Below are 72,089 nucleotides of genomic sequence, written 5' to 3'. Positions count from 1 at the left end.
CATCGCAAGTGCACGGGTTTTAGTCCGATAATAACTCAGGATAGCGGTACTCAATCCAGGAGTAGAGAATAAAAACACTTAATCTGCTTCTTAGCTATGTGAAAGATCAATAGTGATAAGTGTGACAATGATTCAATTCTCAAAAGTAAAAGCAACAAGTAAGAGAGTACGAGTAAAGGAGGAGGTAAGGCAATCGATAAAGATGTGGCATTACTCGGGATAATGCTCCTACCCTAGGATAATTGTTTCAAGTGCAAGAACCCTATTATGCTTCCTAATCGATGCAATGGTGAGTCATGGAAACTTAATTACATAGTCCCAAATCTAAGGTCAACTATGCCTAACTCTATACTTGTTCCGGGAGGAGATTAGATAACCTCTCAACCTTAGACTCGAATAGAGTTGCAAAAGAGTTCTAGGGATTCCAAGTGGTGGATAAAAGGTTTATACGCGTGGTATGTCACCTGAGAGCCGCCAGCTCTTTCAGAAGAAGAAGGATGGTTCCTTCCGATTATTGTATAAATCGCATTTTGAACAAGTTTGACTATCAAAAACAGGTATCCTTTACCTAGAATAGATGATTTCTTTGATCAATTATGTGGGGCAAGAGTGTTTTCAAAGATTGACCTCCGGCCTGGGTTACCATCAAAGAAGATCAAGGAGAGTGATGTGTCAAGAGCGCATTCGCACGCCGACTACGCATTATGAATTTCTTGTTATGCCTTTCACTTTGAGTAATGCCCTCGACTGCTTTTTATGGATCTAAGGAACAGTAGTCTTCATACCTTATCTTGACAAGTTTTGTAATTTGTCTTCATCGATGTATTTAATCTACTCAATAACTCAAGAAGAGAGATGCTCCAAACATTTGCGCCCGAGTGATTGTAGATCCTTCGAGAGGAGAAGTTGTATGCTAAATTCTCAAAGTGTGAGTTTTGCTGCATAAAGTGGTCTTCTTAGGACATCCGGTATCCGAGAAGGAATCTGTGACTGAAAGAAAGTCGAAGCAATCATCGATTAGGAACAACCAAAAGAGTGTGTCCCAAGTTCAAGTTTCCCGGGTTTGGCGGGTTATTATCGGGGTTTTATGGAGGGGTTCTCGCATTGTTTGTACATTTATCTCGATTGAAGGTAAAGTTTGTTTGGAATGAGAAGTGCGAGAGTAGTTTCCAAAAATTGAAGAACCATTTGACTTCAGCACCAGTGCTCATTCTGCCTATTAGTGGTAAGGAGTTTGTAGTGTTCGTAAAGGATGCTTCACAGATGGGGTCTTGCATGATGTACTAATGCTATGTGGAGGTAATAGCTTATGCTTCACGAGCATAGTTGAAGAAACATGAGTTGAATTACCCTACTCATGATTTAAAGTTAGCAGCAGGGTGGTTTTTGCCCGAAGATTTGGCGACATTATCTTTATGGAGAAATGTTTGATTTACAGTCGATCATAAGAGTTTAAAGTATTTGTTTACTCGAGGGAGGAGTTGAATATGAGGCAGATGAAGATGGCTAGAGTTGATCAAGGATTGCGATTTAGTGATCGACTACCATCCGTGGAAGGCCAATGTGGTAGCGATGCTCTAAGTCAGGAAAAATTTCAACTTCTTTAGCTTCACTGATAACATCTTATCGGTCTCAACTCTGCAGCTCTTTCGAGGCATGGACGTGAGACTTGAAGATCGTCAAAGGGAGTTCATATGCGTGACTTTTGTGGTAAGACTATCATTGCTGAGCCGATCTCGGTGAACTCTCAGAGAATAGGATGAAGAGTGTCATGAAGGAAATACAGAGATCGGAAAAAGTGCTGAACCTAGTGATTTTGGGCTTTGCAGATGATGGTATTCTGGTATTTCAAGGGAAGAGTTTGTGTTCCAAGAGACACAAGACTCAGAAGTGCTATTCTCAGAGAAGCTCACTCCTCAGCCCCTATGCTTTACACCAGTGCAAGCACTAGAGATGTATCATACAATCAAGGAAAATTTTTGGTGGTCTAGGATGAAGCGTGAGATCGCAGAATTTGTAGCAAGATGCTTAGTTTGTCAGCAAGTAAAAGCAGAACATCAATAACCAGCAGGACTATTGCAACCTTTGTTCTGTGCGGTAGAGTGGGCGAGCATATTATTATGGATTTCGTGGTTGGGTTACCACGAACTCCTTCAGGCATGACGCTATGTGGGTTATTGTGGACCGCTCTAACAAAAATCGCACCATTTTTCCGCCATTCATACCAAATACTCTTTTCTCGAGAGGTTAGCGAGAGCTATTTATAAGCTGAAGTTGTTAAACTCCATGGAGTTCTGTTTGTCAGTGTGTCTAATCATGACCCGAGATTTATGTCTCGCTTTGGGCCTAAGTTTCATGCAAGCTCTTGGGACGACTTTGAGATTCGAGGCATCGTGATACCATCCTCGCATACGACTGACCAATCAAAGCGTACGATCCAAACACTGAGGACATGCTCAGAGCTTATGTTCTTGATTTCCAAGGATGTTGGGACAAACATTTACCTCTTGTAGAATCTCGCTTATAATAATAGTTTCCATGCAAGTATTGGTATGGCTCCTTACGAAGCTTTGCATGGACGAAGTGCTCGAACACCTCTCCTGCTGGAGTGAAGTCGGTGAAAGAAAGTTACAAAGTGTGAAACTAATTGAGGTGACCACAGAAAAGGTGAAGGTAATATAAGACAAATTAAAAGTAGCCCAAGACCGACAAAAGAGCTATGCTGATAATAGGAGATGAGATTTAGAGTTCCAAGTTGGTGATAGAGTTTTCTGATGATATCACCGAAGTAGTAGTCGATTCCGTGAATAGGGAAATATTAAATCCTCGTTATATTGGGCAATTTTGATACTTGAAAGAATTTGAGCCAGTGTGCTTATAGACTACGACTACCACTGATAGTTAGAGAGGATCCATAATGTCTTCCATGTTTCGTTGTTGAAGAAGTATAGTACCAGATCCGTCAGATGCACTTGAAAAATATCTCCAATAGAACTTTCGAGAAGATTTGACTTTTGAAGTGAGGCCTGCTTTGTATCCTTGATCTAGCTAGGAAAAAGTGTTTCTGTGGAAACGTGGTGCTAGTTGTAAAAGTTCTTTGGAAAAGTGATCAGATTGAGCGTGACTTGGGAGCCTGAATGGTTCATGAGAAAGAAATATCCTCATTTATTTAGTGAGTTTATAACGCTCGAAATTTTGAGGACAAATTTCTTTATGGAGGGTAGAGAGTTAGTTAGACTGCTCTTGACTTAGACCTCGGGCCTATTTAGATTTTATGCTTGCATTAGCAATTATGTCATTTGGATCCATTTTCTATGATTTTTCTATTAAGAGGGCAATTAGGTCATTTTCTAGATATATAAAAAGAATGAATGAGAGAAACCAACCTCGATCCTCTCTCCTTTTCATTTCCTTTCTCTTTATTTCTTGTTTGGCGACTACAACTTTTTAGAAGAAATCCGACGAACTCAAATACCAAAAATCCTTCCTCCCTAACTCCTCGAATCTCGGAAAGCCTTTAGATCCAATGTTTTTATTTTGTATTTCTCCCGTATTTTGTTGTTTTTGGAAATGTATAAAAACTTCAATATCTCCATGGATTTGATGGTTTATAGGCTTAAAATTGAAGACAATGATTTATGATTCATGTGTGAAAAATGTTGTTGAAGAAATTTCTTTGATTTAGGCTGTCAGAATTGCGAAAACCATAGTATAAGGTCGGGTTTATCGAGCAAATTCGAGTTACTATCGCGACTGGAATTTTGAGCCTTTTCGTTTTTCTTTCCTTGATCCAAAATTGAAGCCTTTCTTACCCTCGAACTCTTTGGAACTAGGGTTTACTTTATTCCGATGTCAGTTTTAGGGTCCAAAATGACGCGTTTTTGCCCTCAAACCCCTAAGGTTTCACAATGACTTGTATCATTGCAATTGCATGCATTCCTCTTAGCTATCATTCTTGTGTTCATTAGTATTTGGATTCCCTTGTTTGTATCTAGGTTGCGAAAACATCCTCCAAGGAGAAGGAACTTGTCGGATCGCTGAGCGATCTCGAGACGGAGATGACTAGTTCGTGAGTGGTTAAAGTTCTGTAAATGCACATATTTAACAACCAAGAGTATTACAAAGATTTCATGTGTTTTATAACATAAATTTGATGCATTGGAGTTCATTGGATATGTACATATATATATATACATATATGTTGTGGGTATGAATATATTTGAAATGTCTAAACCTAGAATACTTATGTGTATCCATTTTGGAATAAACATGTTTACATGTATAAGTATGTTATTTGCAAATGGAATAAGGGTTGATGCACATTTTCATATTTAAACATTGTTCGATGGTTTCCTTGAGTTGGAAATCGGAAAGAATTTTATTCTTGTATTTGATTTTTGATGGTAACTATGGACTTTAGTCCGACACTGCAAGTGTGTGGGGTTCCACTGGTCCGCCCAACGGGAGACGGCGTGGTTAATCTCTGTGTTTACCCCTCGGGTCAAGAGGTGCGCGGAGCTATTGACAGGGGTTCGTTTTTAGAAACCCAGTTACAACAAGGGAATCTTCAAAGTACAACACCAAGGAAAGGGCAACATTATAGGTTTTAAAACATCTTGGTGGTCCTATAGCTAGTCACGCCACACGATTAGCTTGGGAATTGTTCGAGGCCACTGTATTTTTATTTTAAAAACCTGTGTTCAATGTGTTGTAAATGTTACTTGGTTTATTCTATTGTCAAGCATTGTGTTATTTGTTAACCTAGCTGAATACTTGGAAATTTTTCTTTTTATATGTTAGTATTATTGTGGTAAATTAAAAATTTGAAATACTTTATCTCTCTCTATATATCTATGTCGTCACCACTCACCGGGTAACATGTGTTACTCACCACCGCTCCTTTCTTCTTTCTCGTGATCGCAACATTTGAGTCGGGGTTAGCTGCAGCAGAAGTAGAGTGATTGTATGTTCTCCTTTTCTAGGTCTGTTATAGTGTGCATGTAAATTTTATGGATCCACTAGACTCTACCATTATGTATTGTTCTTATATTTATACCTTTGGATTGTAACTTGAAACCCTGGTCTGTACTTTCTGTGATGTTCTTTCGTATTTAGGGTCCTTGGTGTGATGGAACCCTATTATGTTTTCATTGTTGATTTTGCTCCATGTTCTAATAACTGTTTTAGCATGTTTGTGTTGAGCCTCACGGCGACTTGAAGAGTAGGGGCCGCTGGAGACCCACTTTTGTTGGTCGTGGAGGCTTCCCACGTGCTCCTGTAGGTTCAGCCGCGACATGCATCTCTTAGCACTTCACTCTATTGTGACAGCAAAGAACTCTAGGAACATGGAGGTAGGATAAATCACACAGGAGGGGAAAGAGGACATTCCGCTACCTCTCGACTCATCTTCTCAACCTTCTCTAACCAAGCATTGTCTAACCTCACATGGTGTGTCACTCATCCACAAAGGCCACCAAGATAGATTCTCAACCCTAGTGTCACTCTAAGAGAAAATCAACTCAACAAGCATTCAAGATTGGATCTCAATTAAAGACATCAATTGAAGAAAGCAGAATAAAAGGTCAATGAAACAATAACATCCTAGGGTTTTAGCTCTCTATGGAGCACAATATAATCAATAATGAAATCAAAAGTAAAGATATGCAATCCATGGATAAAAACCCCCGGTGTTCATGTCGAAGGTCTGTAGGAGTGGCCGCTGCCTTTCTCCAAAGGTCCCCCTGCCAAGCCTAGGGGCACACCTCGCCCGGATCAATGCCGACATGAAAAGCTCCTCCAATAACTCTTCGAAGGAACGTGGTGTCGAAGGTCACAAACCCTCTCCAAAGACTTAACCAAAGTCTCTCCAAACCCTAACCGTGGTCCCCTCCAAAGATGGTGAAGAGATGGGCAAAAGATGGGAAAAAGATCCTTTTCTCGAGCTAAAATCGCGACTTAAATAGGGCTAGAATCGAGAATCCACACGGTGTGTGGAATTTTCACACGCCCATGTCAATCTGCAGAACTTGGTTTTTGAGCGCCATGCTAATGCAGAATCAGCATATAAGAATCTATCATACGCTGATTTGCCACATTAACCTACTACAGCATGATTATGCCAAAAACACTCCCTCGATCCACACTTTTCATCTAGGCAACATAAACGGGCACACACCTATGCTATAGATCGCTGCTTCTTCAATAAGGGATAACATCGACGTAAGATCTTGCTAGCATTGTGATAAGTGCTTGTGCGATAAGAATACGAGTGTTCTTTCCTTATGATGAGCATTACTTTTTATAGGGTTTTTAATGCTAATATGTGTGTATTTATGGTACTTTCATGAGATAAGGTCGTGAGTCTGAGTATTAGAGAAAGAAGACCAATGTGGATCGTGAATGCAACATTTGGAGGAAAATCTTGAGAAGGTTCAAACGCAAAGACATAAGTCAGGTTTGAAATTCGGGAATGTGTGCCAACCTCCTTGTATTCAAGTTAGCACAATGATTTGAGGGGCACAAAGGCGATCACATTCAAGCATTCCGGCTTGTGATGTATAGCAAGATCTCCACCAACATGTCCGTTATTGAAGAAGCAAAGCGATCTATGACGTAAACGCGTGCCCGCCACGCTACCTCGATGAAAGCATGGATTTCGGGGAGTGTTTCGAGCGGATCAGAAGTGTGAGCACTCGTGAACAAAACATTACGAGGTACTCGCTCACAACAGTCAAGAAGGATGAAAACATAGATCCACACGGCGCGTGGAAATTTCCACACGCCCTTGTGAAAAATCGGGCATCACATGGGTGTGTGGATTCCCAATTCCCAACTCTATTTAAGGCCGATTTCAGCCCACGATTTCAGTAATTCCTTTCTCCATCTTTTTCCCCTAACTTGAGAGAGGACGTGAGGCTAGGGTTTGGAGAGGTATTAGCTAGGATTTGGAGAGGTTCTATGGCTCGACATCGCTCTCATTTGGAAGAAGGTTAGTGAGAGAGCTGTCACGACCGATTCGAGCGAGGTGTATCCTAGGCCGAACAAAAGGGATCCCTTGGACGAGTAGAGGACTCTCCCACAAGACCATCGCCATGACTATCGAGGTGGTTTTCTATGGATTCTTTGCTTTTACACTTGATTTCACTGATTGTAATTAGCTGCATGGAGAGCTAAATCCCCTAGTGGGTACTTCGGGGTATTTGTGAACCCTAGGATGTATTCGCTTTTATTGAACCTCTTTATTATGCTTTTCAATTAGTTGATGTTTATTGTGAGTTCTAATCTTAGAAACTTGATTGTATGAATACTCCCCTAGAGTGACACTAGGGTTGAGAGTTCTTGTTGGTAACTCTTGTGAGTGAGTGAGATACCACAAGAGTTAGACAAAGCTAGATTGAAGAGGATTGAGAGGGTGAGTCGAGAGGGCAGCTAGCATCCCTTTCCTTCCGGCATGATTTATTCTACCTCCATTTCCCTAAGTTCTTTTGTGGTCATAGTAGAGTGAATGAGGCTAAAAGGATGACCTTCCATTGGGGCTTAGTTGCGGGTGCAAAGGAGTGAAGCGTTGAAGTGATTTTAGTATCTAGGGCTTAATTGTGGCTAGGGACCTTCCACCTAGACCAAAGGGTTAGGTCAACATCTAGGAAGAGGTTATATCACTTGGAAATACCTAGAAATCATTGCAATTCTATACTGAGTATGAGGTTGAGAGGTTATTCAATTCTCTCCTTTGGGACACATCTATAGAGTTAGGCATGGTTGACCTTAGATTTGGGACCATGTATTTAAGGATCTCCACGACTCATTATTGCATCAATTAGAAAGTATAATAGAGGGTTCTTACACTAGAAATGATTGTTCTAGGCGGAACAATATCCGGGTACTCCATTTATATCGATTGCCTTACCTTCTCCTTTTACTTGCTCTCTCTTTCGTTCTTTTACTTTTGTTATTTCAGCATATTGTCACTACTATATCACTATTCATCTTTCACTTAGTTAAGAAACAATTTTAAGTGTTTTTATTCCCTACTCCCTCCTGTGGATACGATACCCCACTCATCTGGGATTTTATTACTTCGACAATCCCGTGCACTTGTAGGTCATACGCAAGGGGCATTATCACATTGCACAAGTCGAATCACGAATGATCGCCTTTTCGTGCCCTCCAAACCATGTAATTGCTTGAGCACATGGAGGTTGCCACACATTCACGTATCTTCGAGCACAACTTGTGTATTAACATTTGTTCACTACAAGATTTCATCAACAAAGTGCAATCGCAATCTATTTTGGCTTCCTTCCTTTATATTTGGCTCCACAACCTTACATGCACAAAAGTAACACAAATACTCATATATTAGCGCTAAAATCTGATAAAAGTAATGCTCATCCTAAGAAAAGAATACTTCATATTATTAATACACAAGAACTTATCAAACTCCCCCACACTTAAGCTTTTGCTTGTCCTCAAGGAAAAATAAAAACATTGAAGCATAGAAGAAGGAAATATTGAAAGTTCTTGGCCTTAGGTTCACCAAAGCATGCGAGGGAAGCATTCTACAAGTAAGGGAAATTCAACACTAAATACAAAAAATCAATGCTCTAGCTAATAACTCAAATTAAAAAGGACAACAAACCCGAAATCGTGTAGGTGTGTGTGTTAACTCACTCAAGTCAACCCAAAGTAAACTCCTCAAAGTTCTAAGTGTAAGGGACTTATTTATATACAAAAACAAAGTAAAGAGATGGTAGTAGCTCACACATCCTCTAAGGTAGCTCTTTTGTAGCGCCACCAAGGTGGCTTTTCACACTTTCCGGTAGTAGCTCTTTCACCGGGTAGTAGCTTTCACTCATCCCATGAGATAGTTCTTTCTCTTATTAGGGCATAACTAGTATCCAACTTATGAGAGTAGCTTCATACTTCATAGGTTGTAGCTCTTTCCAACCCTAATGCATAACCAAACAAGAATTTTTGTTTTTTTTTGCAAAATTAACACAAGAAACAAAACTAATTAGTCTCTTAAACATCGAACTTGAGTTTCCGACAAGGTTTAATGAGCGAGTAGTGCAACAAGTGTCAATCGGGCAAAAATTCCTAAAAATTCAAGCAAAAACTAGAGCATGAAACCATTCAATGTTATAAATTCTCCTAAACTCAAGAATACAATCATTGCAAAACTAAGGTGAATCGCCATGCACACGTGGAGCGTGTATTTTCGTAACAAAACTGTGTAAAGAGTATGTGTAATGTGAACTCCCCCACACTGAAGATGTACACTGCCCTCAATGTACGCATACAAGCACAATAAAAAGTATAACACTCAAAAATATATGTGGAGATGGGCAATTGAAACAATACTCCCCTAAACTCCTAATGGTGCGTTTGATGGAGCTAAATTCCTTGGGAGTTGAGTTCCAATGGGTTGTGGAGCACACACGGCATGTGCAAAACACATTGACCGTGTCTCATGGCTGAGTCCTCAATTTTCATGCTCACAAGATCATCTACACGTATACACAAGGGGGTTTAGTGAAGCTCAACAAAAATAAAAACAACTAGTGTATATAAAGATAAGGTAATGAAATACAACCTCGACACAAAGAAAAATAAAGATAAACTCAGAAGGAAGATCCTTTCTGAGTGATACAAGTCCAAAATAAAATACGGAAATGAAATACATAGGAACAAAAGAAAAGTAAAAAGACGCATCACACGCCGGTGGCATCCGCTGCTCTGCCTCACGTCCTGCTATCGTGCCAAGATGCTAGAATTGGTGGATCAACTGGTGCTACGGCTAGTGCTAGTGATGGTGGTGCCTAAGGGTCCTGGGTCTCATAATGAATGGTGAGGTCACGCCTCTCAAGCACCTTGCCAGAATATCCGCATATTCCATCACCACAAGGTGGTTCGCTGCCCAGCCATGCGCAAAACCCTCGAGCTAAATCAAACTCGAGGACCACTACCATGCTCTCAAGCCTCTCAAAATGATCATGGGCTTGAGTCGGTGAGAAGACACACATTGGGGGTGGCTCTTGTGCTGTAGGTGGGGCCTCGGTCTCCATCGGCTCTAACTGTGGCTCAGTCTCAGGCTCAGAACCCTCTGCAACTTCACCTCCTCCCTCGACTAACTCTGGGGCAGGTGTAATTAGTACATGCACTCCCGGACGATACCTGCGTAACATCCCCATCTGTCTTATCATCCTTCTACCCAGGGAGGCAGATACGATCATCTTCTCAGCCCTTCTAATAGCGTCTCGCAAACCCATCGCCATGATGATTCTTGTAATGTAGGGACTAGAGAAAATCACCATCACTCTCATGTACTGTCCCTCGTGGCACAAGTACTTAGCTAGGATGTGCCCCAGATGAATCAGCTCACTCTGCAACATGGAGTATAGGTATAATAGCTCCCCGCCCTCGCTCGAGACTTCGTGTTATCACCACGCCCATTCACTGATCGACTGAGAACGATGTGGATGTATATGTATGCTGGCCGACAAAGGCAAGTAACCTTGGACACCCCTACCATACTAGCCCCGACCACGAGTGTTCTATATGCTCCTTGAGGAGTTAATCTACCCGATGATCGCCGGAGATGATTGTACTCCTCAGTGTCTATAAACGCCTCATCATGCAACCTGAGTCTGACCGAAAACTACGTGACGCTCATACTATGGTGATGTCCAAACACTATGAACTAAATCACGTCCACGCTGTCAAAACTGGAATATGATCAGTCAAACTCAAACGATGAACATTTGGACACACACTTACTTTTTTGACAGCATGTAAGTGTGTGTTAAGAATGCGAAGTGTTATTTCCTTATGAGCGTCACGTTAAGAATGCCAAGTATTCTTTCCTTATGATTAGACTCTCCAACAAATAAGAATGCCAAGTGTTCTTTCCTTATGATAGGTGATGATCAAACTCAAATGACATCATGTAAGTGTGTGTTAAGAATGCCAAGTGTTCTTTTCCTTATGATGAGCATTACTTTTCAGGTTTAAGCGCTAATTCATGTGTATTTGTATTCTTTTTTAGCATTTAGGGTTATGAAAGCTAAGTATTAAGAAAAGAAGCCAAAAGTAGATCGTGAACGCACTATTTGGTGGAATCTCAGAAGGAACAAACGTGAAGACACAAGTAGGGCTCTAAGATACGTGAATGTGTGCCAACCTCTATGTATTCAAGTCATTACAATGAGTTGGAGGCACGTAAGGCAGCTCATATTTGCGTATCCCCGACTTGTGCATTTATAGCAAGATCTTCACCAATGAGAACTTTGATTGAAGAAGAGTTGCGATCTACGGCATAAACATGTGCCCATTTATGTTACCTCGATGAAAAGTGTGGAATTGGGAGTGTTTTAGCTGATCAACGTAGCAATACACTCGTAGCAGGCTTAATGTTTATAGTCGGGTGAAAATCGGGGTTTTCAGAGAATCCACACGCAGTGGAAACTCCCCATGCCTCAGATGGAAATTCCAGTCCCGATGGAGAATCGACAGCCCATGTGGAGAATCCACTGTGGGCTTGTGGATGCCCGATTCCGACTCTATTTAAGCCGCGATTCAGCCCGATTTTTGGAGGAATCTTTTACCCTTCTCTCTAACTTTTCTCCATCTTTTGGGAGGCCGTCGGCTAGGGTTTAGAGAGGCTTTTGGCAAATCTTTGGAGTAGTTCTATGGATTCAACAAAGCGTTTTGCTTGGAAGAAGATTATTGGGAGAGCTTTCGTCGACATTGATCCGGCGAGCTGTGCCCTAGCCGGGACAAGGAGACCTTTGGAGAAGACGAGGCTACTCCACAAGACCATCGACACAACTACCGAGGGGGTTTTCCTATGGATTAATTATTTTTAGTTTTGATTTTATTATTGATTGTATTTTTTTCTATGGAGAGCTAAACCCCTTAGTGGGTACTTGGATTTTGTAAACCCAAGGTTGTTAATGTTTCTTTAACCTTTTATTATGCTTTCCTTAATTGATGTCTCTAATTGAGTTCTAATCTTGAATGCTTATTGAATGATTTCTCCCTTAGAGTGACACTTAGGTTGAGAGTTCATCTTGGTAACCTTTGTGGATGGGTGACACGTTATGAGGGTTCGACAAAGCTAGATTGGAGAGGGTTGAGAGGGTGAGTCGAGAGGTAGCGGAACGTCCCCTTTCCCCTGCGGTGTGATTTATCCTACCTCCAATTCCTAGAGTTCTTTACGGTAACAATAGAGTGAATAACTAAAGGATAAACTCCGCTGGGGCTTAGTTGCGTGAGCAACAGAGTGAAGTGTTGAAATGACTTTAGTATATGGGGCTTAATTATAACTAGGGGTCTTTCGTCTGGACCAAAGATTAGATCTACACATAGGAATAGGGTTTATCACTTGGAATCCTTAGAACTCCATGCAACTTTGCATAGTGTGAGGTGTTGAGACTGAGCGATTTCTCCACCAGGACATAGTCTTGAGTTAGTCACTGTTGACCTTAGGTTTGGGACCATGTGCTTTAGGATTTCCATGACTCATTAAGCATTAGTTAGGAAGCATAATAGTAGGTCTTGCACTTGAAACATTAGTCCTAGGGGGAGCATTATCCGAGTACTCCACTTCTATCGATTGCCTTTCCTCTCATTTACTTGGGCCTCCCGTTCTTGTTTCTTTTGTTTCTGCTTACATTGCATTTTATCAATATAATCATTATTCATCTTCACTTGGTTAAGTAGCAATTTTAGTAGTTTTATTCCGTACTCCCTGTGGATATGATACCCTACTCACTTGGGATTTATTACTCGACAAACCTCGTACTTATGGGTCACACGCAAGGGGCGTTGTCAAGTTTTTTTGGCTTCATTACCGGGAATAGGCATTTTTAGAGACACTTTGCACTTTGCTATTTTTAACTATTTAGCACTTTCGCTCTATTTCACACTTTCTTATTCTTCCATCGTTCTCCTTTTGTTTTCTTTTGTCATATATTACTTTTTTTTGCAAGGAGCTTAAATGATGATTGATCGACTCATTGCTCTATATTTTCAAGTCAAAGCTCTCAGTAAGAAAGTTGATTGAATTGTTACTGCACAACATCATAGAAATCCATGTTGCAGCATATATCATCTAATTGAAGTGAGGTACTCAAACCTATTATGGAATAATGACGCACAACATTGGGAAGCACCTCAAGAGGAATGTCAAAAGGGTGAGATACTTGGAGAGGATGCACTTCAGTTGCGAAAAGTATTAGCTGATTTTGTTAAAGCAACTGATGTTCGTATCCAAAATATTGAGACCACATTAAGATATCATGAAGCCTCCTTTAAAAACCTTGAGCATCAATTAGGAGGGATACTTGACACACTCTCTAAGGAACAACAAATATTTGAGCAAGAAATTCAAGTTCCTTATAGAGATGATGTGGTAGTACTCGGCGATGAAGAAGTGAGGTGGAACAAGTATGATGTTGTAGAGATTGAGAGGATGCAAGAAGAACCTTTCCTTCAAAATGAGGATTGCTTGAATGGACAGTGTGTTTATGAGCAAGAAATGATATAAGAAAGGTTGTCGAAGACATATTACTTTCAAGCTGAAAGAGAAGAAGAAGGAACTCCTAAGGTAATGGAGCAAGTATTTCTCTTTGGGATTGATTAACTCATAAATTGCAAGAAAAGAGATTTTGGGTTTGGAAGAAGATGTGGGTAGGAGATTGAAGCCATCCAATGACCCACCTGTGCTAAGCTTGGACAATTCCTAAACCAAATTGTTTCCTTGGAGGCCAAATTTAAGATGGTTAGACTCTCCAACAAATATTCTACCCCGGTAATTAGATTTTTGGTTTAAAGGAAGTAGCTATGCAATGTCTAGTTGGGAGGAACACACTCTTTTCAAACCCTCATAAGGTAAGGAAGAGGTATGTCAAGCTAAGTGACGTAAAACAAGTGCTTCTTGAGAGGCAACCCAAGCATTTATTGCTTTTCTAGGTCTTAGTTTAGTGTTACATAAATAAAAGCTTGAGTGTTGGTGTTTTGATTCTTATATAAGATTGCTATATTTCTCTTGTGGATCCTTGGTGTTTTCATATTCTTAATCGCATATTATAGACAGGCTTTGAATAGGTGTAAATATTCAAAAAAAATTTGTGAAGTCTGTATTTTTTTCTAAGTCTTCAAGAGAAAACACACGGCCATGTAGAAATTACACACGGTGTTTTCATATTTTTTTTCTAAGTCTGTATTTGTGAAGTCTGTATTTTTTTCATTCAGAGCTCATCCTAAGAGGACACAGGGGCGTGTGTCTGCCCCTGTGAATGAACTTGTGACGGTTACACGCCCGTGTGGAATTTCCACACGGGAATGTGTTTCTCTGCAGACGTTTAGAACTCTATCCCGAGAAGACACAGGGGCGTGTGTCTGCCCCTGTGTCTGACCCTGTGCATTACACACAGGCGTGGGTAATTCCCACACGCCCGTGCGATTTCCTGCAGAGAAGACCCCGCCATCCTGAGAAGACATGGGGGCGTGTGAATGCCTTGTGAGTGGTCCTGTGAAGATCCACGCCCGTGTGGAATTTCCACACGGGCGTGTGAAACACTTAGAGAAATTCTCAGGAGGACAAAGAAACCACAGGCGCATGTGGATGCCCTTGTGGGTCGGGCACACGGGCATTGGGAATTTTCACACGCTCGTGTGGATGTGTTCAGAGGCCAACCCGAAGCACACAGGGGCGTGTGTCTGCCCCTGTGAAGCTCCCCTGTGGAGTCACACGGGCGTGGGTAATTTCCACACGCCCGTGTGGATGTACAGAACACCGGCTTTTCTTTAAAACTTCTTTGTGTTTCTTCATCCTTCACTCCAAAAACATTTAGAGAACACACCCTTGCACTCTCCTGACTTCACAGCGTCGTTTTCTAGTTTTTTTATTCTCATTTTGTCAGTAAGCTTCTCTTTCTAATTTTTTTCTCCCAATCTTCATTTATTTTGCAGCACCAGCATCATCTTCACTAGTAGTGGCAGCAGATGCACCAGCAGTAGACACACGCTTGATGCGTCTTTACTTTCCTTTGTTCTTATTTTCTTGTATTTTATTTTCGAATTTTATTTTGGACTTGCACTACTCAGAAAGGACTCTTCCTTCTGAGTATGTCTTTTATTTGTGTTATCTCGAGTTGTATTTAATTTATTTTCTTTTATATACACGAGTCATTTTTGTTTATTGAGCTTCACTGAACCCCTTTGTGTATGCGTGCAGATGGTCTTATTAGTATGGGTTGTGTGTGCTTCACAACCCGTTAGAACTTCACTCCCAAGGATTTAGCTCCATCAAATACAACATTAAGAGTCATGGGAGTATTGTTTCAATTACCCACTCCCACATATTTGCTTGATTGCTATACTTTCTATTGTGCTTGCATGCATACATTGAGGTCAATGTTCATCTTAAGTGTGTGTGTGTGTGTGTGTGTGTGTTGGGAGGGGGGTGGGGGGGCAATGTTAATCTTAAGTGTCTTTTTACACAAGTTTTGATTGACATACATGCTCACGTACCCAATGGTGGTTCACCTTAGTTGTAATGTTTGTATTCTTGAGTTTATGAGAAGTTTTATCATTAAATGTTCTCATGCTCTAGTTTTTACTTGAATTTCTAGAAATGTTTGCCCGATTAATGTTTATGCACCACTCACTCATGAAACTCTTTTGGAAACTCAACTTCGATGTTTAAGGGGACTAATTAGTTTTGTTTCTTGATCTATTTTGCTAAAATAAATGGGAAATGAAAAGAAAAGAAAAAAATAGATTGTTTAGTTGAGCATTGAGGGTGGAAAGAGTTACCACCTATGAAGTATGAAGCTACTCTCATAAGTCGGATACTAGTTATGCCCTAATGAGAGAAAGAGCTATCTCATGGGATGAGTGAAAGCTACCACCCCGGTAAAAAGAGCTATCACCTTGAAAGTGTGAAAGCCACCTTATCAGCCGTTTTGGAAAGGGCTACCTTAGAGGATGTGTGAAGCTACTACCATCCTTTTGTTTTGTTATGCTTGTAGATAAATAAGTCTCTTGTACTTAGAATTTTGAGGAGTATAGTTTAGGTTTACTTGAGTGAGTTTACACACACTTACACTATATCGGGTTTGTTGCCCTTTTTCATTCAAGTTTTTAGCTAGAGCATTGATTTTTCGTATTTAGTATTAAAAGTTCCCTTTCTTGTAGAATGCTCTCTTAGCATGCTTTGGTGAACCTAAGGCCAAGCACTTTCAATTTTTCCTTCTTCTATGCTTCAATGTTTTATTTTTGCTTGAGGACAAGCAAAAGCTTAAGTATGGGGGAGTTTGATAAGTTCTTGTGTGTCAAGAATGCGAAGTGTTCTTTCCTTACGATGAGCATTACTTTTTTCAGGTTTAAGCACTAATTCATGTGTACTTGTGTTCTTTTGCGCATTTAGGGTTGTGAAGCTAAGTATTAAGAAAATAAGCCAAAAGTAGATCATGAACGCACTATTTGGTGGAATCTTGGAAGGAACAAACGCGTAGACATAAGTGGGGACCTAAGATACGTGAATGTGTGCCAACCTCCATGTATTCAAAGTCATTACAATGAGTTGGAGGGCAGGAAGCCAGTCACATTTGCGTATCCCGACTTGTCATTAATAGCAAAATCTTCACCATTGAGGACTTTGATTGAATAAAAGTTGCAATCTACGGTATAAACGTGTGCCCATTTATGTTGCCTCGACGAAAAATGTGGAATTGGGAGTGTTTTGGCAGAGCACTGTAGCAGGTCATTGTAGCAATTACTGTTCACAGCCTGGCGAAAATCAGGTTTCCAGAGAATCCACACAGGCTTGTGGAAATTCCACAGGCCTGTGTGGAGAATCCACAGGGGCGTGTGGATGCCCGATTCTAGCCTTATTTAAGCCATGATTCAGCCCGATTTTTGGAGGAATCTTTCACCCTTCTCTCTAACTTTTCTCTATCTTGTGGGAGTCCGTCGGCTAGGGTTTAGAGAGGCTTTTGGCAAGTCTTTGGAGCAGTTCTATGGATTCGACACCGTGCTTCGCTTGTAAGAAGGTTATTGGGGGAGTTTTCATCGGCATCGATCTAGCGAGGTGTGCCCTAGGCCAGACAAGGGGACCTTTGGAGAAGATGAGGCTACTCCACAAGGCCATCGACATAACTACCGTGGGGGTTTTCCTATGGATTACTTATTTTTACTTTCCATTTCATTATTGATTGTATCTTGCTCCATGGAGAGCTAAACCCCCTAGTGGGTATTTGGATTTTGTAAACCCTAGGATATTAATGTTTCTTTGACCTTTTATTATGCTTTCCTTAATTGATGTCTCTAATTGAGTTCTAATCTTGAATGCTTATTGAATGATTTCTCCCTTAGAGTGACACTAGGGTTGAGAGTTCATCTTGGTAACCTTTGTGGATGGGTGACATGCCATGAGGGTTAGACAAAGCTAGATTGGAGAGTGTTGAGGGGGTGAGTCGAGAGGTAGCAGAGCGTCCCCTTTCCCCTCCGGTGTGATTTATCCTATCTCCAATTCCTAGAGCTCTTTGTGGTTACAATAGAGTGAAGAACTAAAGGGCGAACTCCACTAGGGCTTAGTTGCGTGAGCAACAGAGTGAAGCGTTGAAGCGACTTTAGTATCTGGGGTTTAATTGTGACTAGGGGTCTTTCGTTTGGACCAAAGGGTTAGATCTGCACATAGTAATAGGGTTTATCACTAGGAATCCCTAGAACTCCATGCAACTTAGCACTGTATGAGGTGTTGAGACTGAGCGATTTCTCCACCCGGACATAGTGTAGAGTTAGTCACGGCTGACCTTTGGTTTAGCACCGTGTGCTTCAGGATTTCCACAATTGCTAAACCTAGTGGGATTTATTATTCATCTTTGTTTGGTTAAGTAGCAATTTTATTATTTTTATTCCCTACTCCCTGTGGATATGATACCCCACTCACTTGGGATTTATTACTTCGACAAACACGTGCACTTGCGGGTCACATGCAAGGGGTGTTGTCAACAACGAATGGAGCTATCGGCCAACTGTAAAGTCATGCGGGTTGGCCATGGTTCTCCCAACCCCAATTTCTGAAACAGTGGGTATGGCATGACATTTATACTAGCTACCAAATTGGCCAAAGCTTTTTCTTCCACCAAACCTCCGATTACTCAAGGTATGATGAAGCTTCCTGGATCTTTCATTTTGTTTGGCAACTTTTTCTGAAGCATTGTCGAACAATTTCCTTCCAATACCACAGCCACAGCTTTCCTCCATCTTCCTCTTGTTAGTCAAGAGGTCCTTTAAGAACTTCACATTTCGAGGCATTTGGGACAATGCCCCTACGAAAGGAATTTTGATGTGCAACTATTTAAAGAGATCCAGAAATTTTCTAGTTTTGCTCATCAGTTTGATCCTTCTTCAAACGTGCCGGATAAGGAATTCTTGGAGCATATGAAGGGAGTTTCTTACACAGCTGGCCCCTTCTCCTTGTCTTGCACATTATCTTTTGGCTTCTCTTAAGGAATTTCAGCAGTCTTCCCAGTGGGGGGTTTTCTCTTGAGCAATTTCAAAATTTTTCTCGGCAATGAGCTTCTCTTGGAGCTCTCGACCACTCTTCAAAGTGATCGCTTTAAGTTGCTCTCTTGGGTTAGTCTCAATGTTACTTGGCAAGCTTCCTAGAGGATGTTCCGCCAATAACTCGCTATTTATCCCACTTAGTTCTCCATATTATATAGCAAAGAGGTGTGATTTTGGAGTGTCACCTCTAAGTTTTTAGAAACCTTGTGTCGCTTGATTGAATGAATTTGACAAAACCCTTTCCAATTCTGAAACTCTCTCCGGAATCGAAGGTGTTTGCTGAAATCTTGGTCGAGCAGCTGCTGTTTTTTGCTGCCCTTGATTTTCCCATGAATGATTTGGGTGGTTTCTCCACCCTTGGTTGTAGGTGTTGCTATAAGGATTGCTTTGTCCTCTTCCCAAATTACCCACAAAGTCTAATTATTCAATTGGGGCTGAAGTAGCAATCGAAAAAAGACAATCGGATGGCATATGCAAACCCCCACAACCATCATAACTTTTTATTACGGCTACCCTTGGTGAAGTCAATGTATCCAATTTCTTGCTCAATGCCTCTACATGGGCTACCAAGGATATAACCGCATCAATTTCATGGAGTCCGGCCACTTTCTTCCTTTCTCTTGCATTCCATTTGTAGTTATTCAAACCCATTTCTTCAATCAATTGCCGGGCTTCTTTGGGGGTCTTGTTCCCCATTGTACCTCCCCTGCAGCGGCATCCAGAAGTTGTTTATTGCTTGAGCTCAACCCGTTATAAAATGTATTAATGATCATCTACTCGAGGAACCCATGTTGTGGACACTTCCGCAAGAGGTCATTGAATTGTTCCGAAGTCTTAAACAAAGTTTTAAGCTTCATCTGAATAAATGAAGATATCTCATTACTAAGCTTTGTCGATTTCCGCGGAGGGAAGTACCTTGCAAGGAAAGGTTCAACCATTTCATTCCATGTTGTGATGGAAGCTCTTGGCAATGAATGGAGCCACTATTTGGCCCTTCCTTTTAAAGAGAATGGGAAAGCCCTCAAGCGAATTGCATCATCAGAAACTCTATTGTTCTTCAACATATCACACACTTCAAGGAAGTTCTCAACATGATTGATCAGGTCTTCATCGGTTAACCCTATTAAACTGTGTGGACTGTTGTACCATTTGAATAAAAGTCAGCTTCAACTCAAAATTCTGGGCTGCTACCGGTGGCCTCACAATGCTCGATTGTGTGCCATAAATAGTAGGTCTAACAAAATCTGAAAGTGTTCTTCATTGGCCCTCTTGTTTAGCCATGTTTTCAGATTCTTCACCCTCTATTTCAGCTGAATGATTCTGTTCTTACACAGGTTCTTTACCCCTTCTACGAAGTGTTCGTTCAAGTTCAGGATCACCTTCAACCAATGTCGAAAGGTTTCCCTCGGGTCATAACCTGGAGCTGCAACCAAAGAAAGAAAAACAAATCAGAACTATGGAAGAATAAGAAAGTGTGAAATAGAATAAATGGTGAATAGTTAAAATAGCAAAGTGCAAAGTGCTTCTAAAATGCCTATTCCCCGACAACGGTGCCAAAAACTTGACAATAGTGCTTGTGCGTATTGTACCACAAGTGCACAGGTTTGTCGAAGTAATAATACCTAGGTAAGTTGGTTATCGTATCCACAGGGAATATTGATCAAAAACACAAAGATTGCTATCTAACTAAGTGAAGATAAAACGATGGTGATATGAACAAGAATCAATGCAAATAGAACTAAGAAAAGGGAAAGGAAACGCAAGTAAATGGTAGAGAGGCAATCTACCAAAAGTGGGGTACCCGGACATTGCTCACCTAGGGCTAACATTTCAAGTGCAAGACTAATCATTATGCCTCCTAATTTATATTTAATGATTCATGGAAATCCTAAATCACACCTCCCCAAACCTAAGGTCAACCGTGACTAACCCTACATTATGTCTCAGTGGAGAAATCGCTCAGTCTCAACGTCTCACACTGTGTAGGGTTGCTTAAATCTCTAGGGACTCCAAATGATAAACCCTATTTCTGAATGTTGATCTAACCCTTTGGTCCAAGTGAAAGACCCTAGTCACAATTAAGCCCTAGATACTAAGGATTATTTCAACGTTTCACTCTATTGCTTGCGTAACTACGCCCCAGCAGAGTTCATCTCCTAGCACTTTACTTTATTGTAACCGTAAAGAACTCTTGGAACATTGAGATAGGATAAATCACACCGGAGGGGAAAGAGGACATTCCACTACCTCTCGACTCACCCTCTCAACCCTCTCCAACCTAGCATTGTCTCACCCTCATGGTCTGTCACTCATCCATAAAGGCCACCAAGATGGATTCTCAACCCTAGTGTCACTCTAAGTGAAAATCAACTCAACAAGCATTCAAGATTGGAACTCAATTAAAGACATAAATTAAAGAAAGCGTAATAAAAGGTCAATGGAACAATAGCATCCTAGGGTTTACAAGTCCAAGTACCCACTAGGGTTTTAGCTCTCCATGGAGTATAATACAATCAATAATGAAATCAAAAGTAAAGATATGCAATCCATGGATAAAACCCCCTCGGTGTTCATGTCGATGGTCTTGTGGAGTGGTCGCGTCTTCTCCAAAGGTCCCCTCGTCAAGCCTAGGGCACACCTCGCCGGATTGATGCCGACGAAAGCTCCCCTAATAACTCTCTTCTAAAGAAATGTGGTGTCGAAGGCCGTCATACCTTTCCAAAGACCTAGCCAAAGCCACTCCAAACCCTAGCCGCTGGCTCCTCCAAAGATGGTGAAGAGATGTGCAAAAGATGGGGAGAAAAATCCTTTTCTCGGGCTGAAATCGCGACTTAAATAGTGCTAGAATCGAGAATCCACATGGGCGTGTGGAATTTCCACACGCCCGTGTGAATCTGCAGAACTTGATTTTTCAGCGGCCTGTGAATAGTAATTGCTGTAGTAAATTACTACATTGATTTGCCACATTAACCTACTACAGTACTCTGCCAAAAATACTCCTGGATTGACACTTTTCATCGAGGCAACATAAACGGGCACACGTCTATGCCGTAGATCGCGTCGCATCTTCAATAAGGGATAATAATGACAAAGATCTTGCTAGCATTGCACAAGTCGGAATACGCAAATGTGACTACCTTTGTGCCCCTCCAAACCATGTAATTTCTTGAGCACATGGAGGTTGACACACATTCACGTATCTTCGAAACAAAACTTGTGCCTTCACGTTTGTTCACTCCAATAATTCATCAACAAAGTGCAATCACAATCTATTTTGATCTCCTTCCTCTATATTTGACTCCACAACCCTACATGCACAAAAGTAACACAAATACACATATATTAGCGCTAAAATCTTATAAAAGTAATGATCATCGTATGAAAAGAATACTTCGTATTACTAACACACAAGAACTTATCACACTTTGTAGGAAAAATGCTTGCTTACAAGGTCTTACGACAAGGCTATCATTGGAAAAGCTTTATGAAAGATGCAATGGCTTTGCTAGGTCAAGTATATGATATAATTATATCATTCTCACAATCAACATCAAGCAACCACTTAGTTTACCCAAATCACAAGCCCATGTCTCCTTGTTATCTGAAAGATGAACATTTTTTAGCCTTTTTCAAAAGTGATTAAACAACCAAAGTTCCTTATGTAACATCCTTAAAACGTATGTAACTTCATAATTGATATGCTTCGTATGTAGTGTAGTCTACATATGGACCCGAATAATTGACATAATTAGTCATATGCCATAAGGGGCCAAATTGATGATTTGTTTGTTTTTACTGTAGTGAATTTTTAAAAGGGTAAAAATGGTGATTCATGAAATTACTATAGCACTACTTTACTGTAGTATTGTGAGTTTTCTTGCTAACTCTTTAAATTAAGGGTGTGTTTGGTTCGTCAAAATTGAAATAAGGGTAATGGAATGGAAATAGGAAGGGTAATGTGAATGAGGGTAATTGGAATGAAAAATGTTCGGTTTGAATGGAAATTTATTAGAAACGTAAAAAAAAAATTTACTTATTGGGATTGGGAAAGTAATGGAAGGATATATGGTAAAATTACTTTTATGACCTTAATATAAATGAGTAAATTTGTTTATAAAATATTTTAAATATCATTATATATTTTATTTATTACAATTAATTATTTAAATTACTTACTTTCATTTAATTAAGAGTAATAATTCCTAGGCCGAATTGATAGTTCAAATGACGTAGATGAAAAGTTGGCATCCATATCAACATCTACATTATTCTTCATATCTCTCTTTTTTTGAAAAAAAATTTAATTTTTTTATAATCTAAACCATTAATGTTTTGTAATTTTTAAAGTTTAGGGATATATACTAAACTCTAAACCTTAATTCCTTAAAATCTTAAACCCAAATACTATAAAAATCTTACACACAAAATTCAAAAAACCTAAACCCTAAATAATAAACCATAAACCCTAAATCCTAAATGCTAAACGCTAAACTGAAAATAGCAAACCCCCTACGATGGGTTTGTGTTCTACAATTTAGGGTTTAAGAAGGGGTTTATTTAGGATTTAGAAAGGGGGTTCCCAATTTACTATTTAGATGATATAGAGAAATTAGGTTTTTTCTAATAAAATAAAAGGAGGGAGAAAGAATGACGTATATGCTAACATGAATGCCAACTTGGCATCCACGTCATTCAGACTATCAATTCAGCCTATCTATCGGCCTTAATATCATTATTATTTAATTAAATATATCATCAAGGGTGAAAATATCATTTCACTTTAATTATTTTGATTAAATCTCTAGATTAATCTATGTTAATAATTAGTAATTGCAATTATTATATATAATTTAAAATTTAAATGCATTTTTTTTATTTGAAATAAATATTTGTTTAATATATAATTATTATATAATTAAAATAATTAATTATTAATTATTTTAATATTAAAATATCTATATGGTTTATGTGATTTATGTGTTGCATGTCTTCGTGACGTGGATGGCTTATATGGTTTTATGATTTTTGTGTTGTGGATGGTTAGGTGAAAATTCTAATGTGTCTATGTTTGTTGGTTCTATGAAAGTGGCAATGGTATACGGTTATATGATATGTTTTTTTATTTTTTTCATCATTCAACGGTTTATATGAATTATATGTCTTTGATTTTAAGCTTAAGTATTTCATATATTGTAGTTTTGCATTATAGGGTTTATGTGGATTGAGAAGTACAAACATCAACTGACCTTGTTTTGTATGTACTAGTTTTGTTTGTATTGGAATAATGGAAATTAGGCATCGAAGCCTAGCAAAATGAATTTGTGTTTTGTGTTTAAATCGGCTCATGGAATTGCATGGGAGTTGCTCAATAAATTACCAACTTGCTTAACTAGATATGATATCAATAACAAGTCAATCCTTTCATTTGCACAATCTTTGCATATAGTACCTAAGCACTTGAGAAGGTTAGTATATGATTTAAGGTGCATTGGGTTTCACTCACATGAAATCACTTGAATAGAATCCCACTTGCATATAGATTTTGCTTATAAATGGTTTCACTTGCAAAACTTGTTTCTTGTATATGAACTTATAAAGACAATGTGGCTGGTTTTCCAACCACTCGTAAAACACATGGCAAAAGTATATGAATAGAAATTAAGGTCAATTACATGGCAAAAAGTACATGAACCGAAAGGTTAAACGCATGGCAAAAATATTTTGGCCAAAAGGTCAAATACATGTACATGTGATCATTTAATTTAAGGGCCATGTTTGTCCCTACTGGTCATAACAAAACAAAGTGAACTCTGCATTTGCAAAACTTGGGTGTTCTCATAAGCATGTAGTTAGCACGTATGTGTGTATGGTTCTTATTGTACGTCTATATAATTTGGTGTTTACATATGCATAATTTTTGTTGTTACACTTGCATAGAATGGCCAATTGCATAAGTAGATGTTGGCATTTACAATTTTATATATTGTAATTGGGTACCATTGTTATCGTTTGTGAAAAGAGATAGCAAGATGAAGAGAGAATACACCACACCCTTGAGATCGGGGTTGGCTTTGCATATATAGCTGGGCAAAGGCAATTACAAGATCCATAATTAGAGGAGCTAATCTAGGAGTTAAACTAGCCAATTTACAAATACAAGATCCACAATTAAAGGAGCTAAACTAGCTGTACAAATTTATCTCTAATACCCGCCTGCAGTCGTATCGGGAGAATTCCGGACGCAAAGACTGGACCGAAACTCATTGAACAACTATACAGGTAGGCCTTTAATCATGATGTCAGCGAACTGATGAGAAGAAGGCATGTGGAGAACTCGAACGTGCCCAAGTGAGACTTTCTCATGGACAAAGTGGATGTCGATCTCAATATGCTTCGTGCGGCGATGATTTACCGAAAAAATCCACTTACCCGTGACAATGTTGGCACCGGATGGATGTGGAACCAAACGCCAAGTGTTGTTGTCAAGCAACGCTTTGTATTCGTCGGTCATAGCTACTCACTAATGGGGATCCGCAAGGGCACTGCGGTAGTTGGCCGAAATGGCGGAGACCGAGGAGTGCACGGCAGAGAGGTTGAGTCGGGTGACGGGCTTGACAATGCCAGAAGTAGCTTGGGTGACCATCGGATGTGGTCTGGGTGCCGGGCGGTTAGCGGGGGACGATGCGGGCACAGGTGGCGAGGTAGATGGTGCTTGGGGTACCACTGCCGGTGTGGGAGGGATCATGGCCAATGAAAGCCACATGTGCTCAACATCACTTGGTGGTGAAGCGCGAGTGGGTGGCGAGCGTGTGATATCACGTGCTGATGGGGGTGTCACGCGAGGTGGTGCTAGTGCTGTAGTGTGTTGCGCTGGCACCACGAGGTCATTGTCAAGAAGAAAATCCAATGAGGCCCGAGCGGTGGTGCTAGAGGGTGAGTCATTGTTAGCAAAGGGGAAAGAATTTTGGTTAAAGACAACATGGCGGGTGATGATGATCCGTTTTCTGGCCATATCCATGGAACGGTATCCTTTGTGTGAACTCGGATAGCCGAGGAAGACACACGAAGCGGAACGAGGAGCGAGTTTGTGCGAGGTGGTGGAGGAGAGGTTTGGATAACAGATGCAGCCGAAAACTCTTAGATGATTATATGTTGGAGGAGTGTGATGAAGTAATTCGAAGGGTGTGGAGTTAGCAATTGTAGAGGAGGGTTGACGATTGAGGAGGAGTGTGGCGGTTGAGAGTGCTTCAGCCCAATAGGGAGATGGCATGTGGGTGTGGATAAGTAGAGTACGTACCATGTTATTCAATGTACGAATGATACGTTCAGCTTTGTCATTCTGCGGCGAAGTGTAGGGACAGGAAAGACGCAACAGGATGCCATGAGATACGAGGAATTGGGAGGATGCATGATTCACAAATTCGGTGTCGTTGTCTGCCTGAATAGTTTTAAGAGGCAAATCGAATTGTATACGAACATAATTAGAAAAGTTGACGATGTGCATATGAAATTCAGATTTCTGTTTGAGTGGAAAAGTCCAACTGAAATGAGTGAAATCATCAAGAATAACCAAATAATATAGAGAACCCGAAATACTGGCAACCGAAGAAGTCCATACGTTACAATGAACTAATTCAAAGGGCGCTGAAGTGCGCAAGCTGGAACGAGGAAATGGTAGGCGCACATGTTTACCCGAGCTGACAGGAGTGGCAAAATGTGCGTGTGACCTTATTACATGCAATTGAAGATAATTTATTGAGTGTGTTGATGACGCGGGACTAGGGTGACCGAGTCGTTGGTGCCAAAGAGTGGGCGAAGTGACGAGGTGGGCGTGCGCAGTAGTGTCCGGCGGCGGTCGGGTCATGGTGTAAAGGTCATCGACACTATTGCAGCGTGTAATCACGCGCCGTGACCTGAAGTCCTTGATAGAAAACCCCCAAAGCATCAAATTCTATGAAGCAATTATTGTCATGCGTAAATTGTCGAACAGAGAAAAGGTTATGCATTATGGACGGAACAATGAGGACATTGTGCAGAACGAAATCAGATGAAGATGTGTGAAGAAAGGAATGACCGCGGGAAGTAACAGGAATAGTCGATCCGTTGCCGACGGTGACGACGGAATGAGAAGAGGGCAAGCGAAAAAGGAGCATAGTGACATTTGACGCCATATGAGAGGTGGCACCAGTGTCCATGATCCAGTTGGCAGGACCCGGTGACTTGGTTCATAGCAGCGATGATGCCAGCCTGGTTTTAAGACGGCGCGGTTGGTGGAAACATCTGGGATGGGGCGAAGACCGTGTATGCCTGGGGATACCGGCCGAGGAGGCTGGGTGCCGGGGGTGCCACTGCGACGTTCCTTGGAGCGCGGGCCACGGGTTGATGCAGAACCACGGGCTTAGGGGTGCTGCTCCTGGTGGTGTGGGCACACGCGAAAAGAAGGAGCCACCGCCGGTCTGTTTGCAGCGGTGATGTTTGTCACTACGTCAAGGGTGGTCGCGACCACCGCTTCTTGTTGGTGTGGGGACGGAGGAAGAAGACGGCGTGTGACTGGCACCCACCGTGGCCGCATGACAGGGAAGAAGCGACGAGGACTGGTGTCGGTGGTGACCTTGACTTCTTTTGCCAGACTAAGTTCCTTGATGGCTATCATGGAGCACGCCTTGGCGAAGGAGGGGAACGGCGTTGTGTTGGCAATATTGTCGGCGGTATTGGAGTAGCGAGAATTAAGACCGCGGAGTAGGTTGAGGACTAGCAATGGTTCGGAGAGAGTCAGCCAGCGTTTTGACGCGCTGACAATACTCTGAGATTGGTAGATCACCCTAGATAATCGAGTGAAATTGGTTACTGAGGAAGATCGCTCGGGACTTCTTGTTGTCATGGAACAAGGCCTCGATGGCAACGTAGAGGGCACGAGCATCCTGGCCGGGTTCCATGACGAGGTTGAGGACATCGTCACCGACGCAGCCGAACAGCTAGCTACGAACGGAGTAATCGGCATGCACCCTGTACCAAAACGGAGGCGTCGATGTGAGTCATGAGCCCGAACTTGCCTTACATGGACAGGAAGAAAGAGGACCACTTAGTGAAGTTGGGATTCCGAAGCTCGAGGGTGATAGGAACTTGAGACTTGACGGCGATAGTGCAGTAAGGGTGGACGAAGACTTGCGGCGCGGCGTTGATGAAGCCTGTCGTGGCACTGGCGCCTATGCCATTGTCTGCTTCTTCGGTCGAACGATTGAGAGCCATCAAAAAAAGCAACGAGTGGCAGGAGAGAGCGAGGTTGGGAATAGGGAAGTGAAAAGAAGGATCCGAATACAATCTTGTCTAATACCATGAAGAGAGATAGCAAGATGAAGAGAGAATACACCACACCCTTGAGATCGGAGTTGGCTTTGCATATATAGTTGGGCAAAGGCAATTACAAGATCCACAATTAGAGGGGCTAATCTAGGAGCTAAACTAGCCAATTTACAAATACAAGATCTACAATTAAAGGAGCTAAACTAGCCGTACAAATTTATCTCTAATAGTTTGGATGTGGTTAGTTTTTGTATGATCAATATAAATACTTATTGCTTTGACTACTACTAGTTATCGATTATTTATACTTAGTGGCAACTCATAAAAGTGCAACTGTGTTTTCAGATTTTGATAATGAAGTTAGGTCTTGTGGTCTAAGAGTTGTAGCCGGGTTAGTTGAAGCATCTGCAGACAGTCGAGTTTTCTTTTTCTCTTATCATTAGAGCATGTCATTTTAAACACTCGTCACATTTGTAATTATTGAGTAAAAAACCCCTCTTTTGTATTCATACTGTCAACTCAATGTAAGTGATAGTTTTAAGTTCATAGTGTTACGCGTTATTGATACTATAAATAATTTTATTAAATGGGTAAGAGTTGAACTTTTGCCCAGTAAAATTGAAAAGACCTATTAGGACTTTGTGTGGAAATTTATTAATACCATTATGAAAAAAATGTTTTAAACATTTGTCAAATTTATAAAAATAAAAATAATTATGAAAAATAAAAATATGATAATAAAAGTGGTTTTTTAAAAACTCTAATTATGAAAACAATAAATTAAGAGCAAGCACCCGCGTGACTCATGCTTCAAAATCTTGGCAGCGACCAATGCAGTGGTCATCTTGTGCTTTTTCCATGACATTTGCTTTACAAACCGTGTGGCATACGAAGCAATGGAAGTCTTTTTCATGCGGGCCATTTAACATGTCACTGACTTGACTACCGAAAGAAAAACCAATGTTTTCATAACCGGATCCGGAAGTGAACCGGTCAAACAACCGGATCATGGGTCAATTGGTTGGATCAGATGACCCGGTTTGGTCAAACCGGATAATGTAATAATTATATATATATATATATTCTTCAAAATTCTAAACTCACATATATATTCTATGTCCAATTTAATCTAATGACAAAAAACTATACTTTATTCATCACATAATGTCAAATGACAAAAACAATGTTAAAGAAGAACATCTAAATAATTGTACGAAAATCTAACAATATTACAAAGAAAAAAAATTTAACAAGGTCACACCATATTTTTTTTTCAAAAGTTAAAGCAAAACGCTATTGTTTAGTTAACGTGGTCCACCATATGTTTTGTAGATCGGACGGCTATAAAGCTCTTGCTTATCTGGTGAACCAATCTCGAAGTAAGTGGTCGCCAATGTGGGCCTAATCTGGAGTGTTCAAAGTGGTCCTACTTTTTGCTTAGCATGGTACCCAACTTTTGTCTCTAACAAAGCTTTAAAACCGGGGTCAAATTAGTTTTGGTCAAACCGGGCGGTTCGCCGGGTTTGACCGGATTGACTCCCGGTCAACCAATCCTAGAGAACCGGACTGGACTGTCGGCCGGTTCCCGGTTCTATAGGTCCGACCGGGCGGGTCGGTCCGGTTTTAAAAATCATTGAGAAAAAAACTACATTTCCAGAACCACATTCCGATTCCCACACGTAATGAGTAAAGGGCAATGCAGGGAATTCATAATTGATCAAAACAATTAAAATTGTAAGCATGAAAGGTGACTGGTCAACGCTAAAGATGCCAATTGGTTGTTGGGTAAATATATCTTTTTTTTTTTTGAGGGTATAAAAAGGATTTGCAATTTTTCCTATCTATAGAAAACTAATAACACAATCAGTATTTGGTTAGAGAGAAAATTTATATTTGAGTTAATAAATTTTTATTTAAATAGTAATAATTTTTATATTTTCTTAGCAACTACAAGTGTTTATTAATATTAATATTAATATTAATATTTTTAAAATTTTTATTTTTGACAAATAGATAACAAACACTTTTTTTTTTAAAGAGAAGTCAGGGACTTGCACAGGTGTAAAGTTAATACCTCAATACATATGTATCATTACCTTGCTTAAGTTTTGGGATTCAATCTCGGGTCTAATGCTAATAGGACAAGAAGCTGTTGGTTTAAAAAAATTAATTATCGTTTATATTGATTTAAATAATTAGGAGAGATTTATGGTAAAATTCTTAGATAGTATTTGGATCAAAAATTAGTTAGGCAAGTAAAGGGAATGAAAGGAGAGGGAAAAGAAGGGAGAGTAAGGAAAGGGAAGAAAAAAGGGATGAACTTTGTTTGGATAATTAAATTTTATGAAAGGAAAAGAACATAGGATTTGTTTAATAAAGCTTGTTTGGTTAAGGAAGGGAAAGACAAAAAGAAATAATATATAATAATATAATTTACCAATTATATATTTATTATTAAATAAAAAATTACTTATTTCCTTTTAAACAGATGCATTATTAATTTCTCAAACAAATTCACTATTTAAATAGAATTTTTTTATTAAATTTTGAATTTTTTTTTTTATGCGCGTTTTGTTGATGTACTACTCCTTAAATGTAAAGGGTTATCAAGTAATAGTGTATGTGTGAGTAGGGTTATCGAATTCACAAGAACTAAAAATTACTATTATTACTAACTATAACCTCGTTATCTTGCTAACAATCAAATTGTGAATGAGTGAAAAGATGAAAAGATAACTAAATTCAAGATTGGAAAGGTTAAGTCGAGAGTCTAAGAAGTGAATAACCAATGAGAATAAATGGTGTCTGGATAAGATTTCACTTGGGATTTAAGAGTTAAGGTAATTGCAATTAACATAGATTTAACCCTAATATTGTTAAACCAAGAGGTTTCAAGAATATATCGAGTACTCTCTTGAATCACCTCAATATCTAATTAACCCTATATTACTATAAAATTGAATCTCTTCTAATTCTTCCTTCATATGATTGCAAAGAAATCTAGGAAACCCTAGTTAAAAATTGGAGCTCTCGCTACATGACTCTAATCGGAAGAATCACAAGTGGCCTATCACTAGTGTACACTATTGATTCCCTTCGTTTATGGTTGATTCTTTGCAATGAATCTCTCAATCTTAATCATGCAATCATAATGAAATAGCCACTCTCATTATGCTACATCAACAATATAAAGACATAGATGAAACCCAACAATCCGAAAGAAAATCTATATTAAAAGCAATATAAAAGTGTAAATATCCCAAGCTACATCAAAGGAAGTTAGCCCTCCATGAGGGTTGATGTTCATCTCAAAACAAGAGAAATAAAGCCCTAGAACAATATCCATGAAAGAAATAATCCCCTTTCAATATCTTTATTGAAGAAATTGATGTGACGTGATATTGTCGCCAAGAATCGTCACTCGCGACGACTCCTTCAAACTCCCTCTTTTTCCTTGAACTCGCCTCAAAACCCTAGCCGTTGTCCCCAAAGGCACTTTCACAAAAACTAGTTTTTTGGATATCTTTTTCAACTTTCTTTTTATACCCCCCAAGAATCGAGTAAGTACACAGGAAAATACACGGGCATGTACATTACCCATGTAATTCTCTGAATAGCCTCACAATAACAATCTCTAGGGTTACATGGTCGTGTACAAGGCTATGTATCTCTAGATAACTTACTCCTCAACTTTAGAACTTGCATGGGTGTGTGCTTCATTCCAGCCTATGTACTCCTCTGGAACATGTTTTTTTTATTCGTGGATGTATATGGGCGTGTACATGATATACACGATCATGTTCTTCTCTAGATTGGCCTTGGTCAGGGAAATGCCCTATCATGTACACGAGCATGCATTGAGCCCGTGTATTTCTCTAGGATTTCATCTTGGCGATACTTGAAAGGTACACGGGCAAGAATACCGGTGTGTACTTGGTTTGTGTATTCCTCTAAATGTTGTTTTCGGCCCCATTTCACTCTTGATTTCGTGCTTTGGCTCAAGTTATGTTTATGTTGACCTGAAAGGATAAATGGAACAAACTAAGTACCAAATCATCCATCAAACACTCTTGAGAGCAATTTAAGTGCAAAAGATATCATTAGAATGTATATGATATATAACACTTTATCATTTTCTTTTCCATTTTGTACTTTATTACTATTATAAAAACTTCAAAGGATGAATTGAAAAAAAAAAACACAACATAAAATTGTCTTGAAAACACACAAATAAGCTGATAAACAAATAAACAAACAAAAAAAATACATAGTAACGAGGGTCTCTAATAAGTGTGACGTAAACTCATTAAATCTACAATTTTGTATATTTTCCATAAGAAATTATCCCTATTAACAAGTAAAATAAAAACCCTAACATATGAAAACTATGGGATATGTACTATAAATAATTAAAAAGTACATATATATATATATATATAATAAGGAAAACTTGAAAAAGAGAATTCTAGTGATATATTAACATTCAATACAATATAGATGTGCGATCTACACAGATAAGAAGAGTGAGAAAGATTAAAAGCACAATAACAAATTAATGTAAGATATGAGGAATTAACAACATAAATCGAATCAAGAGGCGAAAATAAAATGTAGAATTTTATTGTTTAGACAAAATGATTGGTGTCGAGTGAACCTTTGATTATAATAAAATTAAATTGAAAAAGTATAAGCATTTCATAGAATTATGTTATGTAATTAATTACAAAAATAGAGGGTGTTAAAATCTTTTTAAAAAATAATAATATTCTTAGGAGATTTCCCTCATGTTTGCTTTTTTGATAAATCACTGAACTTTGGTAAAATATCATTTTGATTACTGAATTTTAATTTGTTTCGAAATGCTCATTAAGTTACTAATCATTTCATCGGTAGGTCACCTGATGGATTAATATCTTTGTTAGCTGATGTGGAGGCCGGGAAAAGCCAAGTCAACACACCGACAACATGTAAGTGCTCAGTGGCGTCACACGTCAGCTTAAGTTGCCATGTTACCTTCAATCTTCATTACGTGTAGGTCTTCAGTAGCCCTAGGCCTTTGTACAGTTCTATGAATGCTCCTCTAATCATCTTCTCGGCACGCTAGATCTTTTTCCGGCTGATATAATCCCCGCAGCTTCCTTCTTTTTCTTTGTCCTATTTTATCCATTGATCAGATTTTCCTAGATCATTAATGTGATGGCCGAGCTCGTCTGGCCTTGGATCGTCGCCGGAATGTCAATCCTCATCGATGTCGTCCTTGGTTTCCCACCTTGCTATTCATAAGGAAGGTGATCACTAATCCAGGATTGACGTGCTTGAGGGCGAGGTCTCTGAGCCGATTCGGATAAATGCACACGAGATGCCATTGAACGTCGCATCACTCAGCATATTCCCTAGGTTGCTCATTGTCCAATGGTCTGCGATTGTTCCTAATCCCTCTAGTACCCAATGACAACATCACGACAGAGCGGCCGCTCTTCAAATACTTGTGCACCGATCTTTGGCCCACCTTCCCCACCATCACCGTCTTCCCCAAAACTCACAAATTAAAAAGAAATATGGGAAAAAAAAAGTATAAACAACATAGAGATGTACTGGTGTTTTGATCAAGACCATTCTCGAGGGGCCGCAGAAAGGGAAGCCGCTTTCAAGATGTAGGCTGATCATCTAGTGAGGGCTCGGCATTGCTCGGAAGAAGCAGGCAGCGGAAGAGGGGGCTGGACGACCTTTCTCGAGAGCACCGTGAAGCAGGACGACGATGAGGCCACCGCTATCAATGGCCTTCTTCCCATCAAAACATCTGAAAACCTAGATAAACCCCTTGTCGAGAAACCACCAAGACCGTAGATAGTGTCTCGTGATGAAGATAAAGGTGACGTGACAAGTTAAGCTGACATATGACGCCACTCGATCGGCACAGCTGACATGTCGCTGGTGTGCTAACTGAGTTTTTTCCGGTTTCCACGTTTAGCTAATAAAGATGCTAATTCATCCAGTGACATGCATATGAAATGATTAGTAACTTTTGTGAGCATTTCGAAACAAATCAAAATCAAGTGATCAAAATGATATTTGACCGAAGTTAAGTGATTTACCCAAACAAAAAATTGTTACCCTCCCTACACCTTAAATCGAGAAGGAAAAAAAAATTGAAGTTTTAGAGGATTTCGGAGAGTTAGAGTTAACTCTTTCTTTTTCTTGATTAAATAAAAAAATTATAGTTATTTAAAATTTTAAGTAATTATAGGATGATGATTTTCTGATCATATTAATTGCCCGGATAACACCACCAGATAAAACAAGTGCAAATAACAAATTAAAATAAAATTAAAATAATAAAAATATATTTTTATTAATTTTGTAAAATATATATCTGTTTTTGACAAAGATCAATAAATTTTTCTGTGGCTTCTAAGACTAAAAACTTTATGATGGGCATACATGACATTTAGTTTTATATATTAAGAGGTATTCATGTAATCAATTAATTTTCAATAGTATTAAACATGTCCTTATTTCTTTATTCAAATCCAACAAATCATCACTGATGTGGCGATACAAGGGATATACGTTTTTGTTGGTCCACAGATAAAGAAAGAACCCATTTTCAAAATTTAAGAATCAAAACAAATATCAAACAACAATTTAAGGACCATTATTGATGACTACAGCCCTAGAAACCTAAAAGAAAAGCTATGAACACCATTACAAAATTTCAAAAGGTCAAATATGTAAAATCAACCACCAATAATTAAAAAAAAAAAAATCAAGCTTATTTAACACCTTTATCCCACCCCACTCTCCCTTGCCCCATCAACCCCCTTCTCCCCTCCCAACAATGAAGAGCCAGTCTTTCACAATTCACAGGATCAAGGAAAACTGATCCGTTATGGCTTTTTGGAGCTCCGCATGGCTTTGCTTTCTACTAGCTTCCCTCTCCCCGGCCTTTCTCACAGCTGGTTTTCGGATCCCAGAAGAGGAGGGCAGATCCGAATCCGATTTGGTAACGGATCTTCCGGGACAACCACGGGTCGGATTCAAACACTATTCCGGGTATGTACCCGTTGGAGTGAAGAAAGAGAAGGCTTTGTTCTACTGGTTCTTTGAAGCCGAAGGTGGCGCCGAAGGCAAGCCGCTTCTTCTCTGGCTTAACGGAGGTTAGTAGGATCTGTTTTTATCTTTTCGGATTTTGGATTTCGGATTCGGATCTGTTTGGTTTGTTTTCACTATTGGTTTTTGGTAAATATTTTGTAGTAACGGGTTTGTTTTGGAAAATATCATGCACGTGATTTTTTTGTTCGGTGCGTTTTTATTATATTGGATGCGCTTTTATTATATTGGATGCGTTTTCATTTTTACCCTGATATTTTATCCTTACAATAATAGTCAAATTATCTAATTTCAAATTTGTTTTTTTTTCAAGCATGCCTCCAAATTCCGTTGTGTAATTTTATTTCCAAGATATGATAAATGATATTTTTTTAATTTTTTTATAAAATCTTCGACATCATTGCAAATTAATTTTATATGCCAAAAATATGAAATTACTCGATATTTTTAATATTAAACCCTGTGATTTTTTCATTAAAACAAATACATATATATAATGAATTAAAAAAAAAAAATCAAAATTTGCTTTGGCAGTGGGAAGTAATTAAAACTAGACAGAGGGTATGACAAGTAATTTCACTATTTTAAAGTGGACAAGTAAAACACCCTTTTCCCTTATCTGAGTCTGTCCTATGTTGGTGATGTGTCAATCGTTGGCCAATCAGATGGTTAAATCAGTCTTCTTATTAGCTGTTTTTAATGGGTTAGAAAAGTGGGTGAGTTTTTTAGTGCGGATAGTTGAATTAGTTAATTTTTTAGTCAGATTGGAAAGCTTTGCAGGGGAGACAGAGTGGCCTTGGTTTTATGTCTCTAGATTCTTGATTCGTCTTCGATTGATATTTGCACGCCGGTTTTTGAACATGTACGTACTGTCAGACAAAACTCAAAAGTATTTTTTCTAACAAATATTGTAATAAATAAATAATATATGTTTATTTATTTTTAGTTTTTAATTTTTAAAATTTTAAAATATTAAATTATTCTATTTAGTAAAATATTTATATTTATTCAATTATAATTATACCAATAACCGTTTTATCTATTAGCATCTAATATTATATATAAGGTGTTTGCATTTTGCTGAAAAGATAAGTTTAAATTTTCAATTTGTTTAAAGTGAGGACATACTGAGCTTGCAGTTACGTTCAACATATGTGCTCACCCTTGACTTTGTTTATAAATTTTTTTTAATTAATTGAGGATAAATGTTCATTATTTTTGTGTTAAAAATAACATGTTACATGAAGCAAAATCTTTTTAAGAGTGAAAAAATTTAATTACTAATAATTTATTTTAATATTTTTATTAATATTTTTCAATAAAATCTTTAATCCGAAAGGCAAAAAGGTTTATAGATTTCATTTAGGTGTGTGTCGGTTCATGGTGGGCATCTTTCGAAAAAGGCTAAAGAGTAAAAAATATTGTGGCACTTAGAGATAGATGATCATTTATTAGCATTGGCTTTTCTAACAAGACAATCCATGTGACTCTTGTCTGGATTCCAACAAATTTAGGTAATTTTATGCGAAGTTTTTGACAAATTTATTTGGTGTGTTCCTAGGCCAAGTGTACAGTAATTTTGTTTGTTTATTATTTGAAATTTTTGGAATGATTGAAAGGGTGATGTGGTTGGTCATAAGAAGAGACCATCAAGCTCCCATGTGGGCAAAAGTCGAAAGCCTAGTTTATCATGTTAGCATGCTTAACTTTTGTGGACATGGAATGGAAGCACAATGCTTAAGTAGATTAATTTTAAGTCATTTGTGGTACCACTCTTTTGCAATCATGTTTCGATCTTTATGCCTACAAAATATTTGCATATAATTTAGATGTTTTTATTTTTTATTTTTACAATTGGCTTTAGAAAAGACTTGAGCCACTTGCAATGTGAAATATATAATTATTTTATTTACTTTACCCAATTGATGAGAATTTTAGGGTGGAAGTGGATGATATAAATCACTAGGCTGATTGGATTTCACCATATTAGCGTATCATAAAGTTGTTGTAGAATATCAAAAAGTTTTCTATTGAAATAAATAAATAAATAAATATTTGTCTTTGAGATGTGTCAAATAGTAGGATAAATCACTCTAGAAATAAAATTAAACAAATAAATAAATAAACTTTTAGGGATCATACTTAACATTTTAAAAGTAAAATAAAGTAGAAATAAAATATTGAGGCAAATTGCATATATAATATAGAGTTTTGTCTCTGAACTAATTAAGGGATACCAAGTAATAAGCCTGTAAATGAACCAATGCATTCATTAAAATTAAAGTTTAAAGTCTCGATTCATTAAAAGCTTGGCTCGGCTCATTTATCAAAATAAACGAGTGACTCCTAAGCAAAATTTTTTATACTCATAAAGCAAACGAGGCGTGTTTGAATACCACGAAACTCGCCTTGTTAGGGACTCATGAACAACTCATTTATAGTGTCATTAAAAGACTAGTTTTTAACAATTGTTATGAAACTCATTTATAATATCATTAACAAGTTGATTTTATAAGAATTATTTATAATAATCATTTAGTAGAATTGTTTATAGTATTATTAACAAGCTCATTTATGTAAAGCATTTCTAGAACCATTTACCGTAACATTAATATGGTCATTATAAGATCATTAATGATAACATATTACAAAAAATATTACCTGTCCTTTTAATATAAGTTTAAGCAAAAGATAAGAATAATTTATAATTTTTATTATAAAAAGATTTAATATCATTATAAGAAAAATGATCGAACTTGAGCCTGAGAATTTCATGAAGCTCGCTGCTCAGGCTCGATTAAAAATAACGGTTTCTGCTTGACACATTTACACACCTGCCCAGTAACATTGATAAAATTAATATAGTTAGCATTTTCCAGGGCCCGGTTGCTCATCGGTGGCATATGGTGCGGTTCAAGAACTAGGTCCCTTCCTTGTCCGAAGCACTACACCCAATCTCTCCCTCAATCCCTACTCCTGGAACAAGGGCAAGCTACATTAATTCTTATTATTCATCTATCTGTTTCAAGCTTCATTGTTTCTCACTTTCAGTAATTCTCATTCATGCAGTGGCCAACCTTCTGTTTCTTGAATCTCCGGTAGGAGTCAGGTTTCTCCTATACTAACCAGTCTGCCGATCTCGAAGAGCTCGGTGATCGCATCACTGCCGAAGACTCCTACCTCTTTCTTCTCGGTTGGTTTGATAAGTTCCCCGCTTTCAAGTCACATGACTTCTACATTGCCGGAGAAAGCTACGCAGGTTTTATTATTTACCGAACATATTACCTAATATTTAAATATAATTATCCATATATATATATATGTGTGTATGTATGTAATAAAATATGCCTTTTGGCCAGGACATTATGTTCCACAACTAGTGGAGCTCATCTATGATAGGAACAAATATGACAGATCAAAGATCAACATCAAAGGTCTCATGGTAACTAGCTAATTCTTGACTCCATTCTCCTTTTATTTAATGAAGAGCACTCTCCTTAATTTGATTTAGAATCCATATTGACATAAAAATTTTAAGTCTCTTTTAATTTATTTCAAATAAATGTCATTGTTGTAGATAGGAAATGCAGTGCTGAACGATGAAACGGATGACATGGGAATGGTGGAGTATGCTTGGAGCCATGCCATTATATCAGACAAGGTTTATAACACTATCAAGAAGGAGTGCAGCTTCTTTGGATTAAGGAAAAATGACACAAAGGCATGCCTTCCGGCAATCCGGGCCTTCGCCCAAGCATACTCCGACATTGATATTTATAGTATATATACTCCGGTGTGCCTTTCATCCCTCATTACATCCCCTCACCGGCCTAAGAAGCTCAAACTTGGTCCTCGCTTTCTCTCCTTGCACGTAAGCTCTCTCATTTCTATTTTTGTTTTTTTTAACCATAATATACATATATGTATATATATATATGTCTTAATTAGGCATTAAGAAAGAGTTGAACCTTTTGACATCCGTATAGAAATTAAATATTTTACTGCTCATTCATTACAAATATTTTACTGCTCAATCATTACAATAGTGGCTCCCTCATTTCTACCGTTTGAGTTTTAAGGTCAGAGAGGTTTACTTTATATGATTTTAGAATTTACCTTTTATTTTTATGACCGTAAAATTTAAATATTTTTTATATATCATGTGATTAGGGGAAGACCATTTAAAAACCAGGACTCAAAAATAAGATCTCATGGCTTACATAAATTTTAGATTGAATTGAAAAAGATTCCGTCACCTGGGAAAATTATCATGCATGGAAAAAATATGTTAGAGATTGTATGTAGTATCATATTACTTAATTAAATTAATGTATTTTGATCTTAACAGGGCATCCCAATTAGTTCATTCTTAAGGAAAAAAAAAAGATAAAAATAAAAATCCTTAAGATTTTTTGGGATTCCTTTCAAAAGCCATACGCCTTTAGCATACAATACCTAATTTAAACATAAATAGATTTATTTCTAAAGAAATGGAAGCTTAACGTAAAGTAAAGCTTAGAATCCCAAAAATTTGTGTTTATCTTATAAATCCAACTAGTGCTTCAATAACTTTTATATAAGAGTTTAGGCCTTTCTCTTTAGTCAAGAACAACCACTAGAGTTGCTTCATCTTCATACCCCAAATCCTAGCCAAAACGATGGTGGCTCATTTAAAAAAAAATGAAGGATGAGGGAGAGAGAGAATGTTTTTTAGAGTTCAAATCCTTCATAATCCACACTTTTCAATTTCTTTTTAATCCGCTCCTAAGCAATAGATACAAGCATACTACGAAATAAAGAATAAGCCATGTATGTCATGCTGTATGCTGTGCTTTGGGGACACCCACAATAGTGTTACAACTTACAAGATTAAAATTTTTTTATGTTGCTTCATATAATAAAAATCTACCTTGTATTGAAAATTCAGAACTTAAAGTATATTTATTTCTATGAACACATCTACTCATTCAGAATGACATTATTTTATGAAGAGTAAATAATTTAAATGGTCTTTTATGTTTTTGTCTATTTTTATTTTCTTCATTTTATTTAAAAAAGTTATGATTTAGTCTTCTATTTTTAACTTTTGTTACAATTTAGCTATCTGAATATACACTGTTAATGGTTATCCCACATGGCATAGGACAACTCAACTAAAGGTAGGGGACAAAATTATAATTTTTTTAAACTGGATGACAGAAAATTGAAGCATATAAAAAATAAGGAATCATTTAAGTTGTTTACCCTTTATTTGAATAATACTAATTTTATTATAACATCTTTAAGCGTAGAAATAATTTTTCTTTTATTAATTTGAAACTAATTATTATTAGGTATACATCTGCTTGTAGGAAAGGTGGCGTAGACTTGGGTGGAGAATGCTATCAGGTTATGATCCATGCACAGAAGAATACGTGGAGAGCTACCTCAACAGGGAGGATGTGCAGAAGGCTTTACATGCCAACATCACTCACCTCCCTTACCCATATTCATCTTGCAGGTAAAAGTCAACATATGTAATTCACCACCATTTTTACTGTACGATATATTCATTTAATTATGCATCTCAACCTATGTTTCATAACTACCTTTTAATGATGTATCAGATATGCACGCATTCATCAGTAAAAGTTCACATAATTCACTGCCATATTTTTATTGTATGATATATTCATTTAATGCGTCCCAATCTATGTTTCATTACTACCTTGTTAAGGATACATGCATGCATATATTCATCAGTAAAAGTTCACATAATTCACTACCATACTAATAAATGATTTAGTTCATTTAATGCATACCAATCTATATTCCATTACTACCTTGTTAATAATACATGCACGCATTCATCAGTAAAAGTTCACATAATTCACTACCATATTACTAAATGATCTGTTCATTTAATGCATCCCACGACCTTTGTTTCATTACTACCTTGTTAATGATATATGCGTGCATTCATCAGTATCTCATTAGATAGATCTGAACTGCTTTCATTTATGTCCTTTTCTGTACTCTAATCATCCCTACAATTTTTTTTAAAATATATATCTATTTAAGTGCATATTGGAAGGGTTAGAGTTACTTTTTATGTTGTGCATTGAATTCATATTCAATTCATTTCTTCTACTATTATAATGTTTAAAAAATATCTATTTTCCCATTTGATTTGAAATCGAAGATAAAGCTGAATGGCGATCGGATATAATTTTATATGCTAATCATATTTTACCGCATTAATTATTTTTAAATTTTATAAATGTTTAGATGGGGAAAGGAAAAGTGGATAAAATAATCAAATATATATATATTTTAATTATGTGTCAAATGATAGCAAGATTTTTTTTTTTCTTCATAAATATGACAAACATAGCACCATTAAAGTCATGTGCACGGGCCGAGAATTGATTGTCTGGCCAATGTGTTCTCACATGGTGACTCAAGGTTTGAGCTGAAAGTTTGCACTCAAAACCAGGGAGCCGTTACCATTACTGTGTTTAGGGGAACTTGAACTTTCTCACCATTACATCCAAAGAACTTATACTTCCTACCCCAATATTTTTTTCAATGGGGCTAAAGCTGATGAGCTATGAACCTTCTGGCAACAAAAATCTATGATAGAGATAACAATAGATTTAAAAAGAAAATGAAAAATATATGGATTTATTTAACATTTTGAAAGTGCATCTGTTTGATTGATAATTGATTTAATCAACAATTTCAGTTAAATTTAAGTAGAGAAACAATAGGCAATATCTTAAGCTTCTCCATGAATATAATGTTCACTTATTAAAATAACCCATTAATTTTTTGAATGATTAAGATTTATTTGTAAGTAAATTTTAAATCCTACTAATTTAGTGTTCAATTAAATTCTCATCCTTACTAATGCAATCCTTTAATTAATGGATGATGCAGTGAAGCCATAGTTGGATGGAAAGACTCACCACCATCTATGCTCCCCATCGTAAACAAGCTAATGAAGGCTGGACTAAGGGTATGGGTCTACAGGTATAGTGCATTCTACCTTAAAACTCACCAAGTCTTTATTCCTTTTTCTTTTTATATTAAATATATTTTGTTTGCAATATTTTAAGTCATTGTTTATTCTAATCATTATATTTCCAAAATATTGAAAATAGAATCTTGTAGGCTTTTTCATTTGGATCTACAAGGCTGATATTCCAGTGGCATTAATTTTTTTTATAGCATTATTATTATTTTTGTTAATTTGGTTATAGGGAGAAATTTTTTGCTTATATATATGTAAACAATTACAACTCTTTGGAAAAAAAATCTTGATTTAAGATTTAGGCATGTAAATAGGTTCCAGTTCTAGGTTTAATGTTTATTTATTTATTTATTTTTAGAATTGATAATTTTAAATATATTTCTAAGTACATGTACAAAATTTATTTTTACCCTATATGTCTATAAAAAATGCTAAAATTATATGTGTGTGTTTTTTTAAACCTTCCTTGTCCGAGTAATGATGATATTTTTACAGAATAGATTTTATGAATAGCTTTTTGAATCACGTGGATGCTAATTTGGCATCTACATTGGCACCCACGTCATTCTTATATATATATATATATATATATTAAAAAAAATACTTAATTTTTCTTTATCATATAAACTCTAAATCGTGAAATGATGAATTGAAACCCCTATTGTTTAAGATTTATGATTTAGAGTTTAGAATTTAGAATTTAGAATTTAAGGTTAGAGTTTTAAAATTTTGGTTATAGAGTTTTATATATTTGAGTTTAAGATTTTAGAATTTTACAATGTTTTATAATTTTAGAGTTTTGGAGTTTATACTATTTGAATTTGAAAGTTATGGAAAAGAGAATCATCTGGGGATGATAATGTACAATGTCAAATTGACATTCATATCATTTGAAAAATTTATTTCGAAAATCTTTTAAGTAAACATAGTATTGCTCTCCATATATATACTTTTCTAAAATTTTATTTTATTTTATTTTTTAACATGTCTTCATCCATTCCTTGGACGTACTCCTATTAATAATTACTTTTTTAACATCTCCAATTGCTTAAATTGTGTAACAGTAAGTAATTAAAATTTTAAAATCACTTATAATTAACCACTAAAACGATAGACAACCAGTTGTAAAATTTATGCAGTTCAATCATTAAGGTAATGAAAAATAAATAAAATTGAAAATACAAAAAATAATCATGTTATATTAGAGCATAATATAAAAAAATTATAATTCTTATAGAAATTATTATTTTCATTAGCAAGTAGTGAGATGTTGGCAAGGGTCATATATGTTAGATTCTCTTTACTTTTAGAGAGATATAGAAGAACAAACAAAATTTGTAGGCGTACATGTTTTAGAGGCACATATGATATATGGGAAAAAGATTTATAACAATTTTTTTTATTTTAAAATTATATTTGATATATAAGTGAAAAATGGATATGACTACATCGAATTTTGTTAAATTTTTTTAATAAAAATCGCTAATTTGTTTAAATTTTTGAATAAAGATTAAAAATGCACTGAACCAACCTCCAAAAATGGTTGGAGGGGTTTTAGTCCAACATGGCTAGAACCTGGACCATATTGACCACAGTAACCATGATGCCTACCTTGTCTTTTGTTTGTGTTCTACTGGTTTGATGCATGTGGACTAGGAAATAGCAGAGTATCTTTTTTAATATTATTAAAAAAGGAAAAAATTGTAGGAACTAAATCAAATACAAATACCACCTTTGCAGCATCATGATAGCGGTATTTTATTTCCCTCTTTGTTGAAAGGTTGAAGGTCCGAATTTTATTCATGACTTCTCGATAATTATTAAAAACCAAAAATAAAAATTTTACTCATTAAAAATAAAAAATGTTGATATTTTGATCGGTGGCAATTGTTACCAAGGCAATTTGGTGGGGGAAATGAAAAATAAATAGAGTTAAAATTGCATCAAATATGAACAATGCAAGATCTATAATTTTTTCAAATAGTGGCTTATTTTATATACATGTAGAGTAACTAACGCAATTTGAAAATTTTACAACAGTGGAGATATGGATGGGAGGGTGCCGGTGACATCAACAAGGTATAGCATCAACAAGATGGGAATGAAAGTGAAGAAGAAGAAAGAGAGAAAGAAAAAGAATAAAGAAGAGGATGAAGAATTGGGAGGTTGGAAGCCATGGTTCTACGAGGATCAAGTGGCCGGTTGGGTGGTCGAATATGAAGAAGGACTCACCTTTGCCACTGTGCGTGGCGCCGGCCACCAAGTCCCTGTACTCACTCCGGATCGTGCGCTCTCTCTTCTCTCTCATTTTCTTGATGGCAAATCATTGCCTTTGTCTCGCTCCTTTTAGCTTTTATATTATTACATCTTCTTCTTCTTGTTTCTTTTCTGTTTTGTTTGCTTGCTTGATTATAGTAGGTAAATATTATTTTCTCTTCACTCTTGGCAACAAAGTTGTTGAGTTAGAATTGATTATTTGTTTCAACAACTTTATTTAAGTGGGAAATAATGTTTGATTGCTTTCTACTATTTTTTTTTTATATATAGGTTGTGTTGTTTTTTATTTATGAGAAAATTAATTGGGTAAAAGAAATTCTTCTTAACAATGTTAATGTAAAATTTGATTGGATTCCAATAATTTAGTGGTCCATGGTTTTATCAACTAAATCATTTTAAATATTAATTATTATTTAAAATGATTTTAATGGGAAGGTTTATGAAAGAAGATGAATATCGATGGCCTATGATCTATTAATATATAAAAATTCTTATAGATTTTAACCATAGGGAATAAGTGTTTGGTTGATCATCATTAAACTTCCTAGAAAATTATTATAATAATAAAAATAGTCATTGGATTATATCAATTAAAAAAAAGACCTAGATGTTGCAATTGTATACTGTTTATTTGATTTGTATTTTATCATTGAGGGAATGTTGATGAATGTGAATAAAGATGAATTAATGTTTATGGTTTTCCCCTATGTTATGTCCCACGAATCCAAAAGTAGACAATTGGATATATCTATATTTACAAGTGTGGCATCAAAAGTAGACAATTGGATATATCTATATTTACAAGTGTGGCATACAGACAAGAAATTCTTGAAGGTTATAATATGAATGCTACAAGAGTGAGCGATGTTCATATTTTTCAAATGCTCATTTATTATTTAATATCAAAGTTTCTTTATTGTTTCATAAAAGACCACAGTAAGGGATCAACTAGCAATATTTGTGTACATTTTAGTTATAATACAAGTAACCATGATATACAAGAGTGCTTTAAACATTCGACAAAACCAGTTAGATATTATTTTACAAATTAAGTCACCGGATTCACTGCTCATAAATACATAATACCTTTCTATAAGTTTCGATTTCGATCACCCAGATTTAAAAAGTTACGATTCGGTCTCTTACTTTTTTTACTTTTTGTTACAATTTAGTCACCCTAGCATACCCCGTTAATGGTGATCACACATGGCATACTGCATGTTATGTCATCAGCATCATAATCCAACTCGGATGCCATCACACATCTTCTTCAAGCCGTTGAATTCCTCTTTCCACTTCTCTTTCTCTTTCCTATCTCCAAAACACTAAACTTTGAAAATCTCACTCCAAGATCCGGTGGTGGCTTAATGACGGGCGGATAGATGACTTGGCATGTGCATACATGGAGAAGTTCGATGCAAGGGTGTTTCAGTAATTTGGCGGGTGATGAGGTTTTATGATTCGACCGGGTCCATTTGATGGGAAACGGGTCAAGGAACTCAAGTCACCAGTTTGTTAGTCATACCAAAATTTCGCCAAATTCCATCGTTTAGGCCTCAAAAACCCTAATTTCGCCAAATTCCAAATATTAGTCTAGAAATCTCTGATTGTAAGCCGTTTGAGGCAATAGTTTTTATTTTGTTAAACCTTTTATTTCTTGCTGATATTTGAGAATTTACTATTTTTGGTAAATTTTCAAATTATCTCCTTTCTTAGTGTTATTTTCATTCGCCTATTTATTGTTAGCTTACGAGTAAGAGAAAATCAGTTTTGTGATCATCATTTTCATTAAGTAATAAGATTTTACTCTTCTCCAATTATTGGCTATCTTTGATCAATGATAAGTGCTTGTGTGATAAGAATGTGAAGTGTTCTTTCCTTATGATGAGCATTACTTTTATCAGGTTTTAGCGCTAATACTTATGCATTTGTGTTACTTTCATGCATATAGGTTTGTGAAGCTAAGTATTGAGGATAGAAGCCAAAAGTAGATCGTAATCGCATTGTTTGGTGGAATTTTGGAAGGAATAAACACGAAAACACAAGTAGGACTTCAAGATACGTGAATGTGTGTCAACCTCTATGAATTCAAGTCACTACAATGGACTAGAGGGGCACAAAGGCAGTCACATTTGCATATCCCAACTCGTGCACTGATGACAAGATCTCCGCCATTGAAGCTTTTGATTGAAGAAGACGTGGGATCTACGGCATAAACGTGTGCCCGTTTATGTTGCCTCGATGAAGAGTGTGGAATTGGGAGTATTCTAGCCAACTACTGTAGAAGTACTGTTCAAAGCCGGCCGAAAATGAGATTTCCAGAGAATCCACACGGGCGTGTGGAAATTCACCACGCCCGTGTGAAAATTCCACAGGCCGGTGGGAAACATCCACATGGGCGTGTGGATGCCCGATTCCAGCCCTATTTAAGCCGTGATTCAGCCCGATTTTGGGGGATCTTTTTCACCTCTTATCTTCCACTTTTCTCTATCGTTTGAGAAGCCGTCGGATAGGGTTTCGAGAGGCTTTTGGCACGTCTTAGGAGTGGTTTGAAGGATTCAATATCCCGATTCGCTTGGAAGAAGGTTATTGGGGGAGCTTTCGTCGGCATAAATCCGGCGAGGTGTGTCCTAGGCTGGACAAGGGAACCCTTGGAGAAGACTCAACTACTCCACAAAGACCATCGACACGAGCACCGAGGGGGTTTTTCTACGGATTACTTGTTTTTACATTCGATTTCATTGTTGATTGTAACTAGCTCCATGAAGAGCTAAACCCCCTAGTGGGTACTTGGATTTGTAAACCCTAGGATGCTATTGTTTCTTTAAACCTTTTATTATGCTTTCCTTTATTGATGTTTTAATTGAGTTCCAATCTTGAATGCTTGTTGAATGATTTCTTCCTTAGAGTGACACTAGGGTTGAGTCTATATTGGTAACCTTTGTGGATGGGTGACACGCCATGAGGGTTAGACAAAGCTAGATTGGAGAGGGTTGAGAGGATGAGTCGAGTGGTAGCGGAGCATCCCCTTTCCCCTTCGATTTGATTTACTCTACCTGCATGTTCCAAGAGTTCTTTGCGGTCATAGTAGAGTGAACAGGCTAAGGGATGACCATTCGCTGGGGCTTAGTTACGAAGGCAACAAAATGAAGCTTTGAAGTGATTTTAGCACCTAGGGCTTAATTGTGACTAGGGACCTTCCGCCTGGACCAAATGGTTAGGTCTACACATAGGAATAGGGTTTATCACTTGGAATCCCTATAGCGTCTTGCAACTGTACATAGTGCGAGGTGTTGAGATTGATCGGTTTCTCCACCGGGACTTGGTGTATAGTTAGTCATGGTTGAACTTAGATTTGGGACCATGTATCTTAGGATCTCCATGACTCATTAATGCATTAGTTATGAAGCAAAATAATTGGTTTTGCACTTGAAACGATTATCTTAGGTTGAGCAGTATCCAAGTACCCCACTTCTATCGATTGCCTTATCTTTCACCTACTTATGCTTGTTTTTCTTATTTCTTTTACTTTTGTTTACACCACACCTTATCAACACAATCATTGTTCATTTTCACTTGGTTAAGTAGCAATTTAAGTATTTGTACTCCCTACTCCCTATAGATATGATACCCCACTCACCTGGGAATTTATTACTCGACAAACCCGTGTACTTACGGGTAACACGTGAGGGGCATTGTCAAGTTTTTGGCGTCGTTGCCGGTGAGTAGGCGTTTAGAGATACTTTACACTTTGCTTCTTAGCTATTCATCATTCATTCTATTTCACATTTTCTTGTTCTATCATCGTTCTGATTTTTCTTTTCTTTTTAGTTACAGCTCTAGGTTATGACCTGAGAGAACCCTTTAGAAATCTTTGAAGGAGATCTTGAGCTTGAGTGAACACTTAGAAGAAGAGAGAAAGAACCTATACAAGAATATTTAATCCGAGCTGAAGTAGAAGGTCAAGGGTCAGATAATATGGCAGAACAGAATGAGCAACAGCGAACGTTTTTTGATTATGCTAGATCCTCGGTTTTGGGAACACAATTGCGTATTGTGCGACCGCCGATTACAGCTCTGAACTTTGAGCTGAAGCCAACATTCATGCAGATGATTTAGCAGTCAGTGCACTTTAATGGTTTGGCCGATGAGGATCCAAACAACCACATAGAGAACTTCTTAGAAATTTGTGACATGCCAAAGATAAACGGTGTATTAGATGATGCTATCAGATTGAGGACTTTCCCATTTTCTCTGAAAGGAAGAGCCATGTAGTGGCTTCATTCCTTGCCAAAAGCATCCATCACGACTTGGAATGAGATAGTCAAAGCTTTCCTTGCAAGATACTTTCCTCCAGGGAAGTAGGCCAAGCTTCGCAATGAGATATCGTCATTTGTGCAGATAGAATTGGAATCATTGTTTGAGACATGGGAGCGCTTGAAGGATCTTTTGCGAAGGTGCTCACAACTCTGATTTCTCGAGTAGATGATCATTCAAACTTTCTATAATGGGTTGAATCCGAGTACAAAGCATTTACTAGAAGCCGATGTAGGAATAACAATGGGGAGTAAAACCCCCGAAGAAGCCCGACAATTAGTGGAAGACATGGCCATGAATAGTTATCAGTGGAATGCGTGAGAAAGGAAGAAAGTGGCCGGACTCCATAAAATAGATGCAGTCACTTCTTTGGCGGCCCAAGTGGAGTCATTGATTAAGAAGTTAGACTTTCTAACTTCTAATAGAGTGGCGGCTGTGACTACTTGTACTGGATGCAGTGGAGGATATGCCGCCTCCGATTGCCCAATAGCCATTGGTGGTACATCCTCCGTTGAGCAAGTTGATTATGTGGGTAATGCAATGAGAAACCAAGGTAATCCTTATAGCAATACCTACAATTCAGGTTGGGGAAACCACCCTAATTTTCATGGAACAATCAAGGGCAACAAAAGGCCACCGTACCACCGGGTTTTCAACAACAACAAGCCCAAAACATGGAGAATCAAGTTTCAGGTTTGGAGAACCGGATGACCGATCTAGACAAGCACGAAACATGGATAAGTACATATTTCCTGTAAACTTCATAGTGTTGGATGTCGACGGGGATGTAGATATTCCTTTGATACTTGGGAGGCCATTCTTGCGCACTTCCAATGCATTGATTGACATGGACGGTGGGGAGTTGACACTGAAGGTTGGTGATGATAAGCTCACATATCGCCTCACCGAAGCCATGCGGCATTCTCTTGACTTTGATAATACTCTTTATTTTCTTGACACTACTGATGAGATAGTTAATGAATATATGTAGGAAATATTTAATCTGGACCCACATGAGGGGTTGCTAGACCAAGAGGTGGATAATGAAGAAGTAATAGCGCTTGGTCTAGAGGAGAAGGTACTATCTACTCCCGGGATCATGAAGAAGGTGCTCCGGAAGATGAAGCGGGCGAGGAGATGCCACAGGAAATGCCCCAAAGCTGTTGGGGATGTGCGCGAATCGAACAAGTTGGATGAACCTTTGCTAGGCGGTACCTAGCCCGATAACTCTCCTTCTACCTTCAAGAGGCTTTGCTAATCCTGCTTTCAAGTTATGGGTAAGAGGGGAAACCTTCATTTATGAGCACCCGTGAAGTAAGACAAGGTATGTCAAGCTTATTGACGTTAAACAAGCACTCCTTAGGAGGTAACCCAAGTTTTTAGTGTTTTCCTAGTTCTTAGATTAGAGTTTGCATAAATAAGCATGAGTGTTGGTGTCTTGATTGTTAAATGCTTTTGCTGTGATTTTTTCTTATGGATTTTTTATGTCATTGTGTACTTTATTGTGTTTTGGCGGAGAATTTTGGTCGTTTGAGCTTATTTTTAGTGTTTTCTCTGGGTAAAGTTGTTTTGTAAGGCAGGCTTTGAGTTTATTTATATATTCAGGAATTTTCTGCAGAGCCTTCAGTGTTTTCGAAGTGTCCAGAGAAAACACACGTCCCTGTGGAATTTCTGCACGGGCGTGCATTTTTGTTTAGAGCTCATCCAGAGAGGACATAGGGGTGTGGACTCGCCCCTGTGAACGACCTTGTGACGGTCCACGCCCGTGTGGAAGTTCCGCACGGGCGTGCCTTTTCCTGCAGAGACTTACAAATTTATCCCAAGAAGACACAGGGGTGTGGACTCGCCCTTGTGGATGACTCACTCAGCGTGGGTAATTTCTAGACGCCCGTGTGGATCTCTGTAGAGAGTTTCTCCTCCATCTCGAGAAGACACAGGGGCATGCGTCTGCCCCTGTGATCTACCTAGTAAGAATCCATGGCCGTGGGAAATTTCCGCACGGGTGTGTGGAACACTTCGAGTTTTTATCGGGTTGGACAGAGGAACCACAGGGGCGTAGAGATGACCCTATGGGTCGTGCTCACGGGCGTGGGTAGTTTTCGCACGCCCGTGTGGTTGCATACAGAGACAGTGGAGTGTTTTCCAGAGAACGCACAGGGGCGTGCATCTGCCCCTGTGGAGCGATCTAATGGAGTCACACGGGCGTGGGTATTTTCCGCACGCCCGTGTGGTTGAGCAGAATTCCAAGAGACACGAGTTTTCCTTAAAATCTCTTTGTCTTTCTTCTTCTTTACACCTTCATTCACTCGAAAAACACCTTTAATCACTCCCCCAACCTGTCATCGTTGATTTAACAAGTCTTTAAGCGAGTTTTCCGGCCGATTTCCAAAATTCTCTTCTTCTTCTCGTCGGTAAACCTTTATTCTTTCTCCTATTTGCCATACGTGATTTTAAACGATTCAAAATGTTAAATGCTGTCCAGTCTTATGATAAAATGGTCTGTGCATAATCAGAGCGAGTTTAGGAATAGAATTTTTCAGTGTATTCTTGGAATTTTGACAAACAATCGTGCGACTTTCACACCCCGTAATTCCACACAGGCGTGGGTAATTTCCACACGACCGTGTGGATTTCTGTAGTATTATTTTTCTGACCTTCATCGATTGTTTTTTTTCATTAATTACTACAGGTATGGCACCTCGTCCAAGGATGCAAGAGGGTAACCGCGTGAGGGAGACTTCCCCTGAGTTGGCGTACATAGAATTCTCCAATCCCGAGCATCAGACTTGATTCGAGCGGTTATTGAGACTCAGTTTTGGATGGTCTCGCTTTGTGGATTTAAGTGTGCTGAGTTGGATCTAGCAAGGCAACGAGTTAGCCAATGAGATTGATGAGCTGTTGGTCGTTGGAAGCTGACAAAGATTATTATCAATCTGAAACCCAGCCGTCTGGCCGCTGACGCTGGAGGTACTGGCATCCTTCGAGTTCAAGTAGCCATATGGGAGATTTAACATCATTGATGTCATACAGTTCAGAGCATTCAGACGTTAGTTTAGCATTGTATCATTGAGTTTTCAGTGCATATGGGCCTGTATGACGAGATATACACAGTGAAAGAGGAGTATGGACACTTGCCGACAGATTATCCTGGCACGTTGACCCCACAGCAGGCATATCGAGCTTTGTGTGGGTAGGGGCAGTTTGAACCGGGAGTGTCCAAGGCAACATGTTTGTCCTGACCGAGCTACAGGTATTTACACTTAGTCCTTAGTAGATCTGTGCATGGCTGAGGCGACAACACAGGTGTCTTGAACAGGTAGGGGTTACTCTATTTATAATCCATAGTCCAGACTGTGCCGATTCACCTGGGGCACGTTGTGGCGGATTTTCTAAGGCACCAGGGCCAGAATGGGAGAGTGGGAGTATTGTTTGCTGGATCCTACGTCACTAGGGTCCAGCAAATAACACTCAAAAGGTGCTGGTGGACCGGGTGATGGTGAGGCTGGTGTGATAAAAATGCGAAGTGTTCTTTCCTTATTATGAGCATTACTTTTATTAGGTTTTAGCGCTAATACATGTGCATTTGTGTTACTTTCATGTATATAGGGTTGTGAAGCTAAGTATTGAGAAAAGAAGCCAAAAGTAGATCGTAATCACATTGTTTGGTGGAATCTTGGAAGGAACAAACGTGAAGACACAAGTGGGACTTCAAGATACGTGAATGTGTGCCAACCTCCATAAATTCAAGTCACTACAATGGACTGGAGGGGCACAAAGGCAGTCACATTTGCATATCTCGACTCATGCACTGATGACAATATCTCCTCCAATGAAGCTTTTGATTGAAGAAGACGTGTGATCTACGACATAAACGTGTGCCCGTTTATGTTGCCACGATGAAGAGTGGGGAATTGGGAGTATTCTGGCCTACTACTCTAGCGGTACTATTCACAACAGACCGAAAATGAGATTTCCAGAGAATTCACATGGGGATGTGGAAATTCCACAGGCACGTGGGAAACATCCACAGGGGCGTGTGGATGCCCGATTCCAGCCCTATTAAATCCGTGATTTAGCCTGATTTGGGGATCTTTTTCACCTCTTATCTTCCACTTTTCTCCATCATTTGGGAGGCCATCGGCTAGGGTTTCGAGAGGCTTTTGGCACATCTTAGGAGTGGTTTGAAGGATTCAATATCCTGATTTGCTTGAAAGAAGGTTATTGGGGGAACTTTCGTCGGCATAGGTCCGGCGAGGTGTGCCCTAAGCCAGAAAAAGAAACCATTGGAGAAGACTCAACTACTCCATAAGATCATCAGCACGAGTACTGAGGGGGTTTTTCTACGGATTACTTGTTTTTACATTTGATTTCATTGTTGATTGTAACTAGCTCCATGAGGAGCTAAACCCCTAGTGGGTACTTGGATTTGTGAACCCTAGGATGCTATTGTTTCTTTAAACCTTTTATTATGCTTTCCTTTATTGATGTTTTAATTGAGTTCCAATCTTGAATGCTTGTTAAATGATTTCTTACTTAGAGTGACACTAGGGTTGAGTCTATATTGGTAACCTTTGTGGATGGGTGGCACGCAATGAGGGTTAGACAAAGCTAGATTGGAAAGGGTTGAGAGGGTGAGTCGAGAGGTAGCGGAGCGCCCCCTTTCCCCTTCGATTTGATTTACTCTACCTCCATGTTCCAAGAGTTCTTTGCAGTCATAGTAGAGTGAACAGGCTAAGGAATGACCTTTCGTTGGGGCTTAGTTACGAAGGCAACGGAATTTCCGCACGGGCATGTAGAACACTTAGAGATTTTCTCAGGTTGGACAGAGGAACCACAGGGGCGTGGAGATGACCCTGTGGGTCGGGCGCGCAGGCATGGGTTTTTTCTGCACGCTCGTGCGGTTACGTTAAGAGACAGAGGAGTGTTTTCCCAAGAGCGCACAGGGGCGTGCGTCTGCCCTTGTGACTCTCTTCCATGGAGGCGCACGGGCGTGGGTAATTTTGGCACGCCCGTGTGGATGTACCGAAACTCTAGAGTCATGGGTTTTCGTTAAAATCTATTCGAGTTTCTCCGTCTTCACACTTTCAATTGACGAGAAAACACACACATTCACTCGCCCGACCTCGCAGCACCATTTAGGAGAGTTTTTCTTGATTTTTTACGGCTAATTTGAGGCTTTACATTTCCAACTCATCGGAATGGCCTCCCGGTGGAAGAAGCTAGCTGAGAAGCATCCGCGTGAGTCATCCCCTGAGCCAGAAAGCATGAGATTTACTATTCTTGAGCATCAAGTGTATTTTGAGCGGTTATCGAGGTTGAGATTTGGATAATCTCACCTCCTAGACACTAGTATACTGCGAAATATACAGCAGGGGGATGAGTTAGCAGATGAAGTCGAGGATCTCGTTTAAGTCGGTGGTTGGAGGCAGCTACTGTTGATTAAGGAGCCAGCCCTTCATGCACTTACTCTTGAGGTCTTATCATCATTTGAGTTTGATAGATCTTATGCGAGATTCGACAGCCTTGACACCATTTAGTTTAGAGCATTTGGACATCACCATAGCATCAGCATTTCTTAATTTTCAGTTCGGCTTGGCTTGTATGAGGAGATATTTACAACACTGAGGAGTATGCCTAGTTACCTACAAATTATCCTGGAGCATTGGCCATGCAGAGAGCGTAGAGAGGATTATGTGGTCAGGGCCAGTATGAGTCGGGGGTGTCCAAGGCCACATGCCTTTCTTGACCTGCTTACCGATATTTGTATGCTATTCTGAGTAGGTCGGTGATTGGCCATGGTGATAGTACTGGCGTTTTGAGCCGGCAGGAGCTGTTGTACCTATATTCGATGGTCCAGAGCACACCGATTCATCTAGGGCACATCATCACAGAGTATATACAACATCAGGGGTAGTATGCCAGATCAGGAGCGATTTTCTCGGGCCCCTACATTACGAGACTAGTTATGGGTATGGGTTTCCTGGACGCGATTCGTGGGGCCGAGAAGATGAGTATGCCTACCCCCCTAAGCTTGGAGACGATGAGATTGATGGGTATGGTCCGCAGAGTCTAGTCAGGAGTATATGATTTGATTACTCCTGCCGTAGAGGCAGTCGAGGGAGAGGATGATCTGATCGAGGGTTCTCAGCCTGCCCCCGAACATCAGCCAACATCGATGGAGACTGAGGCACCCTCTGTGGTAAAGGAGCCACCCCCAGTACGCCTGTTTTACCATCTCGAGCCTATGATCGATTTGAGTAGCTCGGGAGTGCGGTAGGGGATGTTACGAACAGAGATTGTGGAAATTTAGCTACACAGGCCACGCAGTACAAAGAGTTTATGGAACGTTATGCCACACTATAGTAGATTCTTGAGTGAGACATTGCCTCATTGATAAGTGCTTGTTGATAAGAATGCGAAGCGTTCTTTCCTTATGATGGGCATTACTTTTGTCAGGTTTTAGCGTTAATACATGTGTATTTGTGTACTTTTATGCAGGTTGGGTTGTGAGGCCGATTATTTGTGAAAAAAGCCATTGTAGATCATTTTAGGCATTATTTAGAGGAGATCTTGAGAAAGCTCAAACGCGGAGTCATGAGTCGGGTTTAGAATGCTAGAATGTATGCCAACCTCCTTGTATTCGAGCTAAGGCAATGATTCGGAGGGGCACGAAGACAGTTACATCCTAGTATTCTGGCTTATGCATATTTAGCAAGATCTCCACCAACGTGACCATTTATTGAAGAACCAAGACTATCTACGATGTGAACGTGTGCCCGTTTACGTTATTTCGATGAAAGTATGGATTCGGGAGTATTTTGGGATGTTACTGTAGCAGGTACTATTCACAGCTGGCCGAAGAAGGAGCAAAATAGAGGAACCACACGGGTGTGTGGAAATTCCACACGCCCGTGCGTTAATTCCACGAGGCCCGTGTGGAATATCCACAGGGGCATGTGGAATCCCGATTCCTGCCCTTTTTAGTGCCGATTTTAGCCCCGATTTCAACATTCTTTTCTCCATCTTTTCCCCAAGTTGAGAGAGGGCTGTGGCTAGGGTTTTGAGAGGTATTGGCTAGGGATTTGGAAAGGATCTATGGCTTTGACATCGTCATCTCTTTGGAAGAAGGTTGGTAAGAGAGCCTCCGTTGGATTATTTCGGTGAGGCGTATCTCATACCGGACAAGGGGATCTTGCGACGAGTAGAAGACTCTCCACAAGACCATCACCACGACTATCGATGTGGTTTTTTTCCTATGGATTGCTTTTTTTACATTTGATTTCATTATCGTTTGTATTGTGCTCCATGGAGAGCTAAACCCCTAGTGGGTATTTGGGTATTTGTGAACCCTAGGATGTATTAGTTTCATTGAATCTCTTTATTATGCTTTCAATTAATTGATATTTTTGTGAGTTCCAATCTTGAATGTTTGATTGTTGAATACTCCCTTAGAGTGACACTAAGGTTGAGAGTTCATGTGGTAACCCTTGTGAGTGAGTGACACACCACGAGAGTTAGACAAAGATTGATTGGAGAGGGTTGAGAGGGTGAGTCGAGAAGTATAGGAGCGTCCCCTTTCCCCTCCAGTGTGATAGATTCTACCTCCGTTTCTCGAGTTCTTTGTGGCCATAATAGAGCGAATGAGCTAAGGGATGACCCTCCGCTGGGGCTTAGTTGCGAGTACAACGGAGTGAAGCATTGAGGTAATTTTAGCATCTAGGTCTTAATTGTGGTTAGGGACATTTCTTTTGGACCAAAGGGTTAGGTCTATAATTAGGAAGAGATTTATCACTTGGAATCCCTAGATTTATCAACCTCTCCAACGGGACATGTAGAGGATTAAGCTTGGTTAACCCTAGATTCGGGACCATGCATTAAAAGGATGTCCTTGACTCACCATTGCATTAGTTAGGAAGCATAATAGAGAGTTCTTGCACTTGAAATAATTTTCCTAGGCGGATCGATACCCGGGTACCCCATCTTTATCGATTGCCTTACCTTCTCCTTTACTTTTGCTCTCTTTCGGGTTGCTTTACTTTTGAGAATTGAATCTTGTCACACATATTACTATTCATCTTTCATATAGTTAAGAAACAAAGTAAGTATTTTTATTCCTTTTTCCCTGTGGATATGATACCCCACTCACCTGGGATTTATTACTTCGACAACCCCGTACACTTGCGGAGAGCATTGTCAAGTTTTTGTTGCCGTTGCGGGGAGAAGGCGTTAGGAGATAATTTGCACTTTTGTTTCCTTAGCTATTCCTTTATCCATTCTATTTCACATTTTCTTTTCTATCATTGTTCTGATTTGTTTTCTTTCCTTTGTGTAGCTTCAGGTTGATGACCTGATAAGTGCTTGAGTAGACATATTTTTATATATGTTTTACATGCATTGAGCATCATTTTTACTATGATTTATGTCTCATATTGTGTATTTGGTGTTCTTTTATGCATATAGGTTGTGAATGCCTTGAAGAGTAAAAAGGAAGCAAAGATAGGCTATAAAGACACAATGTTGGGAGTTCTTGTTTAATTCAAGGACCAAGACACGAGAGGAGTTCATAAACGTGGAGATGTGTGCGAACTTCCAAGAAGATTCAAGTCAATTCACTATTTGGAAAGGCACAAAGGCAGCCACATCTTCATATTTCCTTCTCTTTGTGAAGATTGCAAGACCTCTCAAAGATACGTCGATGAAGAAAAGTTTTATAGCCTACCACATGGATGTGTGCCCGGAGATGTGGCCTCAAGAGAAGAGTGTTTGGACCACGTTTTGTGAAAACACTGTAGCAAAATTACTGTTCATGCGGCCGCGTGGGAAAATCCACACGTTCGCGTGGGGTGCACGTGACAGACGCGGTCTAAGGCCTATAAATAGCCGTTTTTCCTTATTCTTTCTCATCTTTTCGGCGGCTCTTGAGGGGTGAGACGACTAGGGTTTGGAGAGGAGGTCTTTGCGGCTTTGGAGGCGCTTCGTCACCAACTTTGATCGATTCCTCCTCCGTCATAGCATCAAGGAAGCCACCGGTAAACCTAGCTTCAGTGTGGGTCCTTCAAGACGTCGAAGCTCTCCATCAAGGCCATCAGTTTATATATAAGGGGGTTTATTTCTATGGTTTTAATGTACTTTCATTCATTGATGGTGTTTTTGTATGTTGCTCCATGGAGAGCAAAAACCCTAGTGGGTATTTGGGCATGTGAACCCTATGATTCTCAGCTTTTGTGGATTTGCTTAGTGTTTCTATTTAATACGAGTTTGATTAAGTTTTAATCTTGATTGTCTAATGCTTGCTTACCTTATTGATCTTTTGGTTATTTGGTTTGCATGATTTGTTACCTTGGTGAGAGAGAGGTCTCCATTAGGGTTAGAATCTCAAGATTGAAGAGGGTTGTGAGGGCGAGTCATGAGATAGTGAGCATCCACTTTCCCCTCCGATTGGTGTATTCTATCTCTGTTCCCTAAGCTCTATGCAACCATATTTGGTGTGAGGCATGAGATTGAGACTTTTCTCTGCTTGGACCTTGTAGGGGGTTAGGATCGTTCGCCGGGAATTAGGGTTGGATCAATCTTTAGGAATCGGATACACCTCTTGGATTCCCTAGAGTACTTTGCAGTCATATGTGGTGTGAGGTGTTGAGATTGAGCGATTTCTCTACTGGGACCTCATAGGGGACTAGTATCGGTGATCGGGAGGCCGGATCCGATTATATTTGGATTTCCATGACTTAACTTTCTCATTATAGAAACACTTTGCTTATCCGGTACCTAATACCTGAATCCTAGGGGGAGCATTGCCCGAATACCCCACTTTTACTGATTGAGATCCTCCTCCATTTCACCCTTGCATATTCATCTCCGGTATTCATTTCTTCGCACATTAGATCACCACACCTTTCCATTTATCATTAGGCTAGAAAGCAGAGAAGAAGTTAGTACTAGTAGCCCTGTTCCCTGTGGATTCGACTACCCACTCACCGGGGTAATTATTACTTCGACACCCGTGCACTTGCGGTTTACACGCATATTCGGACACGTATCATAACCTGAGGAAACCCCTCAATATTGATTGAAGGAGATCCCGAGCTCGAAAGAACACTTAGAAGAAAAGGGAAAGGACCTGTGAAAGAACAATATAATCTAGCTGATTTAGAAGTTGAAGGGTCAGATAATATGGCAGAACAGTATGAGCAGTAGAGAACACTCTCTGATTATACTAGACCCTCAGTTTTGGGCACATAATCAAGTATTGTGTGACCTCCAATTACAGCTCATAATTTCGAGCTAAATCCGGCATTCATCCACATGTTGCAGCAATCTGCACAGTTCAATGGTTTGGCCGATGAGGATCTAAACAGTCACATAGAGAACTTTTTCGAGGTGTGTGATATGCTCAAGATAAACGGGGTGATGGATGATACCATAAAGTTGAGAGCCTTCCCATTTTCCCTAAAAGGGAGAGCAAAATAGTGGCTATACTCATTACCTAGAGCTTCGATTACTACATGGGAGGAAATGGTAGAAGCTTTTCTAGCCCGGTATTTTCCTCCTGGAAAATCTGCAAAGCTTAGGAATGAGATCTCATCCTTTGTACAATCAGAATTAGAGTCTCTATTCGAGACATGGGAAAGGTTCAAGGAGCTCCTGAGAAAGTGCCCACAATACGGATTGTTCAGACTTTTTACAACTGGTTGAATCCGAGTACAAGACAACTCTTAGATGCGGCAGCAGGAGGTACCTTAGGTAGCAAGACCCCCGATGAGGTCCGTCAACTTATTGAAGAAATGGGTTTAAACAGATACCAATGGAATGCTAGAGAGAAGAAAAAGGTGGGTGGTCTTCATGAGATAGATATAGTAACTTCATTAGCGGCGCAAGTGGAAAATTTGAGTAAGAAGTTAGATCTTCTAACTTCAAACAGGGTGGCGGCCGTGAGTACTTGCACCAGGTGTGGTGGAGGACATGCTCCCTCCGATTGCCCGATCTCTATTGGTGATGCATCTTCGATTGAGAACGTCGATTTTGTAGGTAATGGCATGATGACTCAATGAAACCCATATAGCAATACCTACAATCCAGGTTGGAAGAATCATCCCAATTTGTAGTGGAGCAACCAAGGTCCACAAAAGGTCATAGGGGCCATCGGGTTTCCAACAATAAGCCCCGAACGTGGAAAACAAAGTTTCAGGTTTGGAAACCCGAATGAGTGATTTGGAGAAGGCCTTGACTAGATTTGTGCAATCTTCAAATACAAGGTTTGAATCAGTTGAGGGCTACATTTCGCAATCACACCACATCTTTGCATAACCTTGTAAATCAGGTGGGGCAGATTGCGAAGTCTTTCTCGGAATGGCCACATGGAAGCTTGCTGAGCAATACCGAGACCAACCTTAGAGAGCATGTGAAGTATATCACTTTGAGAATTGGTCGTGAGGTTGAAGGTAAGGTTTCGGGTGAGAAGCCAGAAAAACATGGACCCGAGGTTATAGAGGTTGAAAAGGGAACAAGCAAAGAGAAGGAGGTGACAACTCCACCTTTCAAGCCGAGAATTTCCGCACGGGCATGCGAAACACTTAGTGATTGTCCACGGTCGTGCAGAATTTCCGCACGGGCATGCGAAACACTTAGTGATTTTCTCTCGGTTCAAACAGTGAGCGCATAGGGGCATGCGGCTTCCCCTGTGGGTCGGGTACACGGGCGTGGGTAATTTCCACACACCCGTGCGAGCGTTTTCAGAGACAGCAAGAGCTATCCTGAGAGTACATAGGGGCTTTTATCTGCCCCTGTGGCTATCCACTGTGGAGACACACGGGCGTGTGGAATTTTCGGACGCCCGTGTGGATATACAAAACTCCAAGGGCGCGTGTTCTTTTTAAAGAAGACTTGTTTCTCTTCATCTACACCTTCTCCACTCACTTCCGAATACTCTAGCATTGGTTTTCGACCTCATACTGCCGATTTTGGAGGATTTTTACTTGGTTTTCTAGCCTATTCCTATTCTCCTCATCTTAACTCATCGGTAAGCACCTACTTTTGATTTTCTTTGCCAATTCATGTTTTTAATCGATGAACTTTCTAAGAATGCTTCGTTTTTGCAATTAGAGTGTAAGAGTATGCTTAGAAAGAAGTTAGAAGAGTTTAGAACTATGTTTTGTTGGCTTTTTGAGGCGCGGTGCGCGGTTCTTCACATCCCTGCTGGATCCACACGGGCGTGCGAAAATTCCCCACGACCGTGTCGATTTCTGCAGCATTATTTATCTAGCTTGTTTGATTGATTTCCTTTGAAAATTTGCAGGATATGGCACCCAGGTCAAAGAAGCAAGTAGAGAAACGGCCGCGGGAGTAATCCTCCGAGTCCGAGGGCATGAGTTTTGCTATTCCCGAGTATTAAGCTTGTTTTGTGCGTCTGTCGAGACTTTGGTTCGGACAGACTCGATATCTGGACAGTAGCATACTCCGAGAGTTACAGTAGGGGGACGAATTTGCTGAAGAGGTCGAGGACCTTGTTTCAGTAGGGGGATGGAGTCAGTTGTTGATGACTAGAGAGCCAGCCATCCGTGAGTGCACACTGGAGGTGTTGTCGTCATTTTAGTTCGATCGATTGTATGAGAGATTCTACAGCATGGATGCTATCCAGTTCAGAGTGTTTGGACATCACTACTGCATGAGCATCACGCAGTTCTCAGTCTCGCTTGGGATATACGAGGAGGCATTCACGGACACTGAGGAGTATTCTCAGCTACCGACTGATTATCCTAGAGCTTTGACCCGTGAGAGAGCCTACCTAGTGTTGTGTGGTCAAAGTCAGTATGAGCCGGGGTTGTCCAAGGCCACGTGCATTTTCCTGACCTGCCTACCGATACTTACACGCCATTATTAGTAGGTCGGTGAATGGCCGTGGTGACAGCACATGTGTTTTTTGCCGACAGGAGCTATTATATCTGTATTTTGATGGTGCAGCACATACCGATTCATCTGGGACACATCCTTGCAGAGTATATTCATCATCAGGGGCATTATGCTAGATTGGGAGTGATCTTCTCGGGCCCCTACATTATGAGGCTAGTCATGGGCATGGGCCTCTTGGACGCGATTCGCGGGGCCGAGAGGACGAGTACTCCTGCTCCCCTGAGTCTGGAGACAATGAGATTGATGGGTATGATCCACCGAGTACGGACGGAGGTTGACAAGGTCTCCTTCCGTATAACCCGCTAGTGCACGGGTTTGTCGAAGTAAAAATCCTGGATGAGCGGGTATCATATCCATAGGGAGTAGGGAATAAAAACACTTAATTCGCTTTTTAGCTATATGAAAGATAAATAGTGATGTGTGTGACAATGATTCAATTCTCAAATGTAAAAACAACAAGTAAAGGAGAAGGTAAGATAATCGATAAAGATGGGGTACCCGGATATTGCTCCACCTAGGACAATCATTTCAAGTGCAAGAACCCTCTATTATGCTTCCTAATCAATGCAAGTGAGTCGTGGAAATCCTTAATTACATAGTCCCAAATCTAAGGTCAACTATGCCTAACTCTATAAATGTCCCGGAGGAGAGATTGAATAACCTCTCAACCTCGCACTCGCATAGAATTATAATAAGTTCTAAGGATTCCAAGTGATAAATCTCTTCCTAATTGTAGACCTAACCCTTTGGTCCAGGTGGAAGGTCCCTAACCACAATTAAGCCCTAGATACTAAGATCATTTATGCGCTTCACTCCATTTTACCTGCAACTAAGCCCCAGCGGAAGGTCATCCCTTAGACCATTCACTCTATTGTGGCGGCAAAGAACTAGAGGAACGGAGGTAGAATCTAACACATCGGAGGGGAAAGAGGACGCTCCTATACCTCTCGACTAACCCTCTCAACCCTCTCCAACTTAGCTTTGTCTAACACTCATGGTGTGTTAGTCACTCACAAGGTTACCAACAAGAACTCTCAACCCTAGTGTCACTCTAGGGGAGTATTTGCACAATCAAGCATTCAAGGTTGGAACTCACAATAAACATCAATTATTTGAAAGCATAATAAAGAGATTAAAAGAAATGAATACATCCTAGGGTTCACAAATACCCAAGTACCCACTAGGGGTTTAGCTCTCCATGGAGCTAAGTACAATCAAAGAAATAGAATGTAAAAGTAATGAATCCATAGAAAATCCCCTCGATAGTCGTGTCAATGGTCTTATGGAAAGTCCTCTACTCGTCGTTCAAAGATCCCCTTGTCCGGTATAGGATACACCTCGAAGGAAGCTCCCCTACCAACCTTCTTCCAAAGAGATGATGATGTCGGAGCAGTAGAACCTCTCCAAAACCCTAGCCAATACCTCTCAAAACCCTAGCCGAAGCCCTCTCTCATGTTGGAGAAAAGATGGAGAAAAGAATGCTGAAATCGGAGCTTAATCGGCTTTAAATAGGGCTGGAATCGGGGATCCACACGCCCCTGTGGACGCCCGTGTAGATTTTTCACATGGGCGTGTGGATTCTCTGTTCTGTAGCCTTTCTCGGCCAGCTGTGAACAGTGCTTTGCTACAGTGCTCTGCTACAGCATCCAGCCTGAAATACTTCCCGAATTCATACTTTCATCGAGGTAACACAAACGGGCACACGTTCACGTTGTGGATCGCTTTGCTTCTTCAATGATGGAAAAGTTGGTGGAGATCTTGTTCTATATGCGTAAGTCAGAATGCTTGAGTATGTCTGCCCTTGTGCCCCTCTAAATGGTTGTGTTCACTTAAATACGAGGAGGTTGGCACACACTCTAGCATCTCACACCCGACCTATGTCTTCGCGTTTGAACCTTAGCAAGATTTCCTCCAAAATTGGTGCATTATAATCCACATTGGCTTCTTTCCTTCATAATTGGCCTCACAACCCTACTTGCATAAAAGTAACATAAAAACACACATATTAGTGTAAAAACCCGAGAAAGGTAATGCTTAACATAAGGAAAGAATGCTTCGCATTCATATCGCACAAACACTTATCAGGGGTATATGCCTTGGTTCTACCCACTCCAGAGATGGCTGAGGAAGAGGGTGATGATGCAGAGGCTTCTCAGCCTGCCTCCGAGTCTCAGTCGACGCCGATGGAGACTGACGCACCTCCGGTGATAGAGGACCTATATATGTTCTTACCATCTCAAGCCCATGATCGTTTTGAGAGGCTCGAGAGTGCCGTGGGGGTAATACGGGCAGAGATCACTGAGGTATGAGCGGAGATAGCAGAGGTGTACACGACGCAGGCTGCACAATTCATAGAGGTCATGGCGCGTTTCGACGCTTTACAATAGATCCTTCAGAGAGATGCTGCTGCACCTTTTGTACTGCGACCGCGCACCTCCCGGACGCCCCCTGCATCACCATCATGGGGCCCACCAACATCTTCTGATCCAACAGTAGCAGAAGAGGAACTAGAGCGTGGCGCCGACACTTGACTTGCTTTTATTTTACTTGTACTTGCATTCTGTTTTGGACATGTTATCCTCAGAAAGGACTTTCCTTCTGAGCTTATTTTTCATTTTGTTGTCTCGAGTTGTATTTCTTGCTCTATCATATATATACTCAAGTTTTGTTTTTCTTTTATTGAGCTCTACTGACCCTCCTCGTGTATGCGTGCCAATGGTCTTGTCATCATGGGAATTGAGAACTTTTCATAGATACGGCCAAGTGCCTCTATCTTATATATACTCGAGTTTTGTTTTTCTTTTATTGAGCTCTACTGAACCTCCTCATGTATGCGTGCCAATGGTCTTGTCATCATGGGAATTGAGAACTTGTCATAGACATGGCCAAGGTGCTTCGGCACTTGGCCGTGTGTGCCTCACAACCCGTTGGAACATCACCCCCAAGGATTTAGCTTCATCAAATGCAACACTAGGAGTCAGGGGAGTATTGTTTCGATTGCTTCTCCCACATTTATTCTTGATTGATATACATTATAAGTGAGCTTGCATTTGTACATTGCGGTCAATGTACAACTTAAGTGTGGGGGGAGTTTCATAGTGCACATATCTTTTACACTATTTTGATTGATATATATGCTCACATAGCCAATGGAGGTTCACCTTAGTTGCAATGATGGTATTCTTGAGTTTAGGAAAAATTTTTAACATTGAATGTTCTCATGTTTTAGTTCTTGCTTGAATTTTTAGGAATTTTTGCTCGAATAACATTTTGTGCACTTCTCACTCTTTAAACTCTTTTGGAAACTCAAGTCTAAGGTTAAAGGGACTAGTTTTAGTCTTGTTTCTTGTGTTGCTTTAAAAAAAATGGAAAAGAAAGAAATAACAAAGTGTTTGTATCGTTTAATTTTCCTTGTTGGGTGGAAAGTGCTACCACCCATGATGTATAAAGCTACTCTCATAAGTCGGATACTAGCTATGCCCTATTGATAGAAAGAGCTATCTCATAGGATGTGTGAAAGCTACCACCCCGGTAGAAAGAGCTACCACCTTGAAAGTGTGAAAGCCACCTTAGCGGCCGCTTTGGAAAGGGCTACCTTAGAGGATATGTGAAGCTACTACCCTTTTTGAAATGTTTGGTACTCTTTGTAGATAAATAAGTCCCTTATACCTAGAACTTTGAGGAGTATACTTTGGGTTGACTTTAGTGAGTTCACACACTTACACAACTTCGGGTTTATTGTCCTTTTTGATTCATGTTTTTAGCTAGAGCATTGATTCTTTCGTATTTAGTGTTGAAAATTTCCTTTACTATTAGAATGTTGTCTTTGCATGCTTTGGTGAACCTAAGGCCAAGAACTTCCAATAGTCCTTTCATCTATGCATACAATGTTTTAATTTTTGCTTGAGGACAAGCAAAAGCTTAAGTGTGGGGGAGTTTGATAAGTGCTTGTGCGATAAGAATGCGAAGCAATTTTTTCCTTATGATGGGCATTACTTTTGTTAGGTTTTTGAGCCAATATGTGTGTATTTGTGTACTTTTATGCAGGTTGGGTTGTGAGGCCGATTATTTGTGAAAGAAGCCATTGTAGATCGTTTTATGCATTATTTGGAGGAGATCTTGAGAAAGCTCAAACACGGAGACATGAGTCGGGTTTAGAATGCTAGAATGTATGCCAACCTCCTTGTATTCGAGCTAAGGCAATGATTCAGAGGGGCACGAAGGCAGTTACATCCCAGTATTCTGGCTTGTGCATATTTAGCAAGATCTCCACCAACGTGATCGTTTATTGAAGAACCAAGACGATCTACGATGTGAACGTGTGCCCGTATGCGTTACCTTGATGAAAGCATAGATTCGGGAGTTTTCAGGCCATCACTGTAGCATGTACTGTTCATAGCCGGCTGAAGAAGGAGCAAAATAGAGGAGCCACACGGGCGTGTGGAAATTCCACACGCCCGTGCATTAATTCCACAGGCCCGTCCGGAATATCCACAGGGGCGTGTGGAATCCCAATTCTAACCCTATTTAAGGCCGATTTCTGCCCCGATTTCAACATTCTTTTCTCCATTTTTTCCGCAACTTGAGAGAGGGCTGCGGCTAGGGTTTTGAGAGGTATTGGCTAGGGATTTGGAGAGGTTCTACGACTCTGACATCGTTATCTCTTTGGAAGAAGGTTGGTAAGGGAGCCTCCGTTGGATTGATTCGGCAAGGCGTATCTTATACCGGACAAGGGGATCTTGCGATGAGTAGAGGACTCTCCACAGGACCATCACCATGACTATCGAGGGGGTTTTTCCTATGGATTGCTTTCTTTTACATTTGATTTCATTATCATTTATATTGTGCTCCATGGAGAGCTAAACCCTAGTGGGTACTTGGCTATTTGTGAACCCTAGGATGTATTAATTTCATTGAAATCTCTTTATTATGCTTTCAATTAATTGATGTTTTTGTGAGTTCCAATCTTGAATGTTTGATTGTTGAATACTCCCTTAGAGTGACACTAAGGTTGAGAGTTCATGTGGTAACCCTTGTGAGTGAGTGACACACCACGAGAGTTAGACAAAGATTGATTGGAGAGGGTTGAGAGGGTGAGTCGAGAGGTACAGGAGCGTCCCCTTTCTCCTCCAGTGTGATGGATTCTACCTCCATTCCTCGAGTTCTTTGTGGCCATAATAGAGCGAATGAGCTAAGGGATGACCCTCCGCTGGGGCTTAGTTGCGAGTGCAACGGAGTGAAGCGTTGAGGTGATTTTAGCATCTAGGGCTTAATTGTGGTTAGGGACCTTTCTTATGGACCAAAGGGTTAGGTCTACAATTAGGAAGAGATTTATCACTTGGAATCCCCAGTGCTCAATGCAATCCTTCTTACGAGTGTGAGGTTGAGAGGTTGTTCAACCTCTCCTCCGGGACATGTAGAGGATTAGGCTTGGTTAATCCTCGATTTAGGACCATGCATTAAAAGGATGTCCCTGACTCACCATTGCATTAGTTAAGAAGCATAATAGAGATTTCTTGCACTTGAAACATTTTTCCTAGGTGGATCGATACCCGGGTACCCCATCTTTATCGATTGTCTTAGCTTCTCCTTTACTTTTGCTCTCTTTCGGGTTGCTTTACTTTTGAGAATTGAATCTTGTCACACATATTACTATTCATCTTTCATATAGTTAAGAAACAAATTAAGTATTTTTATTCCCTTTTCCCTATGGATACGATACCCCACTCACCTAGGATTTATTACTTCGACAACCCCGAGCACTTGCGGGGAGCATTGTCACTCATCGTTTGTTCTGAGACCACGGACTCCTCCAACTCCTTTAGCATCACCATCACTTGATCCACCGACACCTTTTGATTATCTAGCACCAACAGAGCCGATACTAGGTCACACTAACACTTGATTCCGCTTTTCATTTCTTTATTTTCGCATTATATTTTGGACTTGTACACTTGGAAAGGATTCTCCTTCTAAGTTTATTTTCTCTTATCTTTGTCTCAAGTTGTATTTATTGCTTTATCTTTTATATACTTGGGTTATTTTTGTTTTATTGAGCTTCACTGAACCCCCTTGTGTATGTGTGCAGATGGTCTTGTTATTATGGGAAATGAGAACTAGTCATGGACACGACCAAGGTGCTTTTGCACTTGGTCGTGTGTGCTTCACAACCCATTGGAACATCACTCCCAAGGATTTAGCTCCATCAAATGCAACACTAGAAGTCAGGGGAGTATTGTTTTGATTGCTTCTCCTACATATATTCTTGATTGTTTTACATTATTAGTGAGCTTGAATATGTACATTGGGGACAATGTACAACTTAAGTGTGTGTGTGGGGGGAGTTTCATAGTGCACATGTCTTTTATATTAGTTTTGATTGACATACATGCTCACATAGCCAATGGCAGTGAACCTTAGTTGCAATGATTGTACTCTTGAGTTTAGGAGAATTTTTAACATTGAATGTTCTCATGCTCTAATTCTTGCTTGAATTTCTAGTAATTTTTGCCCAATTGACACTTGTTCCACTACTTGTTCATTAAATTCTTTTGGAAACTCAACTTCGATGTTAAAGGGACTAATTAGTTTTGTTTCTTGTCTTTATTTTGTTGAAAAAAATGGAAAAAGGAAAAGAAAAGAAAGAAAAAAAATACAGTGTTTAGTTGTGCATTGGGGGGGTGTGGAAAGAGCTACCAACTATGAAGTATGGAGCTACTCTCATAAGTCGGATACTAGTTATGCCCTAATGAGAAAAAGAGCTATCTCATAGGATGAGTGAAAGCTACCACCCTTGAAAGTGTGAAAGCCACCTTAGCGGCCTCTTTGGAAGGGGCAACCTTAGAGGATGTGTGAAGCTACTTTCATCTTTTTAATTTTTGTCGCTTTGTGTAAATAAATAATTCCCTTATACTTAGAACTTTGAGGAGTATAATTTGGGTTGACTTGAGTGAGTTTAAACACACTTACATGATTTTGTGTTTGTTGTCTTTTTTGATTCAAGTTTTTAGCTAGAGCATTGATTTTTCGTATTTAGTGTTGAAATTTTTCATTACTTGTAGAATGCTCTCCTTGCATGTTTTGGTGAACCTAAGGCTGAGCACATTCATTATTCCCTTCTTCTATGCTTCAATGTTTTATTTTTGCTTGAGGACAAGCAAAAGCTTAAGTGTGGGGGAGTTTGATAAGTGCTTGTGTGATAAGAATGCGAAGTGTTCTTTCCTTATGATGAGCATCACTTTTATCAGGTTTTAGCGCTATTACTTATGCATTTGTGTTACATTAATGGATATAGGTTTGTGAAGCTAAGTATTGAGAATATAAGACAAAAGTAGATCGTAATCGCATTGTTTGGTGGAATTTTGGAAGGAGCAAGCGCGAAGACACAAGTGGGACTCCAAGATACGTGAATGTGTGCCAACCTCCATGAATTCAAGTCACTACAATGGACTGGAGGGCCACAAAGGCAGTCACATTTGCATATCCTGATTCGTGCACTGATGACAAGATCTCTGCTAATGAAGCTTTTGATTAAAGAAGATGTGCGATCTACAGCATAAACGAGTGCCCGTTTATGTTGCCTCGATGAAGAGTGTGGAATTGGGAGTATTCTGGCCGACTACCGTACCAGTACTGTTCACAGCTGACAGAAAATGAGATTTACAAAGATTCCACATGGGCGTGTGGAAATTCCCCATGCCCATGTGGAAATTTAACAGGCCCGTGGGAAACATCCACAGGGGCGTGTGGATGCCCGATTCCAGCCCTATTTAAGCCGCGATTTAGCTAGATTTTGGCGGATCTTTTTCATTTCTTATCTTCCACTTTTCTTCATCATTTGGGAGGCCGCCGGCTAGGATTTTGAGAGGCTTTTGGCACATCTTAGGAGTAGTTTGAAGGATTCGATATCACGATTCGCTTGGAAGAAGGTTATTGGGGAAGCTTTCATCGGCATAAATCTGCCGAGTTGTGCCCTAGGCCGGACAAGGGAACCCTTGGGGAAGACTCAACTACTCCATAAGACCATCGACAGGAGCACCGAGGGGTTGTTCTATGGATTACTTGTTTTTACATTCTATTTCATTGTTGACTGTAACTAGCTTCATGGAGAGCTAAACACCCTAGTGGATACTTGGATTTGTGAACCCTAGGATGCTATTATTTCTTTAAACCTTTTATTATGCTTTTCTTGATTGATGTTTTAATTGACTTCCAATCTTGAATGCTTGTTGAATGATTTCTCCCTTAGAGTGACACTAGGGTTGAGAGTCTATATTGGGAACCTATGTGGATGGGTGACACCCATGAGGGTTAAACAAAGCTAGATTGGAGAGGGTTGAGAGGGTGAGTCGAGATACATTGGCGGCTTGCAGTCCCAAATCCAGGAGACTGTCAACCTGTTAGACCCAGTCTCCATCTCGATGACCGCTCAGCAAGCGTTGATTATTGAGCGGCAACAGCGTGGTTCAGTCCTATTAAGTTATGGGGGAACACCTGGAGGAGGCCGTTCGATTTCCTCTCCTATGGGTGGGCCGACCCTAGGAGGAGTTACTGCTGAACGTTCCATGGAAACTAGCATGACCAGGGGAACCAATAGTGTCACGCCCCGTCTCGCGGGTCCCACTCATGACATACCGCCACGATAACCCAAGGAAGGTCCAACACTAACTCACCCCTAGATCACCGTAAGGCTAACTCATTTCTCGTACAAAACCACTATAACAATAATAAACATTCTAGCAATCCAATATACCCAAATGTTCCTACACAACCCATCACTTTAATTTAAACCATGACAACAACCATTCACTTAGAGGTATACATCTCATACACAACATAAAAGCTAACCAACATATATAAAAAGTATCAAAGAAGAAAGATACATATTAATATTAGGGTTGGTAATATCCTAGTGGATCCATCAACTACATGCCAAAATATATAAGCTTCATACACGACTTAAGAAAAATACAAACTACTACGCCAAGCACTTCACTGCTGCTATCCCATTTGCTTTGTCTTTGTCACCAGGGAGGGAAAAAAAATAAAGAGGGGATGAGTAACTAGGTTACTCAGTGAGTGGCTAAACATGGAGCTATATCCCATACATAATATATTAAAGTAAAAGGTAAAAAAAAATATATTTCAACTCCTCAAAATATTCAATATACTTTGACTGTCAAGTATAAATTAAGATATAAAATTTACAACAATGAAATGCTCGATAAAACTCTTTTAAATCATCTCAAAATCCATATGAGTAAGAAATCCAAGTTTATACTTTGGCTTAGTAACTCATAATTCAAAAATGTATAAATCATCGATTAAAATAAACAAATATATTTTTAAATAGCCTCGAAAAACCCTCCCTCGCTAACCGTGGCGCGGTTGGGTCGAGAACCACCAAGATGCGCATATCTTGGCGTTGGCACTGGGAAGTTCGTGTGGTGACTCCGAACAACCCAACTATATCCAAGTCAGGGCTCTACGCTCCCACCTGAAATGGCATAACCGGTTTGACGAGTATTCCACGCCACCTCTAGAGCAGGTCGGCCCGTGGAAACCATCCACACTCTCACTGCGAGTAAGTATTGGGGTTTCCCCCAGTCACCATCAAAACCACCCCGTCAAGAACATGAAGGCCGTAGCCCACCATTTCCATGGATATGTTCAAGACCCCACGGGTGTTTGCATAGCAAAAATCCCAAGATTTATAACAACATAAAAAAAGTGTCCTTATTCAGGGACTATATTTACAATTAATGAACAAGAGTCATTAATACGGATAAATATCATTACGGCCCTTAGGCTTAATATACATACCAAAAGGAAAGCAAAAGTCTAACCATGAGATCACAAATATTCACAAATAATAGTCTCATCCCAAGAGTGAATGACTTGCTCAAAATAATTCCAATGAAACCAATTTCATCAAGAATATCATACAAAAACCTTCTTTGAAAATATAGTTCAAATGTATCATCATCACAATGAAATCATTTTGGTTTGCATAAGCTTTTATGAACATCCCAACAAGAACATCAAGTCCCGTGAAAACACAAAACTTGAAATCATATATTATAAAATATAGGTTTTTCTAGATCACAAATAATATATTGAATCTTTCTAATAATCATGGAAAAAGCCAAATTATAGTTCATCATGATTTCTAAAATCACACTGAAAATATTTCAAGAGTTTTATTGGCAACAAGGAGTTTATCCTTCAGAAATAAGCAAATTTAGTATTATAAGCATGCATGATTTATAGTCCATAATTTAGTAAATCCCACTCACAAACTTGGCAAGCTAACACCCTCCAAGGTTACTTGTCCGTAATCTCTTTTTCCTTTGCTTGAAGCTTCTCCTCCTAGAAGCCGTTAAACAACCAACAAAAAGCAAGATTCAACAACAATTCTACAACCAATTAAAAAAAGAAGGAAAAATGTGCTTAAAAATAGGAGTAAATTGCTTCTAGAGTTTTTCCAAGCACTCTAATAAGAAGATATAACAAGAATGAAACCTTTAAAAATCCTCAAAATCAGCAAAAAAAGAACAAAAAGGACTTTTAACTTGGTTCGAGTGCT

At 39.4% G+C, this 72,089-nt stretch overlaps 1 protein-coding gene and 2 non-coding genes across 3 annotated transcripts; 2 read left to right on the top strand and 1 right to left on the bottom strand.

The window, feature by feature from the left end:
* Window positions 1–19,359: 19,359 nt before the first annotated feature.
* On the top strand, window positions 19,360–19,466 carry LOC120281513. The gene has a single exon (XR_005542658.1). It is a non-coding gene; the product is annotated as a small nucleolar RNA R71 (small nucleolar RNA).
* A 15,202-nt stretch (window positions 19,467–34,668) lies between these two features.
* LOC120277202 (serine carboxypeptidase-like 35) lies at window positions 34,669–44,525 on the top strand. Its single transcript, XM_039283958.1, is given in 9 exon segments — window positions 34,669–35,036; window positions 37,869–37,976; window positions 38,059–38,096; window positions 38,098–38,248; window positions 38,349–38,431; window positions 38,567–38,860; window positions 40,341–40,489; window positions 41,908–42,000; window positions 44,042–44,525. Coding segments are annotated over 9 exon segments (1,494 nt in total). The 5' UTR covers window positions 34,669–34,768; the 3' UTR covers window positions 44,352–44,525.
* Window positions 44,526–59,158: 14,633 nt separating this feature from the next.
* LOC120281071 lies at window positions 59,159–59,265 on the bottom strand. The gene has a single exon (XR_005542488.1). It is a non-coding gene; the product is annotated as a small nucleolar RNA R71 (small nucleolar RNA).
* Window positions 59,266–72,089: the final 12,824 nt, after the last annotated feature.

This window comes from Dioscorea cayenensis, chromosome 2, assembly GCF_009730915.1.
Source record: "Dioscorea cayenensis subsp. rotundata cultivar TDr96_F1 chromosome 2, TDr96_F1_v2_PseudoChromosome.rev07_lg8_w22 25.fasta, whole genome shotgun sequence".
Taxonomy (NCBI): domain Eukaryota; kingdom Viridiplantae; phylum Streptophyta; class Magnoliopsida; order Dioscoreales; family Dioscoreaceae; genus Dioscorea; species Dioscorea cayenensis.
This window is presented reverse-complemented; position numbering and strand designations above follow the sequence as displayed.